The 65086-nt window shown below is 38.6% G+C and overlaps 1 long non-coding RNA gene and 1 pseudogene across 2 annotated transcripts; one reads left to right on the plus strand and one right to left on the minus strand.

Annotated features, from left to right (window-relative positions):
• Positions 1–35269: 35269 nt before the first annotated feature.
• LOC109058291 lies at positions 35270–39430 on the plus strand. 2 transcript variants are annotated; one of them, XR_006158769.1, is made up of 3 exons: positions 35270–35692; positions 36165–36291; positions 39101–39430. It is a non-coding gene; the product is annotated as an uncharacterized LOC109058291 (long non-coding RNA). The 2 variants fall into 2 exon arrangements; XR_006158770.1 differs by lacking the exon at positions 35270–35692 and adding an exon at positions 35716–35889.
• Positions 39431–40791: 1361 nt separating this feature from the next.
• On the minus strand, positions 40792–59263 carry LOC109046903 (annotated as a pseudogene).
• Between the last annotated feature and the right edge of the window lie 5823 nt (positions 59264–65086).

The raw sequence follows: 65086 nt of genomic DNA on the forward strand, positions 1-65086 counted from the left end.
ACTACCAAAGAGAACTGACATCCTGGCGATTTTTTTCACCCTGATAATCTAAATGTAGCGCTTTACGGCTTGTAGGAGATTCATGAATAATGTATAGTAAAGACACAAAGAACTACAAATCTGGTGGGTCGATTTGTGAATGCTCCGTAAGAAGTGTCTATGGTGCGTCTCTTGTGGGAATTGTAGTCTTAAATACATTTGCGACTGCCCTTTTAGTTGTTTGGTCAACATAACAGTTAAATATCAGCCCGATGAAGGACATCCTCTCGATTGTCTTCATATCCGGGGGGGGATCATCTAAAAGCAGCATAATGTATGTGTTTCTGCTGTAGGAGATTGCTGGGGGAAAATATAGAGTTAGGAAATAGAGTTTACATTTAACCCTAAAAGTTTAACCCTACTTTGAAACTGGAAGAACTTGAAGTATGGGCGCTGAGTTGTGCGCTTAGTAACAAGTTCACGGCGCGTCTCTACAGGGTATTGTAGTTTTTAAATAACATTACATATATTCCCCATAATTAGAAGTTTGGCAGTATTAAACTGTGGGCGCTCTTGATGGGTTTTAGAGCCTGGGAAAGACATTGGTGTCATCAGATTAAAAATATAATTGTGAAATGGGTGAAAATTGCTTGTGACCTATTTTTGACAGCAGCCCCAGTTGTTACTCACCTGATAGCTGAGGTCCATAGCTCTCTATAAACAGTTGTCCCATGTCTGTAAACCTTCTTGTTGCTGATTTATAAGCCTTCGAACATGGTCCGAGGGTCAAGGTTCAAAGATCAGTATTTGGAAAGCAGATCCACATAGAACCTTCATCCTGACATATGTTTACTCGCCAGGTTGAGACCTTTCCAAGATGTAATTTTTTGGTTTAGCTCTACGACAAAAGTTTTATTTTTTCTTTTCATTGTCACAAGCCATGCTGAGAGACCTAGTTTCAGAGAGCACTTTGAAGGCCCAGTCTATAAAAAAGAATTTTGTTTGTTTCTTTTCCTTTAGTTCCTTACAGTTCATCACTATTACACCTATAGTGACTAAAATTGAGTCAGCTTCAGAGATTACAATACATTTTTATTAGCCAATGTATTTGTTTAGTCCTACAAAAAAGTTTTAATTCTCACAATTTCATGGACAAGACTTTGCTCAAAGGAATAGCTTCACAAAAACCCTTGGACCAGAAAACTTGTTTGATATGGGTCTAATTTTAACCTTATTTTCATGATGGCATGCAGGATCTATGTTTTCAGTTGTCAACCCAAGTATTGCAGGGCTTTCCCCCCCACCTGTAATAATGGCAAACTGGATGGTCATTACATTACACATATTGTAAGGTTATTAAAAGACTGAATTCCTTGCGATGAACCATCTAGTTTTTAGGGGGTCCTTAACACCTATCAGGATTGCAAACATGGTGTTGGGGGAAAAAGAAGGTGAGAAATGTGTGCACAGGGCAGGTGTCATGCTCATCTGATTGTTTTTTTTTTTTTTTTTAGTTATTTGCTTTAACTGCTCATTTGTACTTCATTTATTTTATAATTTTTTTTTATGTATTTTTTATACCCTATAGTCAAAAACTGTAATATTTCCACAAAATAATTACCATATTGTTGCAACTTTTACCAAAATCAACATTTAGTTAAAATCTCATATTATACATGACAAAGTGCTACACAGGAGATATTTAAGACAATAGTGGCTGATTAGATGTTACAGTACTGTTTGCCACATTCTCAGACCTCTAAATACATTTTAAAACTATGCTACAATGGGTATTATTTTAAGTAATAGTAAAGGAAACACGTTACAGTTACTTATTGAAACAACCAGTTCTTTATTTACTGTTGTAAGTTTACAAGAACCCTTATAAAGACCCCCGCCAACCCCTCCCTCCATAAAACACTTTTTTTATGGGTGATCCTGCAAATCCAATGACTTATTTTGATCTCAGAAAGGTGAGTTCTCACTGAAAGTGAGGAGATTGCATCTTTGCATACACAGAAAATACCTGTATCATAAAGCAGGCAAACCGACAACACAATACACAATCAAACACTAGACAACAAAACTTAATTTATGTTTCCTTTCTCCAGCTATTTTTTTTTTTTGCCTTTTTTTTTTTAATCAAACCATTATCATCAATTTTTAAATTAATTAATAATAACTGTATGGCAAATGGTAAAAACATAAAATACTCTTCTTTGGAAATAATATTTTTTTTGTGTCTTTCAACGAACATACCAATGAAAAAATACACCAAATGCATATTTGTCACACATGTTCATAAGGGTGTATTTAATAATACTGGACTATAAGGTTAAATTAACTTGAAAAGCACGAAACAAATGGAATCAAGTTATCTGTCAACTGAAATAGATGTATAACTCAGGTACTCGATGTATAAGCTAAATCTGCTGTATCAATATTCATCTGTACTTGTAAGGACCAAACTGAACAGTGACAGATCAATTGTCAACAAATTAACCATCTTTAAGAAATAATTGAAGTTGTGTTTATCTTCAATGGTGGCATAACATACCGTATGTATCCCGATAATGCATTCCAAATCAAGTAGTATGATACATAGACAGCCGCTTCTGGGAAAACAGGCATAGAATCCGCTACTAATAGACAATATCAAATTTTACATTATGGTCGAAGGATATGCTAAAGGGAATTTAACAAAATGTTAACAAAACTGACCAGATTCATTACCTGGGAAGTTTGAGATTTCTCAAGCAAGTTACTAAGAAATCTGTTCTTAAACATTTGTCATATAAAGTCAGAAACAGTTGCCTGATGGTGGCGTACAAAAATCAATGGGGATCCTCTCTTTAAGAAGCAGGAATACACTAACAAACATCATGTCAGTCAAGTCTTTACATCTGATAAGATCATACATTACTATACTAAGAGATTTGTGCAATCTTCAAGGAAGCGATTATAAATAGGCTTACTAAATTGCTTGGTAAATGTACATACAGGTTGAATTTTCACCATATAGGATGCATCCAGATTTAGATGTGGTTCATCAATCAGCATAACTAATAATACAACACAGAGATATAGGGCGAGTCCACTTCCTTCAACACAGTCCTTTGAGTAGCTTCCCTCTGGGAGATACAAAAAAAACAAAAAGACAAGAGGTAGGATAAGAAGGTGCAGTTTCAGCTTTTTTAGAATGACCAAGGTGTGTAAAGCATTAATAGAATACACAATAAATTATTAAGAGTAACAGTAACAGGGGGTATTCCATCAACCCAGCTAATGTAAGCTGTCCCCTCAGTTGAAAAGCCTGGCTTGAACTTTGCTACGATCTGTGATTGGCTGTTGAAACAGGTGATGTGCCTTACATTCTAAAACCAGCAACTGGCAAATTTGTCCCCATCATCATCTGGCTTTAGTGAGCAGCTGAGGGGGGCCATCGCTTTACACGTAATCGCTGCAACGTTCGTTAAAACCGTTTACTCTCGTTGTGAATCTTTGGTCTGATCTGGGCTTAAGCCACAGTAATGGCATGGACCTCTTACTTACATTATTGAGACTTATCAAAAATAATTAGCAAGCCATTGATGGAACAATACCCCCCATCTATTTTGGAACAACCAACAACATAAATAAATACGAAGAAAGGGAAAAAAAAAAAATACCTAAGTTGTGTTTTCCCTCTTCATCCTCACCTGGTGTCTGGGCTACTGAGACCAATTGATCTTCTGCTTCAACCTGTAGAAGGAATGAGGCCCCAGGACCTACATTAAAGCATGTCTTGTACTGTTGGAGGACCACTTGCACCCGTTCTGAACACCTCTCTGACAGTCTTCTTCTTAAGAGACAGCAAAGTCCCTCATTTTCCTTGTCTTCATCTCAAAATACAAAAGAGATTACATTCAACACAAAAACTGCTTATTAAGAATTGCTTAATGAGGCCAAAGCGCTTCAATGGAGTAAAAAAGATTTCATCCATTCAAATCTTACACACCAGGATGGTTGGTAGTTTTTTAAATGGTTATTGTATTGATGCCATGGTAACCAAGCTAGCTTCTGTATAAAACTGACTTACTGAGGTGACTTTATGAAGTGAGCCCAAAGCAGACAGAAAGTGTTTTGCGTGAGGCAATGTCTGATAGCTGTTTTAGTTTTTTTTTTTTATTTCTTCTTCACCACAGTGTGCTAAAGTAACACATTGTGTAGCAGTCAAGGTGTTACTCAAGAAAAGGTGTTTTGATGATTGCTGAGCAGATATTGCTCTCATGTTGACTGGAGGGATAATAATAAGCTTAATCTGGATGTTATCCTAACCCCATTTTTGTACACGAATGTACATTTTCAAAATTCTTTCATTAATTTCTCCTTTTATGTAGTAGCCACAGTACACAAAAAATACAACAAATCTCGCAAGCAAATGTTGAAATGCTTTAAAGCCTTACTGACATGTTACCTTGAGCAAACTATAATCCCCATTTTATATTACGTACAAGCCAAATGTGGCAAAAAGAACAATAACATGTTTCCCATTATTTCTCCAATAATAACATTTTACTCCATCCAAGTTCTGGTGGCTGAGACTGATAATGTTTTATTTTATTATTTCAATTTGAAAATTCATACACTTTACCAATGGTAGGGATTTTATTCAACTTACCCTCCTCATCCATCTTGTTCTTGAGAACCACTGTCAGGCTCTGCAAACCATGTGTCAGTGTTGTGCCATCTCCAACACAAAATGCTTTTCCTCCTCGTGCAGCTCGCATTGTCAACATCACTTGGTCATGCAATTGTTACTACTTGGTTTGAAATGTTTGCTAAGAATTAATAACAGTTTTATGTATACATTAGACATTCTTGTAGAAAAGCAGTGCAGGTTTTGTAACCTACAAAACATGTACTTTTTATCAAATTGATACGTAATGAGAAAACTGAAAACACACATAAACTAAGAAATTAATATTAAAACACTCAATGGTTACATGCATCTAAGTCATGCATCGCTTGTTGTAATATTCATTCATTTTTGTGTATAGTTCTCAGTATACTCTATATAGCAGAAACTTTACATCGCCAAATTCTGCAGTAAGTATCCTGAAATTGAACATACCACTGCCATGAACCTCCCACGGCCATATTTGTGACACCACTGCTCTCTCCAGTAAGGGAATGCGCCACAGCAAGACATCATATGTTTGTGGCAGAGCTCCTATGCAAGACCATTTTTTTTTCTGTATGCTCCTGAAGAATGAGCTTTTTGGGTCTTCTGCCAGCTTCCTGTGCGGGCGGTGCGAAGCTTGCTGCTGTCTATACAAAAACATGAAGTACAGGGATAAAGGTTTATGACTGTTCAACAAGAAAAAAAAAAAAATATTATATATATTATATATATATATATATATATATATAATATATATATATATATATATATATAATATATATATATAGCTCCCAAAAAGTGAAAGCAAAACTGCAGTAACTAAAGTATGTGAAAATTATAATTTAGTTTGACAAACAGGAATTTATAAACAGATGTTTTATAATTGCACATACATTTTTCGGTCTGGTTTCTCATTAGAACCTGCATATAGTGTGCCCCATTATTATATAAAAAAATATACTATATATATATAGCTAGTATTACTTTATGTACACACTTTTATGTAGTACATTTTTCAAAATATATAAATTACATAAATAAAAAGTATGATACTCATTATAGTATAAAATAAAAAATTTATATTAAATAAAAATATTATTATTTTATAGAACATTAAAAAAATAGAACGCTAACATTTCCTTTTTTTTTTTTTTTCCTTTTATGTTTTTTTATATGGATTTTCAACATTTTTCAAACCTAAAATCAGCCATTCTTTTTTAATGGTTTTTTGCCAGGAAGTAAGTAGATGCACTGCCAAGTGAAGCGTGGTCGTGCATTTAACAGTTTTGCGTTTTGCTCTGAAACCACGCAGAATTTATACATTCAGGTTAAAAAGGCAATATTATACATTATTACAGTTAGTCTGTCCTAAATGTGATTGTGAGAGGTGATCTGCAATCTCACCACTAGATACCACTAAATTATACAGACTGTACAATTATAGAACAGAAGTCAATAGGCGTTTCTCAATGTCCAAGTAAAGCTCCTCGGAAGCCAGAATTTCCGAGGAGGCTACATCATCGACATCCGTTGAAGGACTGTTCCCAATGTCGAGGATCCTCGGAATTTCAATCAAGGACTGAAGTCCCTTCGTTCGAAAAATACTCCCATATACAGGAACGATCATATGTGTAGGCTTCGCCGCTCTCAAATCACCCACAATCCTATGCTCGCATCGCAGCTTTGCTATCTTGTTTAAAAAAATAAAAAAATGTCGGACGTTAGCAGAGTCGGAGCGTTAACGGGCATTATATCTTTCAATGTAGTATATTTACGTTACCAAACATTTGTTATAACTGTAGGAAAATAAGTGTAAGTTTAACGGTTTCAATGCCAGTACAAAATAACTACCGTTGATTGAATATTATAAAATTATACAAATACAAATTATGTTACTGATGGCTAACTGAACTGGACCCTGTCATTTAACATTTTTTCAGTGCCAAAAGCAGACCTTTTCATTGACGTAATTATTAGCATGACGTGCACTGTGCTAGCCTGTTTCCACTTTACCTGTTCTCTCCGAATGCTAAAGAGGAGCCTCGCTCTAGCCTCTGAAGAGGAACAAGTGACTGGCAGGCCCAGTACTGCCAATGTAAGTATCCTGAAACCCTTGAGAAAGGCCTAATGATTGAGCTTACCTGCTTCCACAGTTATATGCTAAGTCCATGTATTTGTTGGTGGAGTAGGGGGGTTGCATACAGTAGCTTGAATATAATCAACCAATTATATTATTAGCTTTACCATTCTGGCAGTAAATGGTTTTGCTTTCCGCTGCCCTCACACTAAGATAAAGCCCCTCAAATTGACTGCTGAAAGTCCTCTGTGTGTGCTGCTGGCATGAGATGTATCTACTGTCTCTGTAGAATGTGAAACAAAATCAATGTTTATAAAAACACAGAACTGTTTAAGTATTTAAATTTATATATAAACTCCTTTTAATACAACTTTTATTGAACTTAGTAAACGTGCATTTCCTGCAGGGAAACTGGAATATAAAATAAACCAGACATAATATGGCATAACATAGGATGATGACATGTAGTTTTGCTGGTCTTTGGCGGAAGGTGATGTCACCAACTGTTGCAATCCATTAGATGATGAAGCCTACTATCTTTGGCTGCTCTTTAATATCAACTTAAAAATTTCAGATAGTAGTGGAAAAGGACATTTGTTTGTTTCTTTTATCTGGTCATGGCTTACCATCAGCTGCCCATTCCTTCACATCAGAGAGTCACGGTGACACCAATTCATCTGTGCATGTAGCTCTGTTTTTAGCTTTCAGCTGCCTTGCAGTCTCATCCTGGAGTCTCTGACAAGTCTGATAAACAGTGTTACAAGGTTTAGTTCACCCAAAAATAATGTCATTTATTACTCTCACATCCGTAGACCTTCGTTCATATTCAGAATACAAATGAGGGACATTTTTTCGAGTACTCCGATGGCTCAATGAGGCCTCCCATTGCCAGCAACGAATCAGCGTGTCGAATCAGCATTTCGGAGCACAAAGTCATGTGATTTCAGCAGTTTGAAACGTGGATCCAAATTATGATTCGACACACTGATTTCATAAACGCTCTGATGCTTTCTGAAGCAGGTTTTGAAATCGTCCATCAACTATATAAGCTCGTTATTTTGTTTTTTTTTTTGGCGGCACCAAAAATATTATTGCTGTCAATGGAGGCCTCATTCAGCCATCGGATGTGATCAAAAATATCTTAATTTGTGTTCTGAAGATGAACAAAAGTTCATCCATCTAACCTAACCCTTACTGTTGTGGATCAGTATGAGGGGTGAGTAAATAAATTACATTATTCTCATTTTTGGGTGAACTAACCCTTTAATATACAATAATCAGGATAAAAACTTTGTATGATAAACAACAGGCCAAGTGCACACACACAAAAAGACACACAAACAATTAATAGGAGACTTGCCTTCACATATCTTGTGGAAAGTGCCTAATGTATAGAGAGACTTTTTTTGTGGTTCCACCCCATAGCCATGCAAAGGTAAGCATGTCCACCCGTGCTGTTGAAAGAAAATAATAAGGTTATGATGCTTAATCTAATAAAAGTATGCAGGCATTTTGCAAACACTCTGATCACCTGCATTTGACATGTATTTGGTCGTCAGGGCACAACGTGAGAGGTAGCTGTTCACTTGCTGTTGTTCCTGCTCCTTCCTGGTTCCTACCACTCCATTTAATCTGTTAGCAAAGGGTGGGGAAAAAATTCAAATAAATTCAAGTCAATGTTGTTTATATAGCCCAGTATCCCAAATCACAATTTGCCTCAAAGGACTTTACAATCTGTTCAAGAAACTGTTTTTAACAAACAAAACTATAGTAGCCTTTTCCATTTCATATTATCAATGTGCTTGTAAACATTACAAATTGTACATATGATTCAAAATATTATACATACCTCACACTTTGTAGCATGGGCTCAAGCATGCATTACACTGAGGAATGGTTTCATTTCGGTGATCTCCTGAAGAGCAGGAAGGACTCTAGCAGCTTTCTCCAAGTGTGGCCAATATTTGCAAGCCACATCCATTGTGAAGAATTTTGCCTTGGCTGGCATGAGCTCCTTCTGAAGATACAGAGGGTAGGCAAATATCTCTCCCGTGTACATATTAAGGGCCTTTCAGAAGAAACCCATGACGACACACGGCAACCTCCATCCCATCTTCATCCAATTTGGAAGCCGTTCCTTGACGTCTCCCTCGCTGCTGTCCACTGGGAGTCCCCACATGGCTCTCTTCCCCTGTGTCTATGACACACATCACACAACTAATCAAATAAAAGCAATGGTGTCTTACCATACATAGCATTTATACTCTCATTTGATTGTTAGAGTAGTTGGTAAGCAGAAGTAGTTAAACTGGGGAGAAATCAAGATCGGACCTATGTGGTTATTAAATATTTTTTCAAGTTAAGATTAAAACTTGCATTTTTCATTGCTTTATGTATGGTGTTGATAAATGTAGACACTGCACTGTCTTCAGCCACAAAGAGCCCCTCAAAAAAGCCAGGATCATCAGAGCTGAGGAAGAAAGAAAAATAGGGAATCCATGCATTAAATATATAAAGTAAATAAATCAATCAATAAAAACACTGAAACAAAGACCACCTTGTGTTTCTTTGAAAGCGATATAGCTTTCTGTTCCCATCAGCTGAAACAGCCAACATTTCCGGCATACAGGCTGGCCAGGTGAAATGAGCACTACAGCAGAGGTGGTCTTCCTCAAAAGAAGTGTATGAGAACTCTAAGAAGCTCCGCTGCAGAGCATCGCCGTTGATATGTCCAGACTATATAGAAATAAACAGTATTTGTGATGTTGTCTGCTTTCGCCGTTGATATGTCCAGACTACATAGAAATATAACACATACTCTTCCTCCAGTGCGATGCTCCAAAGCTTTGCGAAGGCTTGTCTGGAGAATCCTGGAGCGATGACCTTGATTTCCTGAAAGGAGTTCAGGAGGTCCAGTGTATACAGCACTGAATTGCTGACATAGGCTGGCCAATATCCACTCCTAAGGCGGTCCTTCGAATCAGGAGTCCAGCTCTGCTGGCATGTTTGACACTTATATAGTGGCTGATGCAAGTCAAAACGCCCTTGAAACAAAAAAGTTAATTTAAAATATAATATATACACATTTACCACATACTTCATTTTACAAGTTAATTCATTCATTGCACATTGTAAATGGTTTGAAAGACATTGCATAAATTCCTATAATCCCAGTATAGCACTCACACTTCTTGAGAAGTGTCACGCCTACATTCTTTACATTTGTCTAATTCACCAAATTCCAGACAGCTGTGTTGATTGGACTTCATGCTGGAAGGATGCAAAGGATGTTACTGCTTTGCGACAGCTAACTATTTTTTGTTTTTGTTTGCAGAGGACAAAAATAAAAAGATGTCTGTATTTTTTTCGGTTAATGTCAATACCACGGACACTGACGGGAACAATGCCACAGCACACCAGTGTGAAAAACATCAAATCTAAAATAGAAATCTAAATAGTGAATTGTTTTTTACCATTGATGGTGATTAAAATCACTGGTTTGCCAGGTAACACAGTGAAGTTTGTCCCTTCACAGGAGCAGTCTGGCACCTTCACAGTTGGCAAAATGCAAGCTGGCAAAAAGAAAGAAAACATCTAATTTAGATCATCTGTAACTGGCTGCAGACACACGTAAACAGCAAAATTAGGACCTCCGTGAGAACATACCTTGCTCATGAATGCAATATCCACCTTCCCTTTTAATGATGCACAAAGTTGGAGGAATGGCTTCAAAAACCCATAAATCACACATTCCCTGTTGTTGGAGGGGCTGTTTTTTTGTGATTCAGTACATCACAGTCCCCACAGAACCACTCCTCGGGAAGACACTCTCTGCACCTACGGAGAAAATAACAAATATTTTAGCTTATAAAGCACATCACTGACCATAAATTCTCAGCATACCTACCGTGGGTAATTAAAGTTTAACATTATTGAAAACCTACCTAATAACGGCAGGGGCCACACGAGGGATGACCAACAGCCTCTTTTGCAACAAGGCATTGTAGGTGGTATGGTCTTGCCTCTTTCCAGCGCTCTGAGGCTTTCTGCTGCCGAAAAGACCATGATGATGCAGAGCTTCTTTGAGGCTCAGCAGAAGGACATGATGCCAATATACTGGAGAGCCTCTCCATATTTCTTTCTGTAAAGAAAATAAGAAATAAAGCTGTAAAGGACAATTTAGATGAGGACCAATTAAAAGTCAACTGATCAATATTTTAAATACATTTTTATGATTCAGTTTCAAACTGGACCGAATCTTTCCTACATCTGATCAATATATCCATCTACTGCACTGTCAGTTTTGTCTTTAATTACTTTAATTATACATGGATTTTAGATTTAAACCTAAATTCATCACTGTTATTTACCAAATTCCTCTTGAGGGATTTGGTATTTGTGAGGGTACAGTAAGTGGAAACCTCCACACTGGATGACGGGGAACAATCAACCGGGGAGGATGTGACTGTAAAACAGTACACAGAAGAATGAGAACAGGTTAGGCAGTAACTGCTTTCATGATCTTTCTTTTTTCCAACCTACTGTATATACTGAACAATTTTTTCGAATCAGACATATTTCTGTTAAGTACTTAGTAAAGTCTTCTACTATACTGCCACAAAATGGTCTTTTTGGAAATTGGAATATTTTAAATTCTCAACAATCAATTACAGTGTTTTATTTTAAGTTGGTCAACCATGTACATATTAAACTCCTACAAACGTCAAATAATTCACATATAACCTGTAGCTGAGGCTTCAGCGTCGCCCTCTCTCGCCTCCCCCTCGGCTTGCCATGACCTACAGAGACCCTTTTAGAGGTCTGTGGAGGGTCTCCTCCAGCGCCCTCCACGTTTCCTCTCCACTGCTGCTCTCTGTGCATTGGGAGTGATATATTTCTTGTTAGACTTATGTAGTTAAAGGTACTGGAACCGAAAAGACGTGACAGATACAGACAGAGTGACAGAGACGGACAAAACAGAGAAGTAGGACAAAGACAGAAAGAGAGGAAAGATTGAGAAATAGACTGAAAGACAGATAACAGATATAGACTGAAGAGATGGATAGAAATATAGATGGTGGGATAGATAGGAAGAGAGGTTGTGAGAGATAGAAAATGATGAAGTGGTAGATAGAGGTTGGCTCTTTGGGTTTTGAGTATCAGGTGTATCTATAGGTTCGGAAAGGTGAAGTTTGACAGGATCTGCAGGGAGAAAAGAAAATGTTTAATTATGTAGTGTAGGCTAGATATGTTGATAAAAGATTTAAAATGAGTTCACCAATAGTGAGAGCTTCCATTTTCTTAAAAATACTTAATAAAATTAATAAAAAGTGTGGGTGAACATGCGACTGGGGTTCCTCGAACACACGAATCAATAGATCAAATTTCGTGACTATGTCACGGAACTGGTGTGGACAACATCGGAGCTTCCTTGCATTTTCAAGCAAGCTTTCATTGTTTAATGTGTTGAAAGAAAATTAGGATAGCCTATCATTTAAAGAAGATCGGCTATGCGGGTCCTCAGGTAGTTTTAGCTTAAGTTTCAAAGGTAGGAAGGCTTTATGGCGATGTAGTCCGAATGGTCGATTACACAAACCAAATAGGATGGAAACACTGCAATTTCAAATAGCCACATTTAGAAGGGATGGACGTTGATCACAATGGTTAGCAGACCACAAGACGATAAAGCAATGTAAAAACAATGATAAAATCGCCTGGGTCAATGTTGAGTAAATATAGACAGCTGTAACTGTTTGAAAAATGCAGAACAAAATCAGAAGAAAAAAACACACGGCTCTCCCGGACAGTCGAAGAAAAACTTGTGCAGACACGCAACATGCTGCCTGATATGAAATATACAGTAAGAATCGAAAGTCGTGCTTGAGTGGACACGAAAAAAAAGGGCATTTCGTTGTTCAGTGATCATGTAGTCAATAGATTAAATTTCGTGACTATATCAAGAAAATGGCCGTGAGCCTGGCGGTTGCAACTGTTGCTTATGGGGTTTGTGTAATCTTGTCCAGCTAAACCTCCAGATTGCACATCCACAAGGCAGACAAGAGCTGTTCAACACCGTGGTTTCTAGAACCAAAAAATGTTCAAAACAGGGACCTCGTATGAAAGAACAGACTACTTCTTATTATTAGTAATAAGTTGTTTAATTATCCGATCTAAGACTACCTTTTCGGTATTATCTAGATCTGTTTTGAACCGTCGGGCTATTTGATATAATTGATGTAAATTAATCCACATAGACCAACATCAGTTATTTTGGGGGGGGGGGGAAATCTCTTTTTCTGTCAAACCGTTCAATTTCACAACAGACAACTACGAGGCTGAATCTACCCCGCTACGTGGCCCCTGCCCACTTTCCATCTCTCTCTCCCCCTCATTAGATAAAGTGTGCAAATCGCTTTACATCACATCATGTCTGCCACTGCAAGTGACCTTACATGCTGTGGTCCCGATTTCCATAAGAGGCCCAAAAAATGCACAAATCGCTTCACATCCCAAACATCATGGGGCAGCATTTAGTAACAGCGCCAAAACCTCTATTTTGGTGTTAAAAACAGTACTGTTCAGGTTCTACTAAAGATGAGACAGTGAAAAATTAACGAAGAAAACATTAAGCCATTTATTTTGTGGCGGTGACCTTATTGCATATGCATTTGTAGGGGTTTCCTTTTCATCATGCTAAATGTATGGGAGGAGAGTATTTTAATGAATAATGTGACATGAGTTACTAAGGTTTGGCGGTAGGCCTTAGTCAGTTTACAGGTATTTGCCCCATTTATTTACTGCTAAAAAAAAAGCATTTTCTTAAAGCCAGAGCATTGCATCAGTCTCTCTGGTTTGCGATTCTTACGCTAAGTTTGCGCTACTCTCTGTAGTTTTTGCTATTGGTCCTTAATTTGCGCAGTTGTCGTAGATCACCTGAAAAACTTTCACTCCCTAACCATCTGTTTTTTTTTTTTTTTTTTTTTTTTTTTTTTTTGCCTTTTTTATAGTAAATCTGGCTCATGTTTCATGTTTACAACAAACACCAAATTCTGACCATTACCAAATGAATGTTACCAGCAGAATCAAGACTCATGAGACCAGCAAAAAACCGTTTTCCATTCGTCTGTTGCCCAATTTTGTTGCCCCTTTTGCAAAGTGTAGACCTCAGTCTCCCATACTTAGCTGACAGAAGTGGCACGCCGATGTGGTCTTCTGCTGATGATGCCCATCTGCTTCAGGGTTGACATCCTTGTGTATTTCAGAGAGCTATTCTGCATACCCCTGTTGTTACAAATCATTATTGAGTACTCTTGTCTTCCTATCAGATCAAACCAGTCTGGACCATTCTCCTCTGACCTCTGGCATTAACAAGTCAAGTTCCCTTTATTTTATATCGTGCTTGATACAATACAGATTTGTGATCAGTTTTTTACAGTATTAAACATCAAAAATAGTGTGTCCAATAATGCAAGGCATCAACGATGCATTTTTTGCCCACAGAACTGCCGCTCAACTAGATATTTTTTCTAATTTTTTTTAAGACCTTTGTTTGTAAATCCTAGAGTGTACTATATTGAAGTAGCAGTTTTTCTGAATACTCAGGACATCCTGACTGGCACCACACCCAACCAGTCCATGTTCAAAGTCACTTAAATCACCTTTCTCGCCCCATTCTGATGCTCGGTTCGAACTTCAGCAAGATCGTCTTTACCATGTCTACATGCCTAAATGCATTGAGTTGCTGGCCTATGAAATTGGCTGCTTAGAGATTTTGCTTTAAACAAGCAGTTGACAGATGTACCTAAGAAAGTGGGCCGGGGAATTGTATTTACAGTACATACCCCTATACCCAACAGTATAGCAAAATCTCTAGTGATACACACCTTATATCGCTGACACTATATATATCAACATATTGTCCAGCCCTAGTTTTTGTGCGCTGTGAAGAGTGTCCAAAGGTTTTTCTATTTTTTCAGAGTTTTTGAAGTGTTCAGCATTGCAACCAATCAAAAAATCTGAACAAAATAGATCTGTGCATTTAGTGTTGCATTATACATGCAGACTAATGTGCTAATGTTTTAAAGCAATATTTAATGGCTAACACTTCCTTCATCGTTCTGGCACCATCAACCAATGAATTTGAGTGAATGTATACAAGCTTCAGGCAATTTGTCATACATGGATGGTGTTTCATAGGGTCAGCTACTGATTACAAGTGTCTTGTTTTCCTAGTCAGGGAACGAAGGTTACAAACTAACAGACCACTCTCTCTTGTGCCTCATAAAGAAGCCCACTGAGAAACACCAGTGTTGTAGTTGCTGTTTATATATCAAACCTGCTTTTTTATAAACTAAACTCATGGGGCATGATGTGAATGCAATAATGATAAATATTAAGACAAGATATTTAAAATGTCAGTTTCGAAAAAATATCACAATATATGCTTTTTACTGAAACAACCCTATTTGTCATGACATGCCTTATTTGCTGCAATTAACTTTGATCTTTTTAGCGCATATGTACTTCATTATCTTCATTGTTATTGAAATCCAAGACTTTGTGGATGTACTGTATAAATTTAATTTCCTTTAGTCTGTCTTGTTTTTTTTTTTTCTTTTTCTTTCTCAGATACACCCGAGAGGCTTATCTCTTTATCTTGTGGAATTCATGAAAAAATAACAGGTAGGCTGTCATGAATTGTGCCCATTGAAAATCACTGATTAGTATTGGGACAAAAACTACTTACAAAACTGATAAAAATGTTCATGTAACAGGAATTATTTTTTGCATTATCTGTTTCAAAACGTGTTCAGAGGTACCTGCTATCTTTGTCTGATTTCAAACAAATTGTCAAATAACTAAAAATAATGACAAATCTATATTGGTTAAGTAAATTGACAGTATGGGATGATTTTCAAACTGACTTTATATAAGAAAGTCATGTCATTTTCCATTCAGCATCCAAACCACATGTTGCATTTGATTATGACAGTCAGTATGGTAAAAATCTTTCCAGATTGTTTAGATGTTTCCTTTACAATGCATAATACAAGCATAAAGGTCTATGCTTTTGTTTAAAAGAACTGTATTTTCTGGGAAATTCTGAATGGTGTGGTACTCTCTTTCGGACATCGGTTAGATGAGAACACTTTTACTTTTGTAAGACAAGTAGTACTTTTTTTTTTTAAACCACATGTAGCAGTAAGCAGTACTACACTCATGTCCTTATTTTTTTTAATTTAAGATGTTCACTGGAATTACTCTTACTTTTAATGCTGTATCCAGTAGTTTAGTTAACAATGTATTTTTTTATTATATCTTCTAGGCTATATATTGTCTTCTATTTTGCACCCACTGCTTCTTATACCAGTGACAGGAATATGAAGCAAAATAGAATAGAATAGCAAAATATGTGGGAGCGCATTTTTGTGACTATTGCAATAGATGGTACATCAATGTTAATACTGATTCAACACAGAATGCTAAATTTACATTGGAAAAACACAAGCAAAAATATACCCCAACCATACCTGTATCCAAACCACAGCAATATTTTGCAGAACAGTGTATATGTACACAATTAACTACATTATAAAATTGTATAATGTAAAAGCATAGGTAGTTAAAGACACATAATATAAAATGGTACCAGAGAGGTATATTTTTTAAAAATGAACCATCCGTGAGAACATAATAGATATGCTATTCATAGAAGTACATTACAAGATTTAAGATTAAATTTAAATATATTTATCTAAATAAAGTATTTGAGTTATGGTTGGAGGTCAGGTGGTATTTAGCATTAGTGAGAAATAATATAAATAAATTTAATACGACACAAGAGCATGTTCCAAAGAACAGTTTTAAACCTAATGGCTGACAAAGTTGTGAGACATGTTTTCTCATGATATGATGTGATTGTAGTAGTAGATGTGCAGTAATGAAGTAAATGAAGTGCAGCGGTGTATGATTGTCCCTTCTCCGTCCCTGACAAATCCTGTGTCGGAAATCAGTCTAAGCAGGTGATTTTCATCGCAGGATTCTATGGAGAGACTGAAAGAAGACCATGAGCAGACACTTCCCTTGTCAGGGAACAGCTTCACCTACAGCATGAGAAGGGTCTGATCTAAATGTTTTGCTCTTCCTGCCAGATTTATTTATCTCTTGTAATTCTGTTTTGTCATTTTTAAGCAGGGTTCCCATGGTACAAAATTAGAATTACATAAAAAAAACTAATGGAAAAAAGAGTACAAGTGGTAGAAATGTCTAAAGTGAATATAGTTGAAGCTGTTTTCTGTGAGTGCTTATGTAGAGTGAAATCAGCATGATAATATCAGTCACTTTTATTGTGACTAAATCTGCTAGTTCAAAAGAATGGTACCTAACATACAAAATGGATGGAAAGCCCAAGAAAACTTCATACAGTAATTAAAAACAGGTTATAGGAAAAAGTTAGGTTCGAAATATAGCTTTTTTTCCGTGCTTATCTCTCTTTAGAAAACACATGCATATAATTGGCTGCAAGATGATGTTCCTGCACTAGTGAAACAGCACTGTCTGGATGAACTCATCTTTGTTTTTAGAGAAGAGGCAGCTAAAAGTCAACATGGCTCTTATTGTGGCAGCACACAGCTGGTGTGTTGGTTAGAGGGAGTGAGTATAACAGCATACTTCAGGATGTTTCGCCTCATTTTCTCCATCGCTTGTAGGGTTGATTAAACCCATAGAAGACAATAAAGAAAAACGCTAAACAGATATCCAGTAGATATGTACATTACATATATACAGTGTCACGGTACGCTGCCGGAAGGAACACAGAGTCGAGAGAGTCTTTATTAATCCAACTTGGGGTAACTCCAACATGGCACACAGGAAGATAGATTACACATATGTAACTGTAGACCCAACAAACACAGACTAAACAGACATGTGTTTTAAAGACAGGCTAACAAGGGACTAAGGAGACACACCTGGGAACTGATCAGACACACCTGGGAACTAATCAATTAAGGAGGGACAGAAACTGGTCAAACAGAACATGGGGAATGGAACACATGCAGGGAAAAACACAAAATAATTTGTCCAGGTGTGTGACACACAGGTATGTGATTAGCGGTGATTATCTCTTACAGAATTTTGTTTTTCTTTCTTGATATTTACAGGAGAGAAAAAATCTTTTAAGGAACTTTGTGGTCGCATTGCTGGAAATGTGAAAAGTGATTTTTCCCTAAAACAGAGTTGCCTGTTCAGCCAGAGAAACCTCAGATGGTCCCCATTACACCTGGAGATTATGTGAATACTTTTAATATGTCTCAGCTTTCAAAATCAGTTTTATAGCGAAAAAACAATTATGTGTCTTACAATAATGTGTTTTTCAACGCTCTTTAATGATCAGATCGCTGTATTTATGTGAACCAATTCATTAAATTAAAACTGTTTTTCTTTGTGAAAATTCTAAAAATTCCAAATTTTTTGAAAATTCCATCACCTACTCAGCAAAAACATCTGTGGCGTCCAAACTTTTATTCCTCACATGTGTAGCCTATTTAATTAATAAAACGTTCTAAAAGATGAAGTGGGCTCCAACTCGTTAACATAGGCAAAGTTATATTGTTTTGCCTATTCTAAGGTAGCCTCTAGCCTATAACATGTAAGTGACTAGGCCTATTCACAAGCTGTATTATTCATGGTATAATACAGTAAATGATTGGACATAATATTTAACATCTTCCATTCATTATTTGTAGCACGCCAGCCACCCAGTAATCGCAATGATTTTGTGCTTTGTTTCTTTTAATATAACACAGCTCAGCTTTCTGATTCTGTCAGTTTTATCATGAAATACAAATTATAAATGTGTTTTTCCTGTTTATTTCAAGATTATAGCAAGATATAAAAGTGAAGGAACATCAGAAGCCATTAAAAAAACAGTAGCCTATAGCTTAATTTATAATGAAAATAATGTCTCATTATTGTAATCGGAAAGAGCAAATACAGCGATCTGACTCACGCCACATTAAAGAGCGTGGAAAAAAAAACCCACATTATTGTAATATATTTTTTGTATTTCTCTATAAAACTGACAGATTTTGAAAGCTGAGATTTTGGAATATCTCCCGGTGCTCCCTATCTGGGCCATTTGCATGTGCAAAAGGCCAGAATATACTCTCACAACATTTAGACTTTATTCTCGTAATATTTCGACTTTATTTTCTAACAATTTCGACTTTATTCTCGTAAGTTTCGACTTTATTCTTGTGTAACTATAATATTTCGACTTTATTAGTCTCGTAGTATTTTGACCTTAATCTTGTAATTTCTACTTTATTCTCCTCAAATATATTACGACTTTAATCTCGTAATCTTAGAATTTTTTTTTTTTTTTTTACATAGCACTAAAACACCGTCGTACTATTGGAATATATTTTAAAATGTAATTTATTCCTGTGATCAAAGCTGAATTTTCAGCCTCATTACTCCAGTCTTTAGAGTCTTAAGATCCTTCAGAAATCATTCTAATATGGTGAAATGCTGTTCAAAAACATGTTATTATTATTATTATTATTATTATTATTATTATCATCATCATTTAAAACATTCAAAAGCTTGAAGTGAGTGTTTTTTTTGGGGGGTGGGGGGGGTTAGGAAGGATCCTTTAAATTGATTTTAAGCGAAAATAAAGACATTTATTTCACATTTACACAGATTTCTATTTCACATAAATGTTGTTCTTCTGAACTTTCCATCAAAGAAACCTAAAAAAAATCTACTCAACTGTTTTCAATAATAATAATAATAATAATAATAATTATAATAATAATAATAATAATAATTAAAGCTGCAAGCAGCGATGAAAGGGCCCTCGCACCCGGGTTCACCGTCCACCCAGTGGCTGTTGGGAAACAGCGAACAGCAGGCAATATGCTTTTAAAAGTGGTTAATATTGGATATAAATGCATCAAAATTCACTTATTATGTGCCAAACTTTGCTATGACTATAACTGGATATTGACATGTAGATGTCCTCAGGCCAGGACTCTTACCAAATATGTGAAGTTTGGGGCAGATTGGACATTGCTAGTGTAAACAAAGTAATTTCCTGTTGCCAGCAGGTGGCGCTTTAAATTATAATTGAATATTGACTTTAGATGTGCTCAGGCCAGGACTTATAAAACGTGTGACGTTTGGGGCAGATTGGGCATTGTATGCATGAGTTTACAACAAATTCCTGTTTCATAGTATTAATAGCATGCTTTAGCACTTAGTCAGTGTTGCTAGCATGTTTGAAAATATTTCTAGCATGTTTAGCACACAATGGCATATTTTACTGTGTTGCTAATAGTGCATACCAGTGTTAAGACATGTCACTTCTTGTTGCCAGTGGGTGGCGCTATAACTATAACCAAATATGAGCATGTAGATGTCTGCAAGCCAGGAGATCAAACTTGTAAAGTTTGGGGCAGATTGGACACTGCATGCCTGAATTACAGTAACTTCCTGTTTCACTGCGTTAATTAACACTTTTTTTAATATGTTGCTAGGAGTCCATAATGGTGCGTTCACACCAGACGCGAATGAACCGTTAAGCGCGAGTGATTTACATGTTAAATCAGTGCACAGATGCGAACAGACATCCGGCAACACGAAAGACGTGATTCACGTGCGTAACGAGTGATTCACGCGAGTTGAAAAATCCGAACTTTGGCGAAAATTTGCGTCGCGTTAACACATTTTTAAACAGGCGCTATCTTTATAAATAAATCGCATATTTGAGTTTAAAACAACTACATTCTCACCTGAAATACTTTTGGCTTATTGAATATCAGGTCCCTTTCTACGAAAGCACTTTTTGTAAATAATATGATCACTGATCATAATCTAGATGCACTCTGTTTGACAGAAACCTGTCTAAAACCTGATGATTACATTATTTTAAATGAGTCTACACCCCAAGATTACTGTTATAAACATGAGCCACGTCCAAAAGGTAAAGGGGGAGGTGTTGCTTCAATTTATAACAATGTTTTCAGGATTTCTCAGAGGGCAGGCTTCAAGTATAACTCGTTTGAAGTATTGGTGCTTAATATAACATTATCCAGAGAAACAAATGTTAATGATAAATCCCCTGTGATGTTTGTACTGGCTACTGTATACAGGCCACCAGGGCACCCATACAGACTTTATTAATTTTTAAGACTTTATGATTTTTAAGAGTTTGCTGATTTTACATCCGAGTTAGTGCTGGCTGCAGATAAAGTTTTAATTGTTGGTGATTTTAATATCCATGTTGATAATGAAAAGATGCATTGAGATCAGCATTTATAGACATTCTGAACTCTATTGGGGTTAGACAAACACGTCTCAGGACCTACTCATTGTCGAAAATCATACTCTAGCTTTGTACTCATACTCTTAGAAATTATGCAGCCAAGCGATGATATCTCAGATCATTATTTAGTTTTTTGTGCAAACTTCATATAGCTAAAACTGTAAATTCCACTTCTTGTTACAAGTATGGTAGAACCATCACTTCTACCACATAAGACTGCTTTGTAAGTAATCTTCCTGATGTATCCCAATTTCTTAGCCTATCCAAAACCTCAGAACAACTTGATGATGTAACCGAAACTATGGATTCTCTCTTTTCTAGCATTTTAGATACAGTTGCTCCTTTACGCTTAAGGAAGGTTAAGGAAAACAGTCTGACACCGTGGTGTGATGAGCACACTCGCACCCTAAAGAGAGCAGCCCGGAAAATGGAGTGCAGCTGGAGGAAAAGAAAACTAGATATATTTCGTATTGCTTGGAGTGAAAGTAACCTATCTTACAGAAAAGCATTAAAAACTGCTAAAATCTGATTACTTTTCGTCTCTTTTAGAAGAAAACAAACATAACCCCAGGTATTTATTCAATACAGTGAATGAAAAATAAAGCATCAACAAGTGTTGACATTTCTCAACATCACAGCAGTAATGACTTTATGAACTACTTTACTTCTAAAGTCGATACTATTAGAGATAAAATTGTAACCATGCAGCCATCAGCTACAGTATTAAATTAGAATGTGTTTTTTAGAGTGCCTGAGGAACAGTTCCACTCATTCTCTACTATAGGAGAGGAAGAATTGTATAAACTTGTTAAATCATCTAAACCAACTAATGTATGTTAGACCCTATTCCATCTAATCTCCTAAAAGAGGTGCTTCCAGAAGTCATAGATCCTCTTCTGACTATTATTAATTCCTCATTGTTATTAGGGTATGTCCCCAAATCCTTCAAACTGGCTGTTATTAAGCCTCATCAAAAAAACCACAACTTGACCCCAAAGAACTAGTTAATTATAGACCGATCTCGAATCTCCCTTTTTCTTTCAAAGATACTAGAAAAGGTAGTATCCTCACAATTATATTCCTTCTTAGAGAAAAATGGCATCTGTGAGGATTTCCAGTCAGGATTTAGACTGTATCATAGTACTGAGACTGCTCTCCTTAGAGTTACAAATGACCTGCTATATAAATAAAGATGACTTGACTTGACTATAAATAAAGATGACTTGACTTGACTTGACTTAAAACTACATTTCATGACACGATAACAGTAATATTTTGAAAAGTATCCAAATAAATGGTGGTTGAAATGTTTGTAATGCTGTGTGAACTCAACTGGTAGAAGCCCCTCCCATGATGCGAATTCGCGTCTGTTGTGAAGTGAATTTCATGCGCGAATGAAGCGAATAAACTCAAAATGTTCAAGCGTCCAACTACGATTTAATGGGGGGATTTAGTGGATAAAGTCGCGTCTGGTGTGAAACAAACAACAGTGTTAAATATGACCCTTCCTGTTGCCAGCAGGTGGCACTATGACTATAACCGAAAACGGGCATGTTGATATGTTCAGGACAGGACTCTTGTCAAACGTGTGAAGTTTGGGGCAGATCAGACATTGCTTGCCTGAGTTACAGTAACTTCCTGTTTCACTGCATTAATAACATGCTTTAGCACTTAGCTAAGTGCTGCTAGCATGTTTTAGTATGTTTCTAACATGTTGCCAGTGTATTTAGCACTTGCTGACACTTTTTAATTTGTTGCCAGGAGTCCATAAGAGTGTTAAACATGACACTTCATGTTGCCAGCAGGTGGCGCTATGACTATAACTGAATTTGGGCATGGGTGCTTGTTCAGGACATAATACCTATCCAACGTGTGAAGTTTGGGGCAGATTGGACATTGCTTGCCTGAGTTACAACAACTTCCTGTTTCATAGTACTAATAGCACTTAGTAAATGTTGTTAGCATGTTTGAGAATATTTCTAGCATGTTTAGCACACAATGACATTTTTGTGTTGCTAACAGTGCATACCAGTGAAAAACATGTCACTTCTTGTTGCCAATAGGTGGCGCTATAACTATAACCAAATATGAGCATGTAGATGCTTGTCTTCAGGCCAGGACTCTAATCAAACATGTGAAGTTTGAGGGAGATTGGACATTGTGTGACTGAATTACAGTAACTTCCTGTTTCACTGAATTAATAGCATGCTTTAGCACTTAGCTTAGTGCTACTAGCATGTTTTAGTATGTTTCTAACATGTTGCCAGTGTATTTAGCACTTGCTGATGCTTTTTAATATGTTCCTAGGAGTCCATAACAGTGTTAACCATGACACTTCCTGTTGCCGGCAGGTGGCGCTATGACTATAATTGAATTTGGGCATGGGTGTTTGTTCAGAGCAGAACACCTATCACACGTGTGAAGTTTGGGGCAGATCGGACATTGCTTGCCTGAGTAACAGCAACTTCCTGTTTCATGGCGAAACATCAATTCGCCATGAAATGTGGAACTTGTCCCCACATGTACTGCCACATTTCCAGCACTAGGTGGACAACTGCATTTTCAAGTATTTGGTGGGCCAGAGCCAGACCCTAGAAACGTACAGTGAACGGTTTCATCTGTAATTTTATGTGCCAACAAGTAACTATGTACATATGGAAAATTGTATTAAAAATATTTTTTACTTTACCTGGTTGTTTTTTAATATGTATACATTTTTATATCTTTGTCTTATAAAAGTTGGACTGCCCAGTGCACTGCACATTTGAAAGTAATATACTTTGGGTACAGGATACTTTGGTTTCTTTCTTTCTTTTTTTGGTCAAAAGAGAACACAAAACAAATTTAGACAATAGTCCTAGAGCTGAAACCAAGGGCACTCCCTGGTGATAAAGTTAGTTTATGAGTGTAGTATATTTACCCATTTACTGTACTTTGCATACATTTTGAACCAACAAAGTATATTTACACATCTGTAATGTGTTGTGGCAACAAATAACTAATTGAAACTTATGTACGTTATAAATCATTTCTGCACACTTTCAGGACCCACATACACACACCATTTATATATATATATATATATATATATATATATATATATATATAGATATATATATGTGTATATATATATATATACACACACACACACACACACACACACACACATATATATATATATATATATATATATATATATATATATTGTTTCTCTAATTTCACGTCAGTGGCAATGAATATGTTATTTTCATAGCCATTAAAATGAAATAACTGAACAAACATAGGAGCCTGACAGAAATGCTCATTTTACAAAGAAAATTATCAACCGGCACATAGAGGCTTTTGCATATGAACTATTCATATAGACTGTATATAGAAGACTGGGTAAGGAATACCTTTTTTTTTTTTTCAAAAGAACACGAGAACAATTTGAAAAAAAAATAAAAATTTAGTTTTATTTAGCAATGTCACACTGTAATCATAAAACTGAAAACAAGGTCTAGTACTGTAAACAAGTATGTCAGTGTACAATATCTACTCATTTACTAAACTTTGTATACATATACACACTCGCTATATTTTGCTCCACTGGAAAGGCACTGCACCAATTTCTGAAATAAAGTACTGGCATAGTTCGTCCCTGCTCCGCTTGGCTCTTGTTGTTGTATTGGTGGTGTATGGCAGGGGGGCCTGCAGTAAGTCTGGGTCTTGTCTCCATCTTCCTGAAACAGTGTCATCATCTGGCCCTTTCTTCCATGTATAGCTCACCACATTCTGCCCGCAGAAAGTTGTGCAGAGCACAGCAAGCTAAAACAATATCCTCCACTTTGGCAGTATCTTGAATGTTAATGGTGTTTAGAAAGATTCTAAAAACGATTTGCAAGGATACCAAAAGCGCGTTTTCTACCACCCTCCAAGCTCATGAAAGTGTGTAATTGAAGATCCGTTGCTGAACTGATAGTCTGCGGTTTGGATATGGCTTCATGAGATACTCCTTCAAGGGAAATGCCTCATCTGCCACAATACAATAAGGAGCCAGCTGGTCAGAACCAGGAAGTGGTGCAGGGGCAGGGATGTTGACAGTTCTATTTTCCAGGGCATTCTGCAGTGAGCACCCCCCAAATACTCCGCCGTCAGAAATCCGTCCATTGCACCCACCATCTACATACAGGAACCTGTAACTGCTGTCAACCAGTGCCATTAGAACTACTGAAAATGAATGCTTGTAATTGTAGAATGTTGATCCCATGCAGGAGGTGGGCGAATGTAGATGTGTTTTCCGTCCAGGGCACGCAGGCAGTTTGGGAAGTTCCACTGAGTCTCAAATCCATGTGCTACTTGCTGCCACTTTTCACTGTGTCAGGGCACTGAAATACAAAAAAAATCACATCTAAGAACACATGTTGGCTTCTTTCATGTCAGCTACAGGATTCATAAAATGAAAATATCTTTAACAAATTTACATAGATATATAAACAGATATTACACATGATCACATACCTTGAGATATTTATCTTTTAAAACCTGATAGATTGCAGAACAGGTTTCAGGAATGAATTGCCGAATGGTTGATACCCCACTCGGAACAGGTATGAAAGGCTCCTGAAGCTTTCCCCTGTAAATAATAGAAAGCACATAACACAGTTATATATATTGTATGGTTTCAACACATTTTCCAGTGTCAATCAAGCACTTTTTGTAGACATTTTCTAAATGCAGTATTAAAAACCTTACAGCTAAGGTAAGTTATATTTACAGGCTGATTCCACTTCTTATTTGTATTAAATTTTTTCTTTGTTTTAAATTGTTAATATATTATAAACAAATAAAAGTATGTCAGTAGACTTGCCACAATATAGAACTAGAATTTCAAGCATTATTCAAAATGAAAGTACATCTACCTTAAACTTAATATGGGTAGTATAAACAAAGGAAAAGGTGTAATATTGCTTTTAGCTTGCATACCTGTTGCCGAGAACCGCAGTGTAATCATGAGGTGTTCCCCGACGGAGATACAATCACGGCAGTTTGTGTTTTGCCATTGGATGATCGGACTGATGAGTTCCTTCAACATGTGGAACTGAACAGGAAAAAGAAGAGCGAAATCGGAGGTTTCAGCTATCTCTAGCTCTCGACAAAGTTTCAGGAAAGCCCCTTGAGCTTGTTGCTGTAGTATCCAAGATTTCACCCATTTAGTGCGCTTTCTCCAAATTTTACGCTTCCTATTCCTCTCTTCTTCTTCTACAATAGCAAGGCCAAGTGCTGACAACACTAGTGCCATTTGCAGATTATCAGACATATTTGCACAAGCAAATCCCTCTGTGGTGAGCGAAAATGTACTGTGAAAATGGTACGTAAACGCTGCTCTGTTCATGTTTGTTTGTGTGCAGTACTAGTTCCGGTTTCCCTTTTTAGAATGATAATACAAACTACTGCCACCTACAGGTATGGAAAGGTATATCCTCTCACGCAGGCGCAATACACACGTTATAGTTTGCAGTCGGTTGTAATCTGTTTGGTGTGTTCAATTGCAGCTTTTTGGCCCAGACAGGCCCAGACGCAGCCGACGTGAAGTGACAATACACTGCAGTTTAGTACCACTTTAGAGTGGGCGGGATTATAGACCCGTCGTTAAAGTTGCACTGCCTCTACTGCCGTGCTGAGCGACCTCCTGAAAAACGTTTTCATTCCGCGTCATCCCATCAAGCTCTCGCTGGATCAGCTCCTTGGCTATCAATGAGAGGAATGTCTGTACTTACCTCGCTGGCTGTGCTGATTTAATCTACCTGGTCTTGTGTCTCATGTCGCAAGTTCAATGACGCAGGTAGTGTTCGATTCTCTCCAGCAAAAAAGTGATCAGCAGGGTTTACATGTCACATTTTGGTAATGGTACGGCTCGCTTGGAATCTCAGCCAAGGTGGTACTGAAAAAAGTACCAGGTACTGTACACAGTGGAAAACCCCCCAAAAACGAGCCGTGCCATACCATGCAGTGGAAAAATCAACATAAGTGTCTATGGCAGGGGTGTTGAGTCCAGTTTCTGGAGCACTACACTGTCTTGCAGAGGTAAAACAGTAACATTTAATTACACCTGAACCAAGGTAATCAAGGTCTTCAGGATTACTGGAATCTTTCAGGCAGGTATTTTGGGACAAGTTGGAGCTAAAGTCTGCAGGATGTTGGCCCTCCAGGACCAGGATTGGACACCCCTGGTCTATGGGGTCCATCCATAATAGTTTATGTTCTTTGAATTCTATCCTAAGATTGAGATGGTGCAAGCAGTAGTCAGTGTGTGCCTTGCAGTATAGCTGGTAGTTGTTTTTTACTTTTGCATCCTTCATCATACCAAGATGTAGGCAGTACATTTACATTACATTTACATTTAATCATTTAGCAGACGCTTTTATCCAAAGCGACTTACAAATGAGAACAACAGAAGTAATCAGACCAACAAGAGAAAAACAACAGTATACAGTACAAGTCTCAGTTAGTCCAGCACAGAACTCATAGCAAGGTTTTTTTTCCTTCCCAAGAACAGGATAGACAAGAAAAGAAAAGAAAAGAAAAGAAAAGGTAAGTGCTAGTACTAGTTGGTCAAGTGCTGGCGAAAAAGATGAGTCTTTAGATGTTTTTTGAAAATGAGTAAAGACTCGGATGTTCGAATTGAGATTGGGAGGTCATTCCACCAGCCGGGCACAGTCCAGGAAGGTCCTTGAGAGTGATTTTGAACGTCTTTGGAATGGCACCACAAGGCGCTGTTCAATTGCAGAACGCAAGCTTCTAGAGGGCGCATAAGTTTGAACTAGTGAGTTTAGGTATATTGGTGCCGTGTCAGTGGTCGTCTTGTAGGCAAGCATCAGTACCTTGAATTTGATGCGAGCGGCTACTGGTAGCCAGTGTAACCTGATGAGGAGAGGAGTAATGTGAGCTTTTTTTGGCTCATTGAAGACAACCCTCGCTGCTGCATTCTGAATCAGTTGTAGAGGCTTGATAGTACATGCAGGAAGGCCCGCTAGGAGAGCATTACAATAGTCCAGTCTGGCGAGAACAAGAGCTTGGACAAGAAGTTGGGTGGCTTGCTTTGACAGGAAGGGTCTAATCTTCCTAATGTTGTATAGGGCAAATCTGCAGGACCGGGTTGTTGTAGCAATATGGTCTGTGAAGCTTAACTGATGATCCATCACAACTCCTAGGTTTCTGGTTGTCCTGGAAGGAGTTATGGTTGATGAACCCAGCTGTATAGAGTAGTTGTGATTTAACGAAGGGTTAGCTAGAACCACCAGCAGTTCTGTCTTAGTAAGGTTGAGCTGAAGGTGATGGTCATTCATCCAGCTTAAAATGTCACTCAGACAGGCTGCAATGCGAGCAGCTACCGTCGGATCATCTGGTTGGAATGTGAAGAGTTGAGTGTCATCAGCATAGCAGTGACAGGAAAAGCCATGCTTCTGAATGACAGATCCTAATGACGTCATGTAGATGTAGAAGAGAAGTGGTCCAAGCACTGAGCCTTGAGGTAACCCAGTAGCAAGAAGTTGTGACTTAGAAATTTCACCCCTCCAAGACACCCTGAAGGATCTACGTATCTGAGAGGTAGGACTTGAACCACAGGAGTGCAGTTCCAGAGATGCCCATCTTTCTGAGGGTGGACAGGAGAATCTGGTGATTAACTTTGTCAAAGGCAGCAGACAGATCCAGCAAGATGAGTACTGAGGATTTGGAAGCTGCTCTTGCCAGTCGCAGGGCTTCTGTAACCGAGAGCAGGGCAGTCTCAGTTGAGTGGCCACTTTTGAAACCAGACTGGTTGCTGTCCAGGAGGTTGTTCTGTACAAGAAACATAGAAAGTTGGTTGAACACGACTCGCTCAAGTGTCTTTGCAATGAATGGAAGATGGGATACCGGTCTGCAGTTTTCTAGAAGTGCTGGATTTAAAGATGGTTTCTTAAGCAGTGGGCTTACCCGAGCCTGCTTAAACGCTGAGGGAACTGTACCAGAGTGAAGAGAGGTGTTGGTAATGTGAGTAAGTGAAGGTATCACTGAAGAAGAAATCGCTTGAAGGAGGTGAGTGGGAATAGGATCAAGTGGACAAGTAGTAGGATGACTGGACAGGATAAGTTTGGAAACATCCATCTTTGAGATTGGAGAGAAGGAGGAGAGAGAGTGTGTATTCGTCGTTATGAAGTTATCATCTGTCTGCGGTGTGGAGAATTGGTCACTGATGGTTCTCGTCTTATTTGTGAAGAAAACTGCAAAGTCGTCGGCTGTAAGAGTCGATGAAGGAGGAGGTGGAGGCTGACTAAGAAGAGAAGAGAAAGTTTTGAAAAGTGTGCGAGAGTCAGAACAGTTGTTAATTTTGTTGTAGTATGATGTTTTAGCAGTGAAGACATCTGCAGAGAAGGAAGAGAGGAGAGACTGATACACACTGAGGTCAGTAGAGTTTCTTGATTTATGCCATTTCCTCTCTGCAGCCCTGAGTTTAGAGCGATGTTCCCAGAAAACATTGGACAGCCAGGGGGCAGATGGGGTGGTGCGTGCTGGTCTGGATGACAGTGGGCAAAAGTTGTCCAGGCAAGAGGTCAGAGTGGAGCAAAGAGTGTCAGTAGCACTGTTCGTGTGTCCAGAGCTGAAAACTGAGCGAGGGAAGGAAGTGAGGATGAAACCAAAGAGGATAGGCGAGATGGAGAGAGTGAGCGTAGGTCCCGTCGAAAGGTGACCTGCGGAGGAGCATGTGCCACTTCAGGAGTAAGTGCGAGGTTAGCAGTTATGAGGAAGTGGTCTGAGGTGTGCATTGGAGCAACTAAAGTGTTGTCCACGGAGCAACAGCGCATGTAGATGAGGTCCAGTTGGTTGCCTGATTTGTGAGTCGCTGTTGTAAGGATTAAAGAACCTGAGATACTTTGATCTCCTGAGAAACAGACAATACAAACATACACGGGTATCTTCGAGACATCCCACAGAGTGGAGGTGCAGGAGACCTCCTTCCCTTCTGGCCATTTGTTTCATTTTTAATCCCTTCACCCATGCTTCCTTCTACTCAATCTGCTCAAAATGATCACATGAAAATGTCAATGCAAGTGAACTAACAGTCATGTTTGGTATCATTTGAAATGTCTCAGTGCAACTGGTACAATAGTCTCAATCTTACAAAAGTAGATTTAAAGATAATACAGATCCTAAGAGTTAAGAGATATTTTGCCTACTGTGATGAGAGTTCCCCTTCCCAGGGTCCTCCATGTAAATTACCTTCTGTTCCCTTTGAGTTGTAAAACCACCCAGACTTGGGACCTGAGTTAATGCAAATTCCAATTGTTAGTTCCTGTCTCCATCTCGGGGGATGTTTGTCTTGGTCTGAGGTATTTAAACGATTGCAGCAAAAGGATCAGGGCCTTCTGTAGCCAAAATGAGCCCTTAGCATGAAGTGTGTCCACACACTTCATACCTATGTATTTTCTAAAAAGTCAGATATGCATCTTTTACTCTTAGATTCACCTTTGAGAATTTGATGTCTTGTATTGATTTGATATCTCTGAAATGGCTATGTAATTGGCATAATACTTACCTGACTGATAATATAAATTGTTTACATTTGTTTTGATTTACTCTGAGTTACTCTGAAATTGTTTCCTCAAGTAGATTAAGTGAAGGCTATGTTTCCGCAAATCTGCGTCCAGGGTTAAGTGCATACTAAAACTCAGGCTAGATGGAGCATAGGGCACATCAGGTGAGGTTTTAGATTTCTGACTAACTGCTTGACTTTAGTTAAGTTGTACTCAGTTGCAGTAACTATGGGGGGCTAGTCAGAGCACTGGTCATAACCGCTGGTTATTGTCTCAGCTTTAATTAAGTTGTACATAGTTATGTAACTGTCGGGGGGCTAGACAGGTAGTGCTAGCATAACCGCTGATTATTGTTTGAGCTTTATTTAAGTTGTACATAGTTAATTTTAACTATCGGGGCTAGACAAAGAGTACTAGCATAACAGCTGATTATTGTCTCAGCTTTAATTAAGTTGTACGTAGTTATATGACTGTCGGGGGGCTAGACAGATAGTGTGAGCATAACCGCTGATTATTGTGGTGAGCTTTAACTAAGTTGTACATGGGTAACTGAGGGGGACTAAACGAAAATACTATTTCAAATATGGTAAGTATGGGTAACCTATTAAATAGTATTAGTCATATACCTCTGACTACTGTTTAGACTGGCGAGTTTGTGATCGTGGGGCACACGTAGAAGAACGGCCGTCGTGGGGCACCCTGAGCGACAAAGATTCCTAATGAACGAGTAAATATAAAGTAAAGAGTTAACTAGAATAATCCAATGTCAGAATAATAATAATAATAATTAGAGACAGACAATCAACCAATTTGCCTTTCAACCTAAATTCGAGGTCATACTATAATGGAGTCAGATTAGATCATTAAATGGAGTCAGATTAGAATTGAACTTAAATTGAATAACCCTACGCGCTGAAAAGACCGATGGAGCAAGAAAACCTTCAGCCAGCACCGGATACCTTCCTTGTACCAAGTGCCTGGACCTTACACTGTAGTAGATGCTCACTTGATATCAAATGAGGCGAACAGAGTGTTGAAGTCAGCAGCCTGGGGTTTATCTAGGTGGATGTTGAAGTCACCAAGCAGTACCAGAGGAGTACCATCCTCAGGAAAGCTTGATAGTAACACATCCAACTCCTCCAAGAAGTTTCCCAGCTGACCTGGGGGACGATAAACGACCACAAAATGGATGTTAACAGGGTGGGTTATAGTAATTGCATGTGATTCAAATGAACCGTTACCTGTAAGAGATGGTTGAAGATCAAATTTCCATTCTTTTGAGATAAGGAAACCAGTACCTCTACCCCTCCCGGTCGTACGAGGGGTGTGGGAACAAGTGAAATTAGTGGAGAGGGCTGCGGGAATGGCAGTGTCTTCTGGTTTGATCCAAGTCTCAGTTAGGTCCATGAGGTTGAGACCGGAATGAGTAGCAACAGAAGAAATTAAATCTGCTTTATTAAAGGCAGACTGGCAGTTTCAGAGACCAAATGGAATAGAGTAGTAGAGGTCAGAGGAACAGGCCGTAGATTTTTGGGATAGGCCTGCCTCCGACGTACAGTGTGAGCTCTCCGACTGTTCATAGTAATAGTAGAGATCTGAAAGCACATAGTGAGTACAAGTGACCTAAATAAGTATTTGAGAACAAGCTATACAAAAAGAAAAGAAAGGGGAGAAAAGCAATACTCAAGTGCCTTGTCGGTGTCCTTGCTCGGTGGAGTCGCGCAGGTAGAGTCGATGGTCTTTACACTTATCGGTCTTCACACGAGGAGGCTTCACACGAGGGCCGCCCCGACCGCTGCCGTGGTGAACTACCCACTTTTATATTTTGCCTGATTACCTGTTACTGAAGTAAGCTGGTCACGCCTTACTATTTTAGCAGACCGAAAACTGGGGAGTCCCGCAATAGGCAAACGTGAGAACAAATGCCCACTTCAGCACGTATTTACCACGGTAAAAAAAAAACACACTAAATGAACACAATGTTTCCTAGCAACGAAGATCCGCGATGTAGTCTAATGAGAAAACAAGGCAAAACACTTACAAAACTGCTGTCCTTTTCTGTTGCTCGACTGTTTCTTCTAACAAGGACTTCCAAAACAGGTAATAAAGTACTTTCACTGGCTTTGGTCACGACTTACTATTTAGCAGACTGAAACTGGGGAGTCCCGCGATAGGCAAATGCGAGAACAAACGCCACTTCAGCACGTATTTGCTATGGTAAAAAAACACTAAATTAAGTAGATGCTATTTCAGTAGATGCCATTTTTCTGAATGGCACTAATAACCTCATGCTGCTGTTCTCATTTCACTATCACTATCACTATGCCATTTTTCTGAATGGCATCTAGGCTAATATTGTTCAATTTGTGACAATAGTGACAATAAAATTGAATATGCTTGTATTTTTTTGGGTTTGGTAATCACTCCAGCTGCTGCACTTTTAACTAACTAGCTAATTTAATGACCCTCCATGGATACTAATTCAGTGGTTGCTGATAATGTCCCCAGAGTAAAGCATATGCAAACATAAAAGCAGAAGACCTAATACTGAGCCATGTGGCACTCCATGCATATGTTTGATAAGATATCTCTTTATTTACACAAAGTGGTAGTGGTTTGATAGATATGACATAGTAGTAAAAGAGAGAGATGTAGCCATGTCAGATGAGAAAAGCAGAGATGGCAGATTTGATTTTGGTCCATAATTAACAGTTTCTATTAGTTCAAACTGTGTTTTTGATAACTGCAAGCTTAATAGATGTTATAGAGATGTGCCTTAAAGAAATCAAAGAGTTGACATATTTAGAAGAGGTTATAGGAAACACTTATTTAGTAGCTTGGTTGAATATAAGAGTCATAAGTTCAACAATTTCCACTTTTACACAGTAATTTTCACTTGGTAAATAGTGAGTGAATAACTTGCACTGTAGAGCTTTGGAACAGAGCAACTGAAAAAATATGTTTCCACTTTTGTTTCATAGAATGTCTCTAACTGTTAAATGTTCCAGTAGATCACATCAGCTAACTCCCAGTGTCTGAGAGGAAATGCTTTGAGCCACTCCTCCCTGAATGACAGAAAAACATGGCCATCTGAGCATCTTCTGAGCTAACAGACAATTTCATGCTGACCCTAATAACCATCATGCTGATCTGTATGATATAAGTTGAAAGTAAAGAAATGAACAGTTATTGTTCATGTTGCATGTAATGAAGCAAAATATGTACATATTTTAAAAAGTAAATGTAAATAAATGTAGAAGTGTAATGTCTTGTGCAGAAAAATAAAGGGTTTCTCTAAATTACCCTGATGTATACGGCTGACAAACCAAAGTGCAGTGTTTATGAAGTATCATATTGTTATATATGTGAGTTTACAGTCCTTTCAAAACCTGTTGTTGGGTGTTTACAAGCTGCAAACTTCTAAATAACCTGAGAGGGGAAGAGTTCATGAGTAAATAGCATTTCTTAAGGACATCTTGACTGTGTACTTGACTGCGATTTTGGGACACTATGAATATGAACTAAAATGTGCTAAAAATTTATTTAGGTACCACTTGAACCCATCGTTCATACAAAGATGGGTTCAAGTTTACTACAAGTGGTAACTTTTTTTTTTAATACAGAGATAGTATGTTAAAAGCATATTTTAGTTTATATACATGATGTCTCAAAATAACACAGCTGAGTACACTTAAGCCCCTTTCACACTGCATGTTGGACCCGGAAAATTGCCGGAACATTGCTAGGTCTCCTTCTGTGTGAATGCAAACACGTCCCGGGATTGATTCCGGGTTGGGGACCTAGTAATATTGCCGGGTTCAGTCCCGGAACGAGCTCTGTGTGAACAAAAGCCAGAACTAATGCCGTAAAGGGTGTGTCATAGTGATGATGCACATTATCACGCGACTCTTTTACCAGGTGTTTTGAAGGCAGATCAGCGTTCACGACAAAAAAATAATTGTGCAAACTGTAATGAAGCAGAGATTAATTAGTTCCTCACTTTCTCAGCGCTGACGCTGAGATCGTTCGCCAGCTTAAGTGAAAGTTAACATGCTTAGCGTTTTCGACTCGTACCTTACACGTAACATCCTGATGTCACGTGTCTTTACGGGACCTTTACGGGTTGTGTGTGAAGGCACACACATATTCCAGCTAATCTCTGGCAGTGTCAAAAGCCCCTTTCACACTGCACGTTGGACCCAGAAAATTGCCGGAACATTGCGCCTTCTGTGTGAAAGCAAACACGTCCCGGGATTGATTCCGGGATTGAACCCGGGTCGGGGACCTAGTAACATTGCCGGGTTCAGTCCCGGAACGAGCACTGTGTGAACAAAAGCCAGAACCAATTCCATAAAGGGTGTCGTAGTGATGACACATGTTATCGCGTGACTCTTTTACCGGGTGTTTTGAAGGTAGATCAACGTTCGCGACGAAACAAATATGTGCAAACTGTAACGAAGCAGAGATCAGTTAATTCCTCACTTTCCGCGCTGAAGCTGAGATCGTTCACCAGCTTAAGTGAAAGCTAACATAGTGTTTTCGACTCGTACATTACACGTCTCACCCTGATATCACGTGCCTTCACGGGACCTTTACGGGTTGTGTGTGAACGCACGCACAGATTCCGGGTAATTACTGGCAGTGTGAAAGTGCAAAATCTAGCGACCCGGGAACAATAGCAGGGTTTCAGTCACGTGATTATGACGACGCGTGAGGGCGGGAAGAAGGCAGATGGAGGGCAGGAAGTAAACATGGAGAATACGTCTATAGAGGAAACCGTTGCAGAAAGTCAGTATTGTACGGATTTAGATCCAGTTTCAAGACACAGATACAAGGAGTTAATTAACAGATATGTTGGACGTGACCCGTACCTCATGAAGATGAGTGAGTTTTCAGTAGAACTGAAAGATTTACCGACAGTTGAGGCTGTTGACATCACCAACTATCTGGTCCTTCAGACATCGTACCACACCAGACAGCAAATGAAGGCCTATAAAAGTCTGGAGGCATACAACTTTTTTGTCAACGGATGGGTCCACAACCTCGGTGTCAAACGGCTCCACGATGATCATTGTTTGGTCTTCGCCAGAGTGAGTGTTTGTTCTTATATTTTTTGTGCTAAGAGGCTAGCAGTAACGCAACACATCTTAACGACGACGTTAGTCTGACAGTCGTCTATGTTCCAAGTAAACCACTCTCAGAGGTCAAGCGAAACACCTCTGAAGACCTGGATTATTGCGAAGGATGCTGGAGAAGTCATTGCAGCTCATTGCAATTGCATGGCAGGGTAAGTAATTTATGTTGGCTGGGATGTTTACAACGAGATCACACACACACACACACACACTCACCGTACTGCTAGCATACTGTGTACTTCAGAACCAGCGGAGAGAGAGCTTTAAGGAATAAACATGTTGATTAATGTAAAGTGCTACTCCATCCATATTAGTATAAATGGGCTATATTGCACATCATCAAAATGTGCTGATATATATGCCACTTTGCCACTTGTGCAGATTGCATTTGAGGTTTAAAAAATGTCATATTGTATTCTGTTCACAGACTATCAGAATCGTGTTCTCATGTAGGGGCAGTTCTTTTTTCCATTGAAGTTGGGTTAAAGATGCGAGATTCAGCTTCCTGCACAACAGAGCAGTGCAAGTGGCTGATGCCATCACATGTAAAAAAGGTAAAGTGACACGTTCACAGCAAACCTAATGTGGGACAGAGAATGTTATTTTGGGACACTGTTTAACAGTAGGCTAAATTATGATGTTAATAAATTAAAAGGATAGTTCACCCAAAAATGAAAATTCTGTCATCACTCACTCTCATGTTGTTGCAACACCTAATAAATTTCTTTTTTCTGATGAACACAAAGGCAGACATTTTAAGAAATGTTCGTAACCAAACCGTTTGTGGACCCCCATTTACTTACATAGTATTCCTTTATCCTGCTATGGAAGTAAATGGGGTCCACGAACGGTTTTAATTACAAACATTTCTCTAAACATCTTCCTTAGTGTTCATCAGAACAAAGAAATTTATGTGGGTTTGTGACAACATGAGAGTGAGTAAATGATGACAGAATTTTCATTTTTGGGTGAACAATCCTTTTTTGATGTTTATATTGTGCCCCTTTGGTTATGTCTTTGCTCTGGTTAATTCATCAGGAATTGTGTTGTGTGTGTTAGTAAAAAAAAGTTGTCATTTTGTGGTTGCTTTTTGTTGATATTGGTTTGTAATTTGATTACATTACTGATTACTTAATGTATAAAGTAATCAGATTACTAATTACTTTACTTTCAAGTTACTTTGAAAACCTATTAAACCTACAAGAAAACACTACAAACAAAGTGAAACTCAGTTCTTTCCGTAATTTAATATTGACTGAAAAAATATTACAGAAATATGAAAACAGCAACTTGACTTAAAGATCCAATGCATTTCTATAACTTAACATTCTTAACATAAACTTGTCTAAAAATGAAAACTGTAGTCTTTTTAAATGTATCTACAGTATGTCTTAACTACAACATTCCTTGCTGCGTGCAACATGCACTGTATGTGTGGGCTAGCTTGTAACTGTGTTTGTGTGCATTAAAGACAGGAAAAAATACTTTAAATTGATAACACTTGAAAACAGTATTTCTATATATATATATATATATATAAAAACATTGCATATTTGAATGCTAAAATGTAGTTGTTTTTCAACTACAAAGTGAAAGTTTACAGCTCTCTTCACCTGTCCAGAAGTTACCTTCCCTCCCGATCTTGAAAAAAAGTCCAATCTAGCTTGTTTAGACGAGGTTGCACCGCTCCCGTCTCGGGCGTGGGTAACGTTATCCTCCTTGGCGACGAGTTTGTCGAATGCACTCTGTTCAAGTGCTTCAACAAATTGCTGGTCGAGTTAACAGCGGTAGAAAGTTCTTTAGAATTTGCGCACAGTTTGCATTTAGCAGTTATATTTTTGTTTTTACGATCACAAAACTCAAAATAATGTTTATATTTCCACTTGTCGTCTCCGTCCATTTTAATTAACAGCACGAGTTCTCCAGTAATTCATTAAAGCGCATGCTCAATAACTGATGCAGCCGCGCCAAAACGTGATTAGAAATGCATTTTAATTTATTTACTTTAATATTTTTTTTCTTACCAATTCATTTGTAACGCAAGTAACTTAATTTTATTGACATCAGTAACTGTAATCAAATTACATTTATTTTAAATGTAACGAGTTACATTACTGCGTTGTCACGAAAAGTAATTAGAATACAGTAACTTACTTTGTAACGCGTTATACCCAACTCTGTTCAGGACACAACATACAGTAGACAAGTAGATTGCTTGCCTTCGTCTACATTTCCTCCTCTATGAGGGGATGTTCATTATATTTCATCTTACCTAATGTCGGTGATTATTAAAGTATTTCTATTCTATATTCTGCCTAAATCTGTGTAGCTTGTGACATTGTGGTCAGTCACAATTTCCCTGTTGGGCAAAGAGGAGTTAAGACAACAAAGACCCACATAAATACAGTTTGGCATCTCAATCCTGTGATGATAGCCTTACCTGTTTTCCTCACAGCCATCGGATAAACGGCAGATTTAAACTGCATATAGATGTGTTATGGACCACGGAAATGTGGAGTTAATGATCTTCTTTGTGTTAACTTATTTTCAGATTCCTGCTGCTCCAGTAGCTCTGATTGACTTCTCCTCAGCAAAAGCAAAAAAAAAAGCTTGACCGTTCCATTGATGGCAGGACAACTGACAACAAGGTTGGGAAATCACTTCCATGCCCAAGAGTGAAGAGAGGGTCAGAAACATATGCTAGGTTTTTTGAGACATTAAGCAAAAACTGTCCAAGGAGTGCAGCACTGATGGCTAGGGAGCCTTACCACAAAGAATTCATCCCCAAATCTTGCATGCTTCCTAAAACTGTTCTTGAATACAGAACACCAGAGACTCTGCAGCTACCCCCCAAAGAGCTTGGAGAGCTATGCCAGGATTTCCAGCTAGAAGAGCTCACCCTGTCTCATGTTCAGGCTGTAGAGAGGGCAACTCGAAGTCAGAGTGCAAGCAGGGTTTGGTTTAGGCAAAGAGCAGGACGTGTAACGGCCTCAAAGCTGAAACAAGTTCTTAAGACCAACCCCCAGCAGCCATCCAAGAGCTTGATCAAGGGTATATGCTACCCAGAAGCATATAGGTTCACCACAGCCGCTACAAGGTATTTAGGGTTTGAATTAGGGAAAGGCAAAGGTAAGATTTGGGGTATGAGGCATGAACAAATGTTTACTGTTTTCATAGTTGATTCATGGTATGGACAGCCCTGAAAGATAAACATTAGTTATAGGCTTATAAGACTAGGGTTATGCAGGATTAGAACTAAGTATAGGGGTTAGGTTAATGGCATTTAAATCACTGAACTTGCTCTACATGTGCAATACAAAGTAATAATTTCCGTTTCATGTGTTGCATGTGTACTGTGTACAGTTATGGATGCAAACATGAAGCACAAGCCAGAGGAGCATATGAGAAGCTGATGGTTCGGGAGCATGCAGGCTTCTCCTGTATGGACAGTGGTCTCTGGCTGAACCCCAAGTGGCCATACATGGGGTCCTCCCCTGATGGGATTGTCGCTTGTGACTGTCACGGAACTGGCATCTGCGAGATTAAGGTAACATTACAGTCTCTGTTGTAGTAAATTCCCTAAATCTCTAGTACGAGTCAAGTCTCAAGTCCTAAACTGAGCAAAAAGGCAGAAATTATCTTTGTTAAAGGAAAACGAATCTTAACTTAGACAAATTAATACATACCTGTCTTTTTTCAATGTGTGCACTTCATCTTTGCCCAGTGCGTTGTGAATGTGTTAGCATTAAGCCTAGCCCCATTCATTCCTTAGGATCCAAACAGGGATGAATTTAGAAGCCACCAAACACTTCCTTGTTTTCCTTATTTAAAGACTGTTACATGAGTAGTTACACGAGTAAGTATGGTGGCACAAAATAAAACGTGGCGATTTTCTAAGTGCAATTCTTGAAAAATATATTCTTAAGAACATCTTAATTTTTTTCTTAAGGAAACATCAGCCGTTATCTGAATGAATACATGATGCACTGATAAAATCACACTATTGTCTTTTTGCGCTTCCTGCTGATTACCCATAGACTGTATAAAAATATTACCATAATAATCATAATAAGCACGCACACTATTTTCGTCGCGAGTTTGACTGGCGCTCAGCTTCACGGTTTTAATGCGGGTGTTTTTGAACAGTTACTTTAAAAATAGCCTGTCTCAAACTGCAGCGATATGTTTTGTGCTGTGTTCTGATTGAACGCTTCCGGCATGTGTGTCCGCGCTTCTACAAATACGTCCTGCGTGTTCATAAGCGCTGAATACTGCCAAAGATTGCCGTATTTATAAACTAAAAATTAAAAGCGTTCCATTAAAGCTCCCTATCTGACTCGTTTTAGAGTTGCTACTGAGTTTTGAAGTCAACAAAAAGCAGCGTCACACATAGGCTAATCATAATGACCGATCGTGTTTACATTAACGGTTATCGATCACTTCAGAAAACTCGTGCACATCCCTAGTCCTATGTATTATACTAGTATTATTATGTAGCTGTTGTTGTAATGCTTAAATATAACAAATTAATTTGAAATAACCCAATAAATTCATTAAATAATTCTTACTGTTTGGGATTTAAGACAAGTCTGGGGCTGTCCTAAATTTAAGAAGTTATTTACAATGATTTTTAAGAAGATTCTTTTCAAGAATTTGAATTCTTCTTAGATTTTGTCTTAAAAACAAAGATAAGAATATTCTTAAGATGGATGTTTGGGAATACAAAATATTCTTAATTTTTTTTCTAAAGTTTATAAATAAGAAGAAAACGTCATTTAAGAAGAAATTTCTTCTTAAGAATGTTTTGTGAAGTCAAATCTACCTCTAAATTATAAAACCTAATAAAAGTTTTATAGCGAGGCCCAACCCAAACACAGCTTTGTGGGGGAAGTGTCCCCAAGTTTATTTATTCAAAACATGTATTTAATGCAAAGTTAAAAATGTAAATGATTTATTTTAAAAATCACCTTTAAAAACCATCTCCAGAAGTAAATCTATCTTAATTAATTAATGAATTCATTCATTCATTTTTCTTCGCTAATTCAGGTGAGGGTTTATCCTGTGAATTGAACATCTGTTCCAATCAACAAGTAGTCCTGTGGGATACAAAAAAAAGGAAAATTAAGTTATTTGTTGTTATTATTATTATTATTATTATTAATTATGACAACATAGTCTCTATATAAAAAAGCATCACAATAATATATATACAAGCTTACCTTCAGAACCTTGAGTTGACTGTTTACAAGCTGCATCTTTCCAATGGCAGGAAGTGGATAACCTTCCTGTAAACGTGCTGAAAAGGAAAAAAAAAAAACCAATAAAAATGAACTTGAAGTTTTTCACTTAAAAATGCCAACATAAATAAATAATAATAAAAAACTCTTACCATTAACCTTGGGAATGACAGCAAACTTCAAGACTATTGTGAAAATATTGTCAAGGGATGTCACCTGTTGATTTAAATTTTATGATGAGATTCTGAATTATTGCTTTCAGATCAGTTTTAAACAGATTTCCTAGTTTTTTCTTACCTGGAATGGTCCCACATAGCTTTTTGCTAAGCTCATATTAATCCTGTTCAAGAGAATTATAGTTTGTATCTTTTTTTAATCATTTAAGAACATAAAATATCCAGCTGTATATTTATAGACTGCAATTATGGCTCCAAAACTCACTTGTTAAGGGTCACATTTCCTGCCAGTTTGAGCTCAGTGCACATATATGTGAGTACTGACACTGACCTCCTGTTGGTTGAAGGGAAAATCCAATAAATCCATAAAAAAAAAAAAAAAAAAAAAAAAAAAACTCAATTACCTCATTGAAATTAATTTTTGGTATACCTCCTCCTGGTGTGACTCACCAGATTGAGGACAAAGAGCGGAGATAGTGTGCTGTTGGGCTGGATTGCATAAGCGGTCACTGTACTGCTGGCCTGAACAGTCATGTTGTTCGGTTCAAATGTCACGATGGGCTCCTTCACTGTCTCAACCAACAACTTCATCATCAGACCAGGATACATTTTCTCAATCTGAAATGAGTCATCTTAGAGTCAATTTGTGTGTGTGTGTTCCTGGTATTCCCAACGTTATGGGGATCAAATGTTCCCAGAATGACAGTAATATCAGTAAATTTTGACCTTGTGGGGACATTTTTTTTGTCCCCATGAGGTAACAAGATTATAAATCACACAGCATTTTTTTTGTTTTTAATTTTTTGAAAATTGTGTGAGGGTTAGGGTAAGGGGATAGAAAAATACAGCGTGTACTGTATAAAAATGTCTCAGGTTATACATATAACCATGGTTCCCTGAGAATAGAGAACGAGATGCTGCATCTTCTAGAGGGCGCTATGGGAACGCCTTCAGCGTGACTGGTGTCTGAAGCATGAATGAAAAAACGACAATGAACTTGACATTGACAGGCAGAAGCCTATGACGTCAGCGAATGAGCGATGTGGGTATAAAAGGGCACCTGTAGAATACGTCATCCTCTTTTTTTTTTTGTCTGAGGAGGACACAGGCATGATACCGAAGCATGGCACAGGGACGCAGCGTCTCGTTCCCTATTCTCAGGCAACCATGGTTACATGCGTAACCTGAGATGTTCCCTTTCGAAAGGGAACTCCATGCTGCGTCCTCTAGAGGGCACTATGGGAACGTGTATCCCAATATACACCACCATGCTGAGGGATGAGTGCCGCCATGCTGAGGGATGAGTGCCCAGGTAACTGTTTCCCCAAGTCAAGACTTCAGGAACAGCATCCCCCGCCCTGCTAGCGAAACCGCTAGGTTTTACGGCAGGCTCAAGCTCCAATCATCATAGACTAACTCACCCGCCAGAGCCTGGAGCTCTAAGAGTGGAGGCCTCAGCATAATGACTCTCTAAACCGAGAGGAGACCTAGCTACACTGAATGCCAGAGGCAGATAGTGAGGCTCAAATAGAAAGAGCCTACAGCTCACTTTACTGCCTAATCATAGCTCTGGGGAGCGGAGGCTTCAGCAGGATGAATCTCTAAAAGGAGAGGAAGCCTAACACACTTGCCCTGGTAGGGGAGCTCTTTAAAGAGTGGAGGGTCTCAAAAGGAAGCACCTCGCTCACCATAACCCTCAATGCTGAAGGGAGCAATGCTTAAAAGTGTGTTAGTAGAGACACACTGGTGAGTGGGAGCCCAAGGTACCAGGGTCTAACCAACTCAGAGAAAGGGAACGAACCTAATACACGTAACCCTTACCGTACAGGATTCCAGAAACTGAAAGTCTTGCGTGCACACTGACCACTTATGTGGATTTTAGAGAAAGTGTGCAAAAAGTGCTAGTGTGCCCACTTTCCACTTATGTGGATTTTAGAAAGTGCGAAAGTGTTCAGCGTGCACACTTACCACTATGTGGATTTCAGAAAGTATACACAACTTAGCGTGTGTACGTAATTTCCCAAGCATCAGCTCTGGGGAGCAGAGGCTTTAGCAGGATGACTCTCTAAAATAAGAGGAAACCTACCACGCTCAACCCTGGTAGGGGAGCTCTTAAGAGTGGAGGTCTCAGCATAACAACTCTCTAAAGCGCCAGAGGCAGTTAGCGAGGCTCAAAGAAAGAGCCTACAAACTCATATCACTGCCCATGACGGAGCTCTGAAGAATGGAGGCTTCAGCATGTTGACTCTCTTAAACGAGAGGAAGCCTGGCACTCAACCCTATAAGAGAAACTCTTAAGAGTGGAGGCCTCAGCATGACAACTCTCTAGAACGAGAGGAGACCTGACTACACTCAGCGCTAAAGACAGTTAGCGAGGCTCACAAAAAAAGAGGAGCCTACCTACCAATAGTACTGTCCAAGCGGAGCTATGGAGAGCGGAGGCTTCAGCAGAACGGACTCTCTTAAATGAGAGGAAACCTAACACACTCAATCCTAGTTTGAGCTTTTAAGAGTGGAGGCCTCAGCATAACGACACTCTAAAAAACAAGAGGAGACCTAGCCACACTCAGCTTCAAAGGCAGTTAGAGAGGCTCAAAATAGAAGAGCCTACACTCCTATTACTGCCTAGGCGGAGCTCTGGGGAGCTGAGGCTTCAGCAGGACGACTCTCTAAAATGAGAGGAAACCTAATAATGCTCAACCCTGGCAGGGGAGCTCTTAAGAGTGGAGGCCTCGGCATGATGACTCTCTAGAACGAGATGAGACCGGACTACACTCAGCACTAGAGAGAGTTAGTGAGGCTCACAAAAAGGAGCCTACATACCAAAAATACTGCCTAAGCGGAGCTCTTAAGAGCGGAGGCTTCAGCAGGATGACTCTCTTAAATGAGAGGAAGCCTAACAAAACACTCAACCCTATTAGCCACGGAGCAAATGGGGAGAGAACTCAAGCACCTGAAAGGAAGCACCCTGCTCACAATAACCCTCGATGCTGAGGGGAGCGATGCTTCAAGGTGTGTTAGTAGAGACACACTGGTTGAGTGGAGCCCAAGTACCGGGGTCTAACCAACTCAGAGAAAGGGAATGAAGCTAATACGCATAACCCTTACCATACAGGATTTCAGAAAGTGCGCAGAGTCTTGCGTGCACACTGACCACTTATGTTGATTTTAGAATGTGTGCAAAAGTGCTCACTGTGCACACTTACCACTTATGTAGATTTTAGAAAGTGTGAAAAGTGTTCAATGTGCACCCCTACCACCATGTGAATTTCAGAAAGTTTCACAGATGCTTAGCGTGTGCACTTAAAGCTTCCCCAGCATCAGTTCACAGATACTCAGAGGTACTGAACCGAACAGGATAGGTGAGCTCAAATAAGCTCTGGGAAGCAGAGGCTTCAGCAGGATGACTCTCTGAAATGAGAGGATACCTAACTATGCTTGACCCTGGTAGGGGAGCTTTTAAGAATGGAGGCCTCAGCATAAAGACTCTCTAAACCAAGAGGAGACCTAGCCACACTCAGTGTCAAAGGCAGTTAGTGAGGCTCAAAAAGAAAGAGCCTACAAACTCCTGTTACCATCAAAACGGAGCTCTAAAAAAGCGGAGGCTTCAGCAGGATGACTCTCTTAAGCGAGAGGAAACTTAACAACACTCAGCCCTGTAGAGAAAACTCCTAAGACTGGAGGCCTCAGCGTGACGACTCTCTAGAACAATAGGAGACCTGAGCACACTCAGCACTAAAGACAGTTAGCGAGGCTCACAAAAAGGAGCCTACCTACCAATAGTACTGTCTAAGCGGAGCTATGGAGAGCACAGGCTTCAGCAGAATGACTCTCCTAAACGAGAGGAAACCTACACTCAACCCTAGTTTGAGCTCTTAAGAGTGGAGGCCTCAACATAACGACTCTCTAAACTGAGAGGAGACCTAGTCACATTCATCATCACAGGCAGTTAGTGAGGCTCAAAATAGAATGAGCCTACACTCATTTTACTGCCTAAGTGGAGCTCTAGGGAGCGGATGGCTTCGACTCTCTAAAACAAGAGGAAACCTAACAATGCTCAACCCTGGCAGGGGAGCTTTTAAGAGTGGAGGTCTCAGCATGACGACTCCCTAAAACGGGAGGAGACCTAGCTACACTCAACATCCGAGGCAGTTAGTGAGGCTCAAAGAAAAAGCCTTCAAACTCATATCACTGCCAATGACGGAGCTCTGAAGAGCAGAGGCTTCAACAGTATGACTCTCTTAAACGAGGGGAAGCCTAACACTCAACCCTATTAGAGAAACTCTTAAGAGTGGAGGCCTTAGCATGACGACTCTCTAGAGTGAGAGGAGGCCTGACAACACTCAGCGCTAAAAGACCAGTTAGCGCGGCTCACAAAAAAGGAGCCTACATACCAATAGTACTGTCTAAGTGGAGCTGGCTAAGTGTAGAATGGGACCCTTTTAGCGAGAGGAAGCCTAACAACACTAAACCTAGTTTAGGAGCTCTTAAGAGTGGAGATCTTAGCATAATGACTCTCAAAACAAGAGGAGACCTATTTACACTCAATGCTAGACACAGTGAGTGAAGCTCATAGTTTAGGAGCTCTTAAGAGTGGAGATCTTAGCATAATGACTGTGAGCAGAGTACACTGCAGAACAACTCCAAAGCTAGAGTATTAAGCTAGGAGTACTACCATGTTCCTAAGTGTCAAAATCAGTACAAAGGCTCTCAGGTGAGGGGAGTAATCGAGAGCTCGACCTGAAGAGCGACTCATCAAGGAGGCCCACAAGAGCCTAACAACCTAACAGCCACAGAGCTCTGTTGAGAGAGTACTAGGAACTGTGATCTCAGCATAGCGACCAGTTGATGAGAGGGAGGCTCATCGAGAGCCTCACAACCTGTAATATCTGCAACACAAAAATACGAGGGAGCAGAGTGCTCAGCATAGCAGCTTTCTTTAAACCATGCTGACCTAAATACACGTACCTGGGCTGAGAGGATGAGGAGGCTCATGTTTTTCTCTTAAAAATAGCCTAACAACTGAAAAACTTGCTATTACACCAAGTCAGGAGCCTCCTTCACACCAATAATGTAGATATCCCACATTATACATTAGTATTCTGTAAACTAAAAAGAAACAAAAAGGAATTCTGGAAGCGAAAGCCCTCCTCGTCAGATTCCTTCCATGCCCCACCTACAATCCCCGCAATTGGCCTGATTAACTGCCTCGGCAGCCGTGAGACCCGAAACGCGGGTGAGAGGCGCTAAATCCTAAAGAGAATCAGGCATACAGGCAGTGTTCTAAATGCAATTGCATCTCGCAGCGTGGCTTCGATCTCCTTCAAGAGCCGAACACACGCTGTTCAAACACTAAATTCCCTCAAGAATCAGGCAAGAACAGAAACCGCTGCGAATGCATCGCATTAAGCTTGTTCGACTCCCCGAGAGGCGAACACACTCGTGCAAACACTTGGCAAAAACTTGAGTACACACCTCTGCTTTAGTTGTTTAGAGAATGTTAACAGTGAGTGCATCATTTTCTCTCTCGTGAGTCAAACGCATGTGCTTCGTACACAAGGCTTGAAGACAAAAAAAGGATGACATAATCTACAGGTGTCCTTTTATACCCACAGTTGCTCATACGCTTACGTCATAGGCTTCTGCCTGCCAATGTCAAGTTCATTGTCGTTTTTTCATTCATGCTTTAGAACACTGGTCACGCTTAAGGCGTTCCCATAGCGCCCTCTAGAGGACACAGCGTGGCGTTCCCTTTCGAAAGGGAACGCATAGGCCTATGTACAGTCCCCATAATTATAGGAAATCCAGTTTGTGTGTGTGCATGTGTTGTAAATTTACTGACTGAACATGTATATTTATTTTCATACTTGAGGAATGAATGCTCCAAATGTATTTGTGTTCAGACGAATTGGAGAGCCAGAGGGAATCTGCAAAAATTTTAATTTATTGACTGAACATATCTATTTATTTTCATACAGAACAAACCAGCAGATCATAGTTCTGCCCATTCAAGTTCTGTCATCACCGTTTATATATACTGTATATAATGGAATTCTTCAGGTTCTGAATATAGTACAAGGAAATCCCTGATGATGCTGTTAAATTCTTAAAAGGTTTATAATGCCTCTTTTTGACAGAACCAGCACCTGCACCAAGGTGGACCATGCAAGAAGGTAGTTTGTCAAGAGAAATTCTAACAGGGTGGTCACATCTGGGGGAAGACATGTGCTGCCAACCCTGTGTTGTGATCGCCAAGTATGGGGGGTCGGTGATGACAGAAAAGATGTAGTAGCCCTGCTGGAAATTAATTACACATTTTTTGAGCAGAAATCTTCCCATGGGTAAATGGACAAGACAATCGTTCAAAAAGACAGCTATGGCACATCTATTGAACTTTCAGATTTGAGTGACTCTTCACATTTCATTCCTCTCACCATGTCATCAGTGATGTAGAGGTGAAGGGCACCAGCTCGTTATACACAAAGCCTGCTGAGTTGATGGTAAAGGCAGATACTCCGATGTACAGCATATCTGTGTCCTGAGATGGCAATGAGAAAGGTGTTGGGGAAAGGGGGGTTTCCTTGTGTTGTCCAATGTTGTAGAATTCACCCTATTAAGTGTGAAAAAAAAATCTAAATTCAGTTATTTTGTCATGCATTTAACAAAAAAAAAAAAATCACACATGGTAGTGCTTAAGATTACCTTTAAACCCAAGTCAATGGAAGTATTAGAAATGACAGGAGACCCCACCATGGAGTATTCAATTTCAGCATATTGATCTACTTTGGCTAAAACTGGAGAGTCAACAACAGAAATGTCTTTTTTTTGTATGTACTAAAAACCTTATTGAATGGAATTGTATGCTGGTTTTCATATCGTCTGAAATGTCAATAATTGATTAATAATAATTTATCATATCACCATTTAATGGTTTTCAGGGGGGGGGTTTATGTCAGCAATGGAATCAGCCACCAAAGGGCAGATCTGAAACAGCAGATAGATTGAATGTTAAAACTCCGGTATGTCTTACACTACATCTCAGTTTTAGTTGTTATTAAAGAGGGCATTTACAGCCTAAATTCCTTACCTGTTTCTGCAAAGCATTGCGTAAAGCCTTATTAATGAAGGAACTGAAGAGGTTATATAACCAGCTGTCATGGATACAGGAAAAAAAAGTGCAAAAAATGAAATGTTTGTTCTAACACAGTCGTTAGGTATAAACTGGTTTTAATTGTTTAATTTTTTGGTCAAATAATATCATGGATTCTTGACATTTTTGTATTTATTTTTTTTAGGGCTGTCAAATGATTAATCACGATTAATCACATCCAAAATAATAAGTTTTGTTTACATAATATATGTGTGTGTACAGGGTATACTTATTATGTATATATAAATACACACACATAAATTATATATTTAGAAAATATTTACATGTATATACATTTATATATTTATATTCTTATATTTTATATTATATATAAATATAGTTAATATATAAACATTACATATTCTTCTTAAATATATACATGCATGTGTGTGTATTTATATATACATAATAAATATACACAGTATACACACATATATTATGTAAACAAAACTTTTATTTTGGATGTGATTAATCGTGATTAATCATTTGACAGCCCTAATTTTTTTATTAACTAATATTCAACTTTTAGAAATGTTTAATCCAAGAGATAAATTAATTTTTTATCAAATGTCCTCTTATAAGAAGTTAACTCTTACTCGCATTTAAAAGTTACAAACTACTGTCTCCCATTCTCAGGCATACAACCATATGACAAGAGTTACTGGAACATTTTAAAAAGTTTTTTCAAATCTGTTGTATAAATACAAACTAACATGTCATCCAAAACTAACCCCTACTTAACTGCTTGAGGTGAACAAACATTTCTGATACTTATAAGAGTATATATTTAGACTCCTATGTCCTGCCATTGTCTCGCTATTTTTCACTTCCATCAGTTAAAAAACAGCCAAGGATTGCACTTCCTCGAGAGATCTTCCTCTTTTTAAATGTTACATAATATTTGTTGAGAAGAATATTTGTACACCATAGCTAATTTGTGGAATGGCTTCTTCCGCATTAAACATTTGAAAGTATTGCAACTGTATTTCCAATTTATTTGAATTGTGACATAATAATACATTGTATTTAGCATTCAACATTGACTTTAGCAATGAACTTTGACTTGACTGCATTGTGTTAGTTGAACAGTGTTACCTCACCTGGCCCCACCATGAAATTTGACATTGACACTTCCCACAGTTGCTGCACAGTTGGTCATGCTGACTGTTGGGCGGCCAGTGTCATCACTCATGAATGCAACAGTGGTGCTAATGGGTCAGTTCACTCACAGCCAGATCAAATGATCCTCTGTCTTTTCTGTGTACAAAGAGATCAGATATATATACTGTAGCATCATTTACATTATTCCTGAATTTAAGTAGTTCATTTAGCTTAGTGTGAATTAGCAATGTAGACACTAAACTTACATGATCCTGAGGTATTTGACTCTCCAGTTCCATGCAGATTGATGTAGGCATTGCCAATTGAGAGCATTACTCCAGTGTCAGGAACTAACACCAGTGCTGACTTGGGAAGTCCCAGGGTTAACAATCTGCATCCTAATAGGTATATCAGAGAAGAGCTTTTGCTATATGCTATTATAAGCATATTCCCCACAATCCAATAACTCAGCCCCTCCTTTTTTTCAGTGCCTTTCCAACCTCATATGTTCAACACTTTGTTTCATTAGAAAATGTAGACAATAATGTACTATTCACAAAATATACAAACAAACTAGTCTTTTCACCAAATATTCCGGTCAAAGTGGCATCATGTATTTTTTTTAGTAATGTTTTGCAAGGCCAAGTAATATCTCTTTTATCACTCCACTCATATTTGTTTTATTTGTCAGTGTAAATCAGTATATAAAACAATCCTAAAATTGTCAACACTGAAAAAACACTCCTTAAAATCATGTGGGAGCTATACAAATCAAATGGAAATCATGTGTTTCAAAGAATTACTCAAAAGGTCATTTTGAATGTGTCAACTAAGTGTTAACCTTTACTTATAGGACCATGAATTAAAAGTGACATTGATCTCCCCCTGTAAAACTATATTGGACTTTTTCCAATAGGATTCCACCTTTTCTGTGCCACTTATCATCCGGCACTTTAATAGTTCTGACCCCGTTTCCTTCCTGCTGGATTGAGGCAATTCCAATCTGTCGACCTGCAATCAAAACAAAGCAACATTTAGAAGCTGTACCTCAGAATGAGTGTCCTGAGATCTGTCTCACAATGCAGGTTTAAGTTGCTACCTGGAGCACATTTTTTTTCGATCTTATGATTTTTCACCCCCAAAGTTCATACCCTATATTAATGTATTCACACTGTCACATGCATAAACTGATTACCTAAAAGTTAATCAAAAAGTTTAATAAAGTTCTTTCAACTTGTTTTTTGAGACAGGCTTCTGACCTATCCACCCTGATATCTTTATTAAGGCAACGAGAGATAAAGAAAGAAGGCCAAACTCTGTACATACACATGATCTACATGTCCATTCAGTGTTTTTCACCCAGAGTTTTTTGAACCATATGGTAACTCGTTTTTGTTCATAAACATCAGATAAATTACAGATTTTATTTCTCTTTTTTTTTTTTTAATTCCAAAGGGTTACAAGAAATATTGTTTTGCTTACCGTACTCAAGGCCCTTCGAGTTAGTCTGACTTTAACCCTCCCGCATTGGTGCCTGTAGCGACAGAAACCAGGTTCAAAAGAACCAGAACACACCAGAAGGAACATCGCCTATGAGAGACACACATCATGGGCATAAGAATAAGTGTTTTCAAACTGTCAGAATAGAAGATCCATGTAATCGCCTCCAGTCTAATCCAGTTGTTTCTATTTTAAACACCGTGGACACCGTTAATACAACTGCATTATCAGCTCCTGTCCTGTCTAACCAATATCAGCACTTCAAAAATCAGCAATCAGCTTTTATTTATTTATTGTGCCTCTACACTTGTGACATCTCCCTAGTAAACAAACTTGAAACTGGCAAATTGAATTGATTAAAAGTAAAAATATTATTTTAAATAAAATCATTTCTGGTTTCTATGTCTTCATCAAAGTATTATACAGTATATACGGTTTGTTACTTTAATAATAAATACTTTAATACTTGACTTTTCCCAAGTGAAAATACATAAATATAACCTCTTTCGTTCAACACAGCTTCCCAAAAACTTGACTTTAAAAAGTTAATTAAAAATACTCAAATTGGGGATAGTAAGGAGTCTGACTGACTTTTCTGTTTGTGAAAACCTTTTTGATCTGTTTTTCAGCCTAGGTAGTTAGGGCAGTGAACTGTACTTTTTTTTTTTTTGGTTAGGTAAGATGAGCGGGTTTAAAAACTAATAACGTTTTGTTGTTATTTTGTCCTTGTCAGCTCCTGAACTTAAACTCCCAATAAACTTGTTGTTTCAACTTTTGTGTCATGCAAGTCCTTTTCATGTTGCGCTTCTTCCCTAGATTGGGTTGTAAAAGTTGTCTACATGCTTTAACATGCTAGTTGTGAATCTGTGAATCTGACATATAAAAGCTATATCATACAGCCAAAGTTAGCTTCTTTCTTAACTTAATTACAGTAAGCTTCCCCTATATGTACATTACATAAGATATTAAGTGACCACATAATACCCTATTCATCTGACAGCATCTACAGGCTCTCTGCTTTTGCTGGAAAGAAAAAGAAATGGCTGATGAAACAAGCAATGTTATGTTGCCCCTGAAAGAGACCTTTGTCTTGCACGTCAGATAAAGCCACATGACGTGAACAAGTTGATGCTTACACTGAATTCCAAGGCAAGTTAGAATTTAAAAAAATGCTAGATCAGATACTTTGCAGGAAATGTGCATGTGACTTGGGCTTACTTCACTGCGTATAGAAAAAAGGTATAAAGTATGAACGTTTTTTTTTTTTTTTTTCATCTTTTTCATCTTTTACAATGTTTTGGACATTTTTACACCCATAATTTATGTATCAAAATGAACCATATGTGTAACACAATACAATGATATATACACAAAATGAATATTGGTTAACACAGATCTCTTATGCAGAGCCCTAAAACACAAGCACATCAAATTACACAATCTGTAGAAAACACTTCATTTATCATTACAGATCTGATCTGAGCAGATCAAAAAAAAAAGAATAATACATTTCACACATGAAATTATGTAGCCGCTGGTGTTGTTCAGATAATTATAAATAAATATAAATATATATGTGCACTGACCTTAAAACTGTTGGTGAAGTAGTGCGATATGCTTGGTATCTTCACGTTGGGACGCCTGTCCCCTGGATGCATGTGAAATGTCTGCTCGCTATTGGCTGGCAGCAGCACTGAGTGGAAACTGCGGCCATTCCCCCCCAAGAGAGCCATTCAACACTAATTCAAATCAACAGGGAAGAGACTCCTCAAATTCACTTAAAACAGTGACGTGCACTAGGACCCTACCACAACTCTGAGGTAGACAGACCCTTACTCAATTAACAATTATTATTTCAGAAAATTATGGTTTGTTAATTTTTGCATTCCTTTTCAGTTTCTCGAATAATAAAAGATTTTTTTTATCAGATTAGAGGTTAAAGAAAGTCCGGGTGTGTATCAATGGATTAAAGGGGATGATTCTCATGACCTGCCTTAGAAAAAAATACCTATTTTTTGAAAAACAAAACTTCATGAATTCTAGTCCATCTGGAAAGTGTTTCTATGACTATTGTTGAGTCTATGATGGTGGACTCTTTTGTTGGAACTGATTGTACGTTGAGAGTATATAGACACGTATGTGTATTGTTGTATGTTTTTCGATGGAATTTGTGTTTCTTTTTAAACTGTTGCCATGTTCGTGATTTGTTTTAATGGTTTGAACTATTTGCATAAATTACATTTGACTGAAATGCTTGAATTGACAACATTTTGCATTCTACCTATGATAAAACTTCAATCAATCAATCAAACTTTATTTCTATAGCCCTTTACAGCAGCCACAAGGGTCCCAAAGTGCTTCACATCAGATTACAAATAACACATCATTCAAAACACAATATTCAAATAAAAAAGTAAGGAAAAACAGAATTATAAACCACTTAAAACACGCGTACTGCGTATTCAAATGCCAATTTAAACCAATAAAGTTTTAAAGTTTGGCTTTTAAAAAAATACAACGTCTGTTTCAGTACGCAAGTCAGGGGGGAGCTTGTTCCAAAGCTTAGGGCCCAGGGCAACAGCAAAAGGCCCTATCACCTCACTGTTTTATGCTTTCGACTTTGGGACCTGTAAAAGTGCGTTGAGCAGAAAGACCGCAACCGCCGATTTGTTTTGTCCACCCAGAGTTAAAAAGCTCAGACAGGTACTCAGGTGCTAGCCCATTTCAGAGCTTTAAAAACAAACAACTTAAAATTCTTAAAATCAATCCTAAAACGCACTGGAAGCCAGTGGAGAGTAGCTAGAACAGGAGTCCCAGTAATGTGGCTCTTCTAGATGTTGTAATGGTAAAAAGCGAGCCCCCCCAGCAGAATTTGTACAAGTCTGCAAAACCCCCCGGGAAACGCCCACCCGAGGTTTGACCTCAGACCGTACATAACGCGCATTACCATACATCAATCCTTGAAAACTTAATAAAGGCAGTTAAAGCTCTTTTTCCAATCGTGGCCTTGTAAGAAAAGGCTTAACTTTACTCAACAGGACGAACATTTGGAAAGAAAGCTAGATTTTTTACCACATTGCTAATCTTGTACCCCCCCTCGGGATCAAAATTTTTCCCCCCTCAGGATGCCCCGCAATCGAAAGTCACAAACACCCAAATTCCTTTTACAGTGTGTTTTGTGACTCAACAATGCTGCCGAGTTAAATCCTAGGAGCACTAATACAGTAGTGATCCCCCTGATCTACAGATATGTGCTATAGTCATCTTGTTGAACCTCTTATACAGTGCCGATTCGTTTGCTTTGGACCCCCGTCGCTATCTAATAACCAGACTTTGAAACCTGTCTCAAACACAGAATTATGTTTTACGAAAAGCTTGTAAAACTGGATTAAAAACAAGCTTTTATAACACCTTCGAAAATGGAAAGACAGAATGTGAAGACTGGTTCTAAAATTCGAAAAAACTTAGGATCAAGATTTCCGGTTTTTTAAGCAGGGGTTCTGACGGATGGCCATGTTTAAATGCATCGGGGGAATGAGCCCAGAAACTGATGACCAAAAAATTTAAATAACATGTGAGTAAAACATCAGGCCCAAAGAGTGACCTAAAAACTTCCTTGAGCATCCAAGCATGACCTTTTTTAGGACATATCTAAAACTACAATTGCGTAGGTTTCATGTGGTGTAGCAACCTTGACCCCTGAGGCAACGGACAAAGAGATTTAGAATTCCCGCCAAAATTCCCCCTAAAGAAGAGAGAGGTTTAAATTCCCCAGAAGACAGCGGAGGTAAAAAAGTGATCAGCCAGGTTTACAAAACTCACTAAGATCAACACTGGCATTTTGCCTAACTGAAGCTACTTTATCAAAATAACTACGTAACATCAAAAACTTCTCACACATACTAGTTGACAGCCTCTCTGTCAAAGTCTTACTTTCACGTGGATTTAAATGCAGAGACTTATAGTTTGGTTAAATAAGATCCTCAGCGTACTATCGAGAGCTGGTTAACTATACAGATGAGGAGTATAATCCATTCTTTGCCACCTTTACTTGCCCCTTCTCGATACTCTACAAGACTTTCCTTAACATTCCCCAGACGCAAATTGCAATGTGTCTCGTTCTTCCACTTCCTTCCAGCTTGTCTGCAATGTTGACTTCCTGGCCTGTGGTGTTGTCATTTAACCAGGGTGTCCGGTTTTAGGTTTAATAGACTTAAGCCCGGTAAGGGGCAACCTGTTCGTCCTAGAATTTCTAACAGTTTTCTGGAACAGAAAGCAGAAGAATGACTGTGTCTGAGGACAATGGAAAAGAACCACCAGGGTTTTCCCAAAACATTGATTGATTTGTGGGCGGCGCCGCTCCATAAATATCAACAAACTGAACCGCCACAAATAGATTTTCCAAAAGGCTTTGACCTTCATTGAATAAACTATTGAGCACTCTCACGTTTCATAACATTCAAAAACCAATGTCGGGTGGTTTTTAATATCACTGTACTTTCAGAAAGGAACCCGACTGTATTAGAAAAATTTGTCGATTTGCATTTTTATTTCATCTTTGCATGTAAATGCTTGATAAGGCTTTTTAGCGTTTGTGAAGCCACTCGCATCGCCTTCGGCAGCCGTTACCGGATGACCATCCTGTATCTCTCCCGCTCTTTTCTAAAGCGCCCTGCTGGCTAGAACAGAGAGGCAGACCAGGAAAATGAATCTCTGCATATATTATTATGGGGGGGGCGGCCTGTGTCCCCAGTTGTCTCGCAGTTTCCCCCCTACCTGCCGCCACAAATAGAGTTTAAAGGCTGTGCCCCCCCGGATCTACACTGAACACCATACCCCCCCAGTTGTTTGGCAATATAAAACTACCCGAGCCCCCAGCCCAAGAACATCGAAACAAACTCTCCATCTGATAGCAGGGGTGTTGACAACTTTGAACAGGACGCTTACTTAGAAAACTGAAATGTAAAACAACCGTTGTAGGTATTTTTCCCCCCGTGTTGTTGTGAACAGTGATCTCAAAAATTAATGGGAAATGTGATCTGAAAAAACCTGAAATTCTAATATTTTCTGTGACTTGAAACTGAAGACCCCCAACGTTGGAGAACTGAGAAGAAATAATAAGATCCAAGTGTATGTGGCCTTAGATTATGTCGTTGGCCTGTTTACACATTGGTTTAAGGCCATAAGAGTTGGTAAACACCATTTTTAAAAATCATTAGCAAAAGCATTTAAGGGTAGGCAACAGACCTCATGATAATATTGACAAGCCCCACAGATCAGGGAGCGCTTATCAATTTAGGACGACGATCACCAGCGCAAAAAACTCAGAAAACTCACAGATAAAATCTTTGTTGGGTTGTGTTGGTGATACGATCAAATGGACTACAGCATAGTAAAACAGGTGAATTCAGGTCAACCACTAACGCAATTGTGAGCTCAAAAACTAGGCTGTTATACAGTAAGCAGGTAATAATCTGTCTGCATCTATAAAGCGTCCTTAAAAAGAAGAAGCCAAACCAGCCACCTCGACCCCATAAGTAGTCCAGGAGGTCAGTGCTGGTACGATGGGCGGGGCGCACCACGTTGGGGCGGAGGCGACGCGCCTTTTGTCCGCTCCCGCCCACCTCCCTCTTCAGCAGTTATTGGTTTATGGATTAATGATCGAGCTTATTGACAGATGTACAGATGGGACGATTGTTTACCGCTGAGCTTATTCTGCGGTGTAGAGAATTATGACGCTTGTGGCACGGGGAGCAGGAATTGGAATGCTGAATTAAGTAGACATTCAGTATGAATAATCCACTTTAATATAAAGGTAAAAGCGAATAGAAATGTTGGGTTTTTGCGTTGGTTTATTGTGGCGTTTTCCACAACCCCCAGAGGAAATACAAAGACGTTTGGAACGCAAACAGAATATAAACTATAACGGGTTTATTAATGTACTTCCCTCAACGGCCGGTATTAGACACTAGCTCGCATTACTCGAGGTGTTTTGGGAATCGGGGAAACAGAATATAAATAAATTGTGTGTGTGTGTGTGTAACAAATTGTCACCAGTCTCTGAACGGCCACCAATAATAAACTGAACATCCCTTAGCCCCTACAAAAATTTACCATGGTTTTGCTACAAAAACTATAGTTATCTTTGGTGTTTTTTTATGGTTACAACACATGGTAATTAATATGGCCAACAAATATTTTTACTACAATTAACCATGGTTACTTTTTGCAAGGAAGGAACTATACAGGTTCTAAAGAACTTGAACCCAAAAAACACGTCACTTTTTCTGTAATTTGTTATCTGAACTGCACTTCTGAAAACCTCCTTTATCCTGCAGTTTATCCCCCTTAGGTACCCACTTCTATATAAAAGCATAATACATTTAATCACCCCTTTAAACACTTTCTAAAAATCATTGGTAATTGAAATATTACACAGAATTGCCACAACTAAAATTAAGAATTCATTAATTAGATGGACTTCAGGCCTGCTTTAAGCAATACATAGCTTGGAACAAAATCCTGTAAACTGGCCTACGGCCTCTCTTCCGGCCTCTTTTTTCCCCTGTACCCTGGTGGGTTTGACTTGAAAAGGGCTCTGAACTGCAAGCATTTCCCTGATGCTGTTCATCCGTCTGAACTCGATCCGGTAGACAGGAGTAAAATTATTCCAGTTGGCCACAACCTATAGTGTAAAGACAAAATACAGGAAAGATAATAATAATAAAAAAAAGTTTAACAGCCTTGTACTACAAAATTCAACTGGAGAATGTGCATTAAACGGGAAAAAAATCTTACTGTCTAGCCAGGCAAAGTGTGCCGCTTTTTCGAAAAAACCTTCTTGAGTGACCACATCTCTAAACCATCTGCATACCAGAGAAGTGTCATATATGTAGAGTCACCTGTTGACAAAATAACTTCCCCACTGAGGATTTCCAGGGGAAGCTGTTGAAACAAAACATACATTACATGGTTACATACATGGTTTATTTATACATGTATATATAAAAGATATTAAACATTATATAAACACAGACTACAGACAACCTTGCTTTAGACAAAACTTTATAGATTGTGTGTCACAACTGCTAAAGAAGCTGTGTGGTTCATGTGTGCTATAATAGTAACTGCTACGAGAGTGAATGAATGCAGCATTCAATGGCCGCGCTGTAGATTGCGCTATTGATTTTGAGTAGCCATATCTTCAATTCATAAGGTGTTTGTATAGTGGGTTAATAGGGTTTTTTGGTAATTCATGATTTGGATAGTTTAAATACTATAAAATATTGCTTAAAATTCATTTGATAAATGTGTATGTATACTAAAGACTTTAATGATCTGACTATGATTAAATATAAATTGTTTGATTAATGTGCTAGATATGGTCAAAAGCACAGGTTATTTTATAGTCTTTTTGTAAGTTAGAATCAGTAAATTTAAACTATACAAATCTGCCAAAGTTGATTAAAATCTATTTATTCTGTACTTTAAAAATGTATTAAAATGTAAAAGTTAATGACCACTTGACAATACTACTAATAAAATATTAATATATACCGTATTCTGTGCGAAGTGTTGAGGCAGGTTAGTATTTTTAACATTGAAAAAAAAAAATTTTTTTAATCCAATTAATTATATCTTTTGCTGTAGTAGTGTCAGTAGGATATATTAGTTTACATTTCTACTACACATTAATTTTGCCATTAAATGTAAGAACCCAGCGAGATATTTGTATAAATGATCTGAAAAAAAAAAAAAAAAAAAAACACATGAAGATCTTTTACTTTTATTCTGAATATAAATAATTCTGTCTTATATGGTGAACAAAATCCACATTAGATTGCAAACAGGAGTTATTGTCAAACACTTGCTTGCTGTCTGATCTTTAAGTGGGTTAAGCTGAAATGTTTTTAAATCCGCCCCAGTCTTTGATGAGCTGATGTTAACTGATAGCTATATATGAAATGAGTAAACCGCTGTGCTTGACCAATATGAGTACTTGTACATAACTCTCCTTCAATTTCATATCGAACAACTATGAGCGCTGTAACAACTAGAAAAAAAATTACCTCTGCATGTACACACATATGTAATTATTAGTTCTTCTTAGTGAATGGAGGCCCCCCTATGTGCACAAAAATAACAACCTCCCACTACTACTCTCCCTGAAGGCATTGCCTTTTGAATGGTCAGAAGCAAGAGGTCACAGCCCCCCCCGTGTTATTAGGAGATATAGCTTATAGAAGGAAGGTTTTCATGTAGGGACATTCAAACAGCGAATCCACACCTTTGCAAAGTGAGATTGTCCAACTATAACGCCGGAGAACAGCACACCACCACCTCCGGATCCGTTCTGACCCATCTTGTCATCCTGAAAAAAAAAAAAAAAAGAAAGTACCAATCCCTAAATACTCTAATATTCTAATAAGATCAATAATAAATCTTATTACACACCGATGAATCAGGCATGTCTGGTGCAATATAACATGGGTAAAACACGGAAGTGGCATACAGCTGTAAAAATTCAAAATCTTTTGAAGAACCAAAACGAAATGTACAGAGTGTTACTGGGGCAGCACACGAAGAACATAAAAGGAGCATGTTTATAAACAATTAGGTAAACAATATCTATGCAAATTATACATACACATTGGATAAATAACCTAACGCTGTCGCGGAACATCGCATTTTTAAATGGCCAAAATCTAAGTTATGTACACAACCACTTTGACTCACCTCAGCCAATCGGCGTGGTATCGTTATTACTCTGCTGCTGCTGCAGTTTGCCCACCGTTCTGTTTATTCCAGCGCAAACTGCCCCCACATGCTGGGTCGGAGCAAAATTTCAAAACCGGGGGGAAAACAAATATTGGGCGGGGCGACACATCGTCGCACTCCGCCTCAGTGTCGCGCCCGCCCATCGTACAGGGCTGCACTATGGTGGTACTCCCTCGACCTGAAGGCTCGCGGAGTATTGTTAAAAAAGAGCAAACCGGGTGGGAGGACTTCAGTTAAAAGCACCATTTTCCCCCTGGTTTCAGCCGGAGTCTCCAGACAACATAAAAAAAAAAAAAAAAAGATTATTTTTCAAAGATTTTTACGTTTTCCCCGGGTTAATAAAAAAAGTCATTTGGGATAAAAGTCTTATTCGTGACTGATTCTGGTATTGACCATGCGCCGCCACCAGGGGAACAAACACGGTTCCAGTTTTTGCTTGACGCCCGGCTAAGCGGGCGGAGATTCCGGCACACAAGCTACGTTCAGAAAGTCCACCGTCGGCAGCGAGAAAGCAAGGGCGTTCCAGGAGGTCAGACGGATCCAAGACAGGTCGCAGCCACCGGGATATAACAATATTGCCAACGATCGCCACCAACCGCAGCTGGAAAAATCCGCTGGAAAGCGACCCAGAATGGCTCGCGATTGCACAAGGCAAGGTCGAGATCCAGGTAAACTCGTAGCCTTACAAGAACTCCGACTCTCTTTAGTCCCTGCGACGATTTATTTTGCGAGGTAGAAAGCAGGGTCTGAACGTGTAAGAAAGCTGGTAGGCTATAGACTCAAGAAAGGGCAGGTGGGGTCTTGGACTGTTCCAAGCCGTTACGACCAAGGCTGTGAACAGCTTTTTTTTTTTTTGCCATTGCAGGTACATTATAATTGTTTATAATCATGATCATAGCCTAGTCTAGGACTTACAGTATTTATTCCTCAGGCTTCCCTAACGTTATTGGTGCCATTAGGACTGCACACGTCCCCATCAAAGGCCCCTGGCTTTAGTGAGGGGATTTTGTGAACGAAGAAAGGGATTTCACAGTGTAAATGTGCAGGTAAATTACTATTATGATTATTAATATTCCAGATTAGCAATAAAATAAAAAATAAAAATGAAAGTAATTTAATCAAAAAGTATTGTTAATGCAGTTGACTGATTACAAATATTTTTAGATGGTGTGTGACTCCATGTTCCTCCACAAATCCTGGCAGCCACATGGCCTCGTTCTGTGCATGACTCCAGGATTTTCAGAGTCACATTTATGCACATTATTTGAACGTGGTAAGGATACCAAAAAAAAAAAAATTATTTAAAACTCACTGTATTACATAATTTTATTCTGAGCCTGAAACAAAACTGCAGTGCATTTTTGCAGGTGCTTACGATGGGATCCTGCTTGGTGACCCAGGGGCTATGCCTGCAGGCAGTACTTCATGGCGTAGCCATTCCCCTGACCCAAACCCTGGACCACAAACCCATTACAATGCAGCTCTAGCCAGGACAAGGGCACGCATTGAAATGACCTTTGGCCAACTAAAGGGAAGATTTCAGTGTCTTAAGGGTCTGAGGGTTGCACCTGACAGGGCCTGTGACATTACTGTTGCATGTGCCATCCTCCACAACATTGCAGCCATCAGAAAGGAGAGGACCCCTGTGGTGGAGGGTGCAGCCTGATGATGACCTCCAGCCAGTGCAGCACACTTGGACCAACCCTGAGAGTGGCAGAGCTGCAAGGGACAGAATTGTGGAACACCATTTTTTTTTTTTTTTTTTTTTTTTACACATAAACCTTCATTAAATTGATAATAGAAGACACAAGACAACATGCTTAGTTCATGGGTCTTTTATTTTAATTATTGTTTCTCAAGAAGAGCCACTGATGGTCATCTTTGCCTTAAGATATTGTTATCCAAGGGCAGCAATAGTGCTCTTTGTGAAAAATAGTGTTTTAGCACTTACTCTGAAGTTCCTTTTGAAGCAACTCAATCTCTATTGCCAGTTTTTTTTTCTTCTTTACAAAAGGGTTCAATTCTCCCTTAATTTTTGTTTTAAGATCAAAATACTAAATTTTCTGTTGAAGATTCAGCTTTTATATAGGGTACGGATATCCCCCCAGTGCCATAAAAAAAAATAAAAAACAAAACAAGCCTCATGCAACAGAAAAAGGAAAAGTAGACTGCCCACCTCTGTATCACTTTGTGCTGTAGGCGTTTCCTCCTGCAACTCATATTGCAGTCAGAAATAATATGTACACACCTATAAATTAAATAAGTTATTTGTGCACTTACAAATACTTCCTCCAAAGGACAGTCATCTGAGAGGGTTTCTTCTACTGTCCTGTGCAAAAGAGAAAATGGTGTATTACAAAGTGTTGCACTTTCTTTCCTTTTTGATGTAAAGTTAGAAATGTCCACTTACTGCACATTTCAGCCACCACTTTCTTGGGAACAGGTAAAGTGTTGGTGTATTATATAAAACTACAAACAAAAGATGAGAACTCAATGGCATAACAATACACTAGGAAAGAAAATATGATCAATAATATACATAGGTTTTACAATAAGATGCAGTTTTCATTTGTTCAAAGTCAAAACCAATTGACAATATTATCCTGTTTTGGATTATAGTTTCCATTTTATTATAATACTTAGCGAAGCAAACAAATTATTTACAGTGTAGCAAGATGATTTAAAACTCATTTACCTGTAATTAAGGTGTTTGCTGTTACTGAGTCCCTGGCTTTAGGTCTCAGGAAGAGCTGCCCCCCAGGGATGCCCTTTACAATGGGTCGGTTCTCATTTAGCCCAAGGGCCAGCTCTTCTGCCGGGGGTGTAATGTGGGGCTGCAGGACCACCACCTGTTTTTTCTGCTCCCACCTTTTTCATTGATTGCTGATTATAAACAGACAAACACATCATTTTAGATGTTTTTTGGTAACAGATACTAATAGTACAAGTAAGAAAGGATTACCAGTTTGAAGAATATTATTTTTTGTACTTCACTTTTACTTGTTACCCAAGTTCTAGTGGGTGCTGAGCTGGCTCTGACATTAAGCAATTCACGAAAGTATTAAAATAAGAATATATACTGTAATAATAAACTGTAATAACCATAACATGGAACATTTACGCATTTAATTTGTCTGCTACTTTTTTGCCAGCCCTCTCTCCTGGCTTTTGCACACTTTGAAGTGTTCCCTGGCATTTTAATTATTTTTTCAAACTCAGCATACCCTTTCAGTAATAATTCTTGCTCTGCTGCATTGAAAAAACTGAGCCGCGCTCTTTGGCCATGGTGAGCAGCCATATAGCCATAGCGTTGCTGATCAATGTTTCTACTATCGATAACATATCCCCTTTTAAAACAAAGCGCATGAAGCGCGCAATTATCTCACTAACTCAATCCAGCTCAACTAATCATATCCGGCAGGTGTGTTCAGAAAAACCTAATTAGCCAGATCATGATTAGCACGATTATATCATCTTGGATGTCTCATTTGATCTCGGATGTTTTAGCCCGTACGAAGAACGGGGCCCAGGCCTGTGAAAAACAAGACCAAAACAAGCGACTTTCTTTGAGCTTCCTCTCGGTTCCGGGAAGAGAAACTAAATAAACTGTGTGCACGGTTTTCCAATCAGTGGGGGACGGCTTTTAAACTGTGGTTTACAGATTGTCAATTTACCTCCCTGTGGCCAGATTGGTAAACCTGGGTACAGGTACAGTTTTATTTATTTTTACTCCCCCGAGTTTCAGGCCCAATGCCAACCAAGAGGGAGTTAAACCACCCTTTTAACATTATTTAACATGAGAAAAATGAATGGGAATATCAAATATAAGAACTGATGGAAACAAGTACATTATATACATACGTAAAACCTCTGATAATTAACCATTGGCCCACCAGTAACAAAAAAATCATCCTGCATTCACAACATCTTTTGCAGGGACTGTGCAGAAGGATCCCATTTTTAAATTACTGTAATCCCAGAGAAACGGGCGAAAAATGGATGATATTAGTATGCAGCATAAAGTGGGCTCATGCTCTGATAAAAAAATGAAGTGAGTTAGAAAGACTTAAACTAACTGGTTTCAAACCCCTTCCAGTCAAAAAACCATTTGAACAGGTTGAGGATGGGCTTGTCTAAAACTTTTCCTAAGACTCCTAACAGTTTAGCCTTCTATATATGAGAATAAAACCACCATTCTCTTTTCAAGGTGCTTCAGGTACCAGGTGCAATTAAGCTATTTAAACAAAACATAACAATTTGTCTGAGGCTGAACCTATGAAATATCTGAAATCTATCTTAAATATCCTGAAACATTCAACTTATGTTTTAGATTCTACATCAGGACATTCTTGATGGCCCACATTCAAAAAACAAGAACATTAAATAAAAATCTATAAATAACCAAAACAAACATAACAAAAAACTTGTTGTGAAATGAGAATGTAACTATCCTCTTGTTTAGCTGAGGAGAAGTGTGGTGACCCAAAGAGGCCCAATCAAAGTCAAAATGTCAAAAGTGGCATATGAGCTTAAGACGCACAGGCCATCGGGGACAGAGTAAGGCAGTTTCACTCTCTGTAGAACATGGCCTTGTACTGATGTCTTCAGGTGTATCTTCATACCTCCACTGCTGTTTCCTTCATGTGTAGAGGCCAGAGCTTGTGTGCTGCAGAAAGAAAAGGTAAGATTTTTCTAATAGAGGGATCACGGTCCAAAAATATACTTCAGCTTATAAGAGATGGATACCTTCCAGTTTTAGTTAATCTTTTTTTTTTTTGTAATATATGCCTCGTTTTTATTTTTATTTCAGCTTAACGACAATGTTTTTTTTCCCACCTAGTTTTCATTTTTTGCGATTCGTTTTTAGTTAACGATTATAAACCTTGGACCCCCCCAAAACTGATATTTCTGTCCCCCCAGTACCCCCTGTAATTCGAACTATGACTGATATTTCTGTCCCCCCAGTCTGTCTCCTGTGTTTATGGGGATACGGGGGAGGGACAGAGAGAACAGGCTAGACAGACTTCTACATTTAAAATGACATATAGAAAAGTATATCTGCTTGAGCAACTTATTATGGAGCACAGGATCAGAAGCCCCAAATAAACAACTACACTTTAGAAACAAGCCCAAAAAAAACTGCGACCCGCGACCACCAGAAAAACTAGCCCAAAGTCGCTTAATGGCGGACTTGGCAGCACTATTCATAATATAGTGAGCATGTTTTGGGAACATTTTGAATAAAACAGGAAAAATGAAATAAAAGCGATCCATGTGTCATAGAGATCTATTGTGGCTGCGTTGTCACATGACAAACATGACGCATCGCCATCAATGTTCCCTCTAATACTGATATGTGTTTTGAGTTTCATGTAATTCTGAGCATTTTATCTGCCTCAAAATCACT

The sequence above is a fragment of the Cyprinus carpio genome, unplaced genomic scaffold (genome assembly GCF_018340385.1).
Source record: "Cyprinus carpio isolate SPL01 unplaced genomic scaffold, ASM1834038v1 S000000086, whole genome shotgun sequence".
Classification (NCBI taxonomy): domain Eukaryota; kingdom Metazoa; phylum Chordata; class Actinopteri; order Cypriniformes; family Cyprinidae; genus Cyprinus; species Cyprinus carpio.